Source organism: Aristolochia californica, unplaced genomic scaffold, assembly GCF_029961685.1.
Source record: "Aristolochia californica isolate CCGP_79_NKW_82.1479 unplaced genomic scaffold, dmAriCali1.0.hap1 SCAF_13, whole genome shotgun sequence".
NCBI classification, from domain to species: Eukaryota; Viridiplantae; Streptophyta; class Magnoliopsida; order Piperales; family Aristolochiaceae; genus Aristolochia; species Aristolochia californica.
Genome location: NW_027181804.1, coordinates 24,976,943 through 25,030,980, shown reverse-complemented (window position 1 = coordinate 25,030,980; position 54,038 = coordinate 24,976,943). Strand labels below are relative to the sequence as shown.

Here is a 54,038-nt window from a genome sequence, read left to right as displayed (position 1 = left end):
GCACTTTTGATTTGCTTTGAGTTTGATTAATAATCCCTGATGATCCATACCCAACTCATCTAAACCCTTTTTTTTCGGAGAAAGTTTTGGATGAGATAAAGGAACCCAAACCAGTGAGAGAAGTGGGTACTTTTCCCTGCTTAAAAGCCAAAGGAATTCGATAACCCAGTGAACTGTGACCTCATCGCTTTTCTTCAGCACAAAGGAACGAAGGAACAGGCACAGGGAACCAACCCCACCCATTGAACAGATTCTTCTGCCCTTTCGTCTCTTTCACAGCAGAACCCTTTACCCAGAAAGAATGTTGCAATCAGCAGGGCAGCTCCATGGGTCTTGGTTTCTGCAGCTTTCTTCGCTTCAGAGTATCCATTATTTGTTTTGAAGCGACTGTCTTCTCCCTGTCTCTAAAGTGAGAAAAAGAATAACAAGCGGAAAATTAATATGAAACGAGTAGCTTTTAGATCAGGTATTCGTTCGTAATCTGTTTACTAAATAAAGAAGCATGCAACTGCTTCATCTACGATCACATCTATTGCTAGTCGTTTTCGCTTGGCCAAATCTGAAGCCTGAACCAGTCCACTAGTTGCACTGAGGTCACGGTTTCAGTACCAACTTCACCCATTAGACGCCACTGCTGAAGAAAGAGATGCATTTAGTCATTTCAGTAAATTTCTGGTTTGGGTTGAGGAAACTTTCAGCTCCCGGACGAGGACGAAGGGATCCCTCGCCGGACGTGGGGCCCACGGAGCTTTCCCGATCGGTGCTTTCTTTGTTCAAACCTCGATCCCGTATCTTAGGAATGATCCCATCGAGCGGGCCCACAAGAAGGAGACGCGATCACGCGAAGTTCGAAAGGAGAAGTTGTGGACCTGTGGTGGTCCCCACCTGCGAAAAGACCGAGAACCCGTGAAAGGCGCTGAGGAATTTAAAAAAAAAAAAAAGCCCTTCTAAATTCTGTGTGTAGTTCACTTGACAAAAATACCCTCCACTCGCCATTGAATTTGCCTGCTTTTGCCCTTTACCCTGGGCGAAGTCGGGCGGAAGGGGGGACCCATTGATACCCAGATCAGGTAGGCCGTCGGGATCTTCCTGGGCGGGTCCCCGGTGGAAATAGACTACCACGCGTGTCCTTTTCCTGCCCGGGGAAAAAGTAAAAAGAATCCTACGTCGGAGAATTCAAAAAGGGCAGTATGGGCATTTGAAAAGGTGGTCGGAGATTCGTAGGCCGTAGTCTTTGTTTTTCATCCTAGTTTTAAAATTAAACTGCCCAGCCTGAACTTAGCTGAGACTGTCTTAGTGCCGTGCAGGCAGCTTGGCGAAAGTTTCCCGTTTTTGTTTTTTGAATGCCGATATTATTACAGATTCCCTTTGTTTTACCCGTGCCCCTTTCTTTTATCTGAGGAGAAGGGGGAGGGAAGGTGAAGGTTCTGATCGGGTGATGAGGTCGAGGTTTTGAATTTGGTGAGAAGATAACATTTCATGGGTCTCATGCTTAACACCAAACACCACAAGGGTGGAGTCTCGACCAGATGGGTTTCTGTTTTTTGCATTTCCAGCTTCTTTCTTGGCGTTCTCGTTGTTAACAGGTGTCTTGTATTTCCCTTCTTTCTGTTGGAGCTGAAAGAATATTGTGTTTGCTTATTTTTTCCCCCTTTTACGGCTTTTTTGTGTCAGTGACTTGCGTTTTGAATTTTGATTTCGAGTTTGTGGGAACTTCTCTTTCTTGATGTGCAGTACCTGCCATGGTGTTGTTCTGGTAATCATTGCATGATGTGTTCTATACTACATTTCACTGCTTCTGTTAGACTCTGGGCTTGGTTCCTGTTTTGTTTTGAGGTATTGGATGACTTCTTAACGATAATGCGATACGCTCCTTGTTCGTCGATTCTTCCAGAGTTAAATGACGTCTGTTTGTTTAATAAGGATTTCACTGTCTGCGGCTGGCGTATGCATTCTTGTGCTCTGTGTGAATGTATAAGTTGGATCAATCATTTTTTGTGTTTTCCGGTTCTTCCAACTTATTGAACGGATGACTTCTTTAGTTTTCCGATGAAAGCTGTGGCTTTGATCGACACCTTTGTATACAGTATTCCCTCTCAGTGAGTTTGAAGTGCGAACTGTGACCATCTCAGAAAATTTTAATGAATAAGACCAGAAAAAAAGGAGGTTTTGTGAAAAGTTCTGCAAGGGTGTCTTGACTTGAGATATGATCCATAGTCCTTCTTAACTAATTTGAAAGTTCCCTGTTCCTGACACAGTCTCCTACTTCTACGTTACTGGTATTTAGTGTGTTTCATGTTCTTTCATGAAACTTGCTCATCTTATAGTCCTTCAGTGTTCTCTATTGGGTAGCAAAGTCACAATGAGGATTACCCTAAAGAAATATTTCCATGAGGATGTTCCCAGCAAATATAACCAAATATCAGCTCTAGCCCTAGGCATTTGTCTATTATCTACTTCTACCTGAAATACTTTGTTTTAATGGGATAACTAGTGGAAATTAGACCTGGACTGAATATGTTTTTCTTAAGTTTTGTTGGTTGGTGATTTGGAGTGAATGTTGTATCATGTATCTTACTTGTCTGGTATCTTCAAACAATTTGTTTTTGTGATGGTTAGCTTTTCTATTGCCTTCATTCAGTCATGGTTAATATCTAACAAAGAAAATATATTTGATATTACTGTGTGATTTTCTCTTGTCACATGCTATTCTTTGGACTTGCATATAGGTTTTGGGGTATCCCCGAGCCTGTTAAAGTAACCGAGGAGGCTTCATCTTTGGAAAAATTCCAAGAGAGAGATTTTGAACCTAAACTTCATTGTCAAAAGAAGGTACATTGTTTATTCCTCGGTTCATGGATCTACTCATTCACGCATAATTTCATTCTTAAGCCATTTACTTGTGTGGCATGTTCACTGAGTTAATTTTCGTATTTATTTCAGGATACTTCCATCCAGGCTGGAGATATACTTACTCGAGTTTCTCAAACACATGATGTGATCATGTAACTATTCTGTACAATCCTTCAAGTTCTTCCTTTCATTTTTACACAATATCTATCTGTCTCCTCAGTTCCTAGTTATAGCAGTGACTGGCATAACACTTAAAACTGAGCTCTAACACCTGTGATGAACTTTGCAACTCTTTTGCGGTGTACTATAGACCTGTTCTGTTTGTGAAAGAGCATTAGAATGTTTTGAAGTGTGTAGTAATGAAATCATGCAACAATGCACTCAGGACTTTAGACAAGACAATCTCAACACTGGAGATGCAGCTAGCGGCAGCCAGATCTGCACAAGTGAGTAGTCAGGAGACATCTCCGATGGCTACAAAAGGGGTATCAGATCAGTTAAAGGAACGCGAGAAAGCTTTTATTGTAATGGGTATCATTACTGCATTCAGTAGCAGAAAGCGGAGGGATTCTATTAGAGATACTTGGATGCCACAAGGTTATGCTTGTACCTTCATAAGTCTTTCACAGTTGGAGCACCTTGTCCTGTTTTGATTCTTCAGTAATTTGAATATTCTGTTTCTTGATGTTTTTAATTTTGTTGTTCTCTAGGAGAGAAACTAAGAAGATTGGAGAAGGAGAGAGGCATGGTCATGCGGTTTGTTATTGGCCACAGGTGTGAAATCTTTTTTACTTGTATACCTGCATGCAACCAACAATACTGCGCTTAAATTCCCTTTTAGTTGTGTTTTGGAGCTGTAGTTTCTTATTTCAGTACTTGAAAGGGGGCTACAGACATGTGAAAGTTGCACATATATTAGTGATAGACTCTCTGTTGTAAAAGAAAACTCACTATACAAGATTTTTGTGCAAAATAAAAGGAGTCACTCTTGCATCCTAAGCCATCCATTTGTTGATGTGGCAAGCTTGAGTTTGTATATTGAAATACAAACATGTATAACATGTTTATCATGTGAGCGACATCGACTTTCCAATTTATAGAAAACATGTGCTACATGTTTATAGTACACTTCTCCAGCTTTCTATTCAGAATGTGATTTTCCTTTGTGTTACAGTGCATCCCCTGGCGGTGTTCTGGACAGAGCTATTGATGCCGAAGAGGAACAGCATCAAGATTTCTTAAGATTGGTAATTCTAGAATATATAAAGGAACTTCTCATGGCTGCTGTATAGAAAACTTCATTATGCACAGTTTAACACTTGTTTCTTTTGCAGAACCATGTAGAAGGCTATCATGAGCTCTCTTCTAAAACCCAAATATACTTCTCAACAGCTGTGGCAATGTGGGATGCCGAATTCTATGTCAAAGTGGATGATGATGTGCATGTCAATCCTGGTTAGAAGATCCCATATCCTTGTCTTCATATCAACATACATATGCACAGCTTTTTATTGTTAACAACTGCTGTGCCAAATGAACCAGGTATGATTGCTTCCATTCTGGCCCGACATAAATCGAAGCCACGTGTCTACATTGGCTGTATGAAGTCAGGACCAGTCTTGGCACAGAAGTAAGATAATCAAAACCTTACCATGTTCTTCTCTAGTAGGAAATGTCTCTTGACCCATATCCAATATTCATTAAAAAAAAACAGAGGGGTGAAGTACCATGAACCAGAATACTGGAAATTTGGGGAGGAGGGAAACAAATATTTCAGACACGCAACAGGGCAACTCTATGCGATCTCCAAAGACTTGGCAACTTACTTATCGGTTAATAGGTAGGCACATTCAGAAATTTGAGACAAAGCTACAGTCCGAAAGCGTTTTGAATCCGAGACTTATTTTTGGTTATCTTGTTTGGTAGGCATATTCTGCATAGATATGCAAACGAAGATGTCTCACTTGGTTCATGGTTCATTGGTCTCGATGTTGATCATATCGATGAAAGGAACCTCTGCTGTGGCACTCCTCCTGGTAAATGGATAAATTTTCTGTAACTCCCTCTCCATGAGCTGATTCAAAGTATCTGCACTGAATCTACACTGGAACAAATATTATTCTTGGTTTTCTATAAAATTGCTTGTGTTTGAGCAGATTGTGAATGGAAAGCGCAAGCAGGGAGCCCTTGTGCAGCATCATTTGATTGGAGCTGCAGTGGCATTTGCAAGTCAGTAGAGAGAATGGAGGAGGTGCATCAGCGGTGTGGGGAGGACGATGGAGCAGTGTGGAGTGCAATTTTTAGATATTGAGGATCTTCTTGGCCGCTGTAATTCACGTTCACAGTGTACATATCATTAAACTGATTTATCTCCCCGGGTTTTGTTTCTTTATAGTTAACGGGTGGATGCATTCTCGAATTGACTATGCCGCAGCATAGGATCTCAGCTGAAGTTATGATTGAAGCCGAGAATTTACAGAAGCTACCAATTGAAAAATAGAATCCGTGCAAAGAAGACGATAATCAGGTGAACTCCGGTGTTAGCGTTAGAATTTGAACACGACCTATTTATACTTAGGGGTATCATCAAGCTCGACTTGCATATGTTTGAGTTTGATTTGATCTAAATGATTTGAATTCGAGCAAAATTAGAATCAAGTATGAACCCAAAAAATTTAACCAGAGTTTGAGTTTGAAGCTGATTCAAACTCTAATTTATATTTAAAATAAAAAAAATAAAAAATTATCAAAATTTATGATAAACTTAATATCATTAAACTATAAGAGGAGTTTAAGATATTTTAATGGAACAAATTAATGTATAATAATTAGCTTAATAGACTTAAAAGAAAGAGTAAATACCTCTATTAATAGAGTTTATTTTATTGGCAAACAAAATAGTGAGCGACCCAAAAGGGATGAACAATCGATTGTTTTTGAGGTTTGAAGTACATAAGAGTAATTGTCAACCAGCTAAAAAGAGAATTATAGACGAGAGTAATTAGAGTAAAGGGTATTTTAGTAAAAAAATTATACTAACAAGTCGGCTCACGAGTTAACAAATTGAGTTTGGAAAAATCTGACGTTACGCTTGTTATACTTGACGAGCCTCATTTTAAGTTCGAGTTTGAGTTGAGCTCAAATAAAAACTGAATTGAGCCCTGTTTGAGAGCCGGTTTTGCTTGGTGCCACCCCTATTTATAATTACACATATTCGTCCATAACCTTTTTTTGACATAGGCCGACTTTTTCCTTTTTTTTTTCTCCCCTCTTTTTTACAAAAGGGACTGCCTTCAATTGTGAAATTAAGTTTCTTTTCCTCCCCTATTCATAATATAAAAAATTTCACACATATGACTCGAATGACTTGTATAAATGGTTGATATAGTAGAAAACTTCTTTTTAACATATGCACAAAATAGGCTTATCTAATAGCTAATCAAACAATTTAGTAGATTTCGATATAATGATACATTAATGGTGTAGTACCTCGATTCTAACCTAAGTAATCTCTCAAATCAACCTTTTAAAATATTTTAAAGAAAAAACCCTACTTGGTAATTGTTTGTCCTCATGAAAATCCAAGATTGTCAACAAAAATCATTATTCCCTTTGCCTAATTTGAAATGATAGAGTACGAATAATAAGTAGAGGAATAGGGAAATGGAGGCACTAACTAAGAGTCTTGGCTCCCTTCTTGATTAGGAGAGTGTTTCGTATTGAATTAGGAGTTCCTTTAGCTTGACAGTTTCCTAATTTATTTATGTTTCCTAGTTTGACTATAGTTATATTATTTTAACTATACAAGGAGAAGGGCATGGCTAGGGGGAGAAAAATTGAAAAACCCTAAGTCATTTCTTTATTACTTAGCTCCAATTTTATCTACCTCTCTCCTCTTCCAAATTCGTGCACACTCTAATCTTCCTCTGTGTGGGGTTTTGTCTAATGGGTTTTCATACATTTGTGCCACCATAAGAAACACTTAGGAAAGACTAGTTTTAACATTTATACCTAACTAGAAACGAAAGAAAAAGATAAATAAAAAAAAAAATAGGGTCGAGTTAAAGAGGGGTGAGTGGTAAGGACCAGCTAATTGCCCATTGGTTTGTTCTTTCCATAGCTTACAATTTGTAGTAATTGAAAATGCACTTTTAACTTCTCATTGGACAAGGGTGAAATTTTCTCCAAAAACACTTGGGGTCTATTTGGAACCCCTGGAAAAGAAAAAAAAATGAAAATTTGACCATTATTATTCCCAAAAATTGTAAGGGGATCATGATACCCCTGTATTGAATAAGGCCAACCCCACCCCATCCTTTTAAAAACAAAAAAATGTTTTATGTATCCATCTTTTCCTCTTTGAAATCATCTTAAACTAACAGAGAGGCTAAAGTTAACATGAGCAAAGAAGGGTTTATGAGCAACAAAAGTTGGGTTTTTACTTACTATGGTGCACAGAGGCCAATAAAGAAGGGCTTGGAGGGTTGAGGTAGCAAACCAAGCCTCCATAGTCCTCTATATTCAAGCAATGGAGCGATCTGCTTTTCTCCAAGTGCAACTCACTTTCAACCAGGGGCAGCTAGGCTTGCTCTTGCTCACCTGAAGTTTGGGATTCAAACCGTCAAAACAATGCGATTACGCAGATAAAGAGTTACCACACAAGAAAATACGAGCAGATCTTGGGCTAATAACCCCATATGCTCCAGCATAACAAATTGACTTGATATTCCTTCGAGCAAGAGGTATTAGAACTAGCAAGTACATGACTAATGTGTTTCATTTTTACATGGGAACATATCATTCATGAACTGAGTTCAATGCTTATCCTTAATATGCAACTTTGAATGAGCCCCATTTTTCTTGCTTGTTGGAATGCATTTTATATGGACCACAGAAGGATCTCTCTTTGCCGGTTTACGTGGGGATCGGGAAAATTGTGGTCTGCTGAAATTAAAAGCAAAAGAGTCACTACTTCGGAGCAGAAGTATACATGAGAACAAAACATCTGATTAGTTTGAAGAAAACATGCCTTTTTTTGGTCCGACTCCCATCATCTTGCACATCTCTGCATGTTTCTTTTTTATTATCGTATGTTTGTTTCTGCATGGGAAAGAAAAGTTATTCGGGCAACATCCACAATAAAGGAATGAGAAAAGATACAAGATAAGCCCAAGTCAAACGTAGCAAGCAGCGCAGAATGTCGTGTAAAAACAATAGACTTCAGTGGAAACATGAAAAATTCCGTAACCCTTATTAGGCTGTAGACAGGCGAGATAAGTGGCAAACCCAATCCACCAATCATCCAAGTATTAAAGGAACAATAGAACGATAAACAGATAATGTAAAAGGTTTCTGGGATAAGCCATAAGACCACTAAAAACAGAAAAAAATGTAAATTAACATTAAAAATTACTACCCAGTAAGAACTAATTATGCAAAAAAAGTTAGCAATCATCTCTGATAAATCAAGCCCTCCAAACAGCCAAAAAAGAAAAAACAACAAATCAAGCCATCCTCATTATAAGAACAAAAATGTCCATATGAATGAGCTTATCTACTGCCCAATTCCATATCATGGACTGACACGTGATACAGTTAATTTTACAAAACTCTAAGGCTCTATGATGCATGATTAGGTAATCAAGTAGATTGGGCCTTTGGCTCAATAGCTACAGGTTGTGGCTGCTGGTGTGAAATCCTTGTTTCAAGCATTGCCAAGGTACGGAGTTTCAACATTCACAAAATTAATCTAAAGAATAAACCGATAATCAGGTATCAAACAACCTTTACTTATATCAGTTTGAATTAATGAACAAAATGAAGGTAATCAGGCAAACTTTACCCAAATTCCTCGTCCTAACATGAGTGAGGATTTTTACTTTATATTTGTTTTAAAAGCCTTAGAACAGGTAATTTAGTGAACTTTGCCAGTCATTAACCATTTCCTTTTTTTAACTTCTTTTCATTTTACCTTTTCATCTACTATACATCAAGCTATCAATATACAGGAAAACAAGAATATCGAGTCAAGTCCATCTAAGTTAAATGCACCTAATTTCCAATTTAACCATGAAATTTCAAATGAAATACTAAATTCTTCTTGTTCTATACTCTGCCATCCAACATACTCATAATTGATGTTCCTTTCAGATATTTTTCTTATTTTTAAATAATAAAATAGAGAAAATGGCATTATTTTCGAATTATGGTAATGGCATTTTTGTCAACTATGTGAATTTTCCTAAGAAAATTTTTGGGAACAGCCAAGATTTAATTGAAGAAAAATAAAGATCAATAAAAAAAGGGATTTTGAATAATGAGCAATCCTTTGATGTTGCACTCTAAGCTAATTTCTAGTCCTTCGTATAATAAGATTTTTTACCAAGAAATGTGGAGGAAAAAAAGGTCAACTTTGCACCCACAACAAAGAGTGGCCCTGGAGTTGGATGGAATTGTAGGGGATTACATCAAGAGTGACAAGATATAGAGAAACTATTCCTATTTCCCAAGCAAGAGAGGTGCATTAAAACTCCAAAGGCATTGATGACTTCCTAGTCCTCTGGCAAGAGACGTGCAATAAAACCCAAAAGACATTGATGACTTCCTATTCCTTTAGCAAGAAATCTGCAATAAAACTCATCGAACAGAAAGAACAAAGTCAAATAATGGCCATGAAATTGATAAGTCTTTAGATAGAGCATTAAGCAACCGGCCACCACTTCAAATCACCTTCTATGCAAAAGGGGCTATGAGAATAGGCTGGAGAAAGATCTTCCTACGTTTTAGTCACTCAAAGAGGGCTCCCAACATATGCTACTATGTTTTATTATTTACAAGCCATGACACATAAGTGGTAGCCTTTTTTTGTTGCAAATGGAACTTAGTGGCACCATGATATTCTTTTATAACACGAATCATACATGAATTTGTTTAAATGTCGATTACACACAGACGCAAACACATCCCCCCCAAGATGAGATTTGAACCAAGACCTAACACTAGAAACACTCCATGAGACCACTGAGCCAAAGGCCCAAGTCACATAAGTGGCAACACAAATTGCATACTGTCACGCAACTTATGTAATCGACCATGCTGTAAGGGAGCCAAGGTAATCATTAAACATCCAAGGATTATTAAAATATCACAAATATTACTCGGGACTAGGGAGCTATGCATGTGATGTAGGACATGGCTCACTTAGGGAAGTATCAATTGCATACAGTTGTTTCTATTTTTGAAAAACTATTATTTTAGGAAAGCTCTCTATTTTGGTACTTTCTGTATAGGGAAGTCAACATATTTCCACTTTAAATAGTTTCCTAGTGTCTATACTCCAAATTAGGAGAGTTTTCTTCAGTGAAGCCTTCGATAGCAAGTCATCTTTATTAATAGTCAATTTAGGATAGTTCCAAAGTTAGCAAGTCCATTCTTAGTAATTTCTATCTAAGTTAGTTGCTGAAATTCTTTTCTAGCAAGTGGTTCTTAATTTAGTAAGTCATAATTCATTTGTAATTAGGAGGTCAAGTCCTACGACATATCTATTTTGGTGATGTAGATTATTTTTGCAAGCTCATCCTTGTGTTGGAAAATAGAGGAAAATTGTTGGAACTTCATATCAGTTTTGAAGATTAATACAAGTTTTCTTTTTGGTAGTTGGAGCACCATTATTTTTTTTTTCTTATTCTGAGAATAATCTCTTACTGGATTTTCCCCTTGTGCTAACTACTGCTAGTTAACAAACAGCACTTGATAAATCAGTATTAGAGCTACTGCTAATTGCTGCATTATTTGGTATTAGAGCTAGTGTCTGAGGTTTGCGCGTAATCACAACTCTAGATCCTGAAAAATCATTATGGAAAGTGTGTCAAAATCATATATTAAGGATTTTAAGGTTGACATCACAAGCAAATTAGAGCAGCTCATGAAACTGTTGCCAAAAGCCACTAAAAGTACCGAAATAAATATTTTGGGTTTATGAAGAAGGTGAAGAATTCATGGAAACTCCAGCACAAGGACATGCCTCTGTTGTAAGAACCACAGAATCAGCATCTAAGACACCTTCAAGATAATCCTCCGCTAACATATTACTGATGGGATAGTGGAATTAAAATTGAGGTTCCAGAAGGAGCCTTGATGCCTTGATTGGGTAACTACGGTTGAATAAATATTCAAGTTTAAGGAAATCCCACAAGATAAACAAGTTGCTTCGGTAGTTCAATGATTGAGGTGGCAAACTAATACATAGCCGCAAGCCACAATATACCACCAAAGCCAACGTTTTGAGCCCAAGGTCACAATATGACAAGATATGACAAGGATATAGGCACTTCTAGAAATTGAAAAATTGAAAATCAAATTACTAAAAAGAACTATGCAAAGATTAAGGGGAGAGCTTACGTTGAAATTGAATAATAAACTTAGCTTTGTACCTTAGGGACTATGTATGATTTAATTTTATGTTAGGTTTTGTCATCATAAAAAAGGGGGAGATTGTTGACCACAGATTGACACCCTGATTGTTTTTTATGATAACAAAACTTATTAGAGCTAACGATTTGCAAACTCAGTATTTTAGATACTTTATCTTCAAGAGACATGCATCTCAAGGTCTAAAAGCCTCAAAACAATCGAGGCTAATCAAGACCTCAAACATCATTGAAAGACAACTCTTGAAGAAGCACTCTTGAAGAAGAAGACAATGTGAAGACTAGAGTTTAGGAGTCATTGATGTATATCAAAACTCAATCAATATGTAAGAGAGCTTCCCAAACTCCTCCTCTTAAGGTACAATGCTAAACATGGAACTTTAGAGCATACATTGAATTTACATATGTATTGGATGTAAGTGATTTTCCCTTTCTTTGTTTTTATTTTGTGAAAGGTTCATCTAGAAACTATTTAATCTAGATCAAAAGGGTTAGCTAGATCTAGAATCTAGCCAATCTCTTGGAGAGATTATATTTGTAAAAAACATGTATTTGAGCTACACGTGGCTTAAAGAGAGCCGGAATCTCTTTGTGTAATTCCAACTATTAGAGCTTTGAAATAGTAGAATTTCCCAAGCAAGGGTTCATGGGCAGTGAATACCAATAGGGGAACATCAATAAGAATTTTTTTTGTCTCCGATGGTATGTGATTGCTTATTTATATTGAATTCAATATATTGCAATTTTTTTTGCATATTTTTCATTACACACCTAAGTTAAACCTTTTAATTTGAAAATCCCAATTCAACCCCCACTTGAGAAGCCACCTAGGCCAACAAATCTACTAATGGTGCAACTAATTCCTTAGGGGGTCACCCTCCAATCACTCATAGAAAGGTAATATAATGCACCTTTTTTTATTGAATGGGAGATATTAAATTGGGTCAATTCTTTTTAAGGATACCAATAACCGCACTTACGGTGCTTCTAGAAAAAAAGAAATAAGAGCATTCATTTGGTTAGCATATTAATAAAATTCTATCATCTTCCAAGCTCCATAATTAGCACTTATCAATGTGGGAGTATTCCCACTAACACTCACATCCTGGTTGACACATAATGGGTTTGAGACGTTGACAACTCAACGAAGCACAAATGTGACCACGTGAAGATTGAACCCAATTTCATCCCAAAGTGACTAGCCAATTAGGAGGCCTATTGCTCAATGCTATAAAGTCATGATCAATGTGGAACTATTCCCGCTCAACAAGAATAATGAAGGTCGTTTAATGCATGATGCTTCTTTACATTCCAAGCTTGAGTAGGTACACATTTGCACCCTCTTGTTGGTTGGTTTAAAATGAACAATTGAAACAGCTCAAGGGTAGTCCAGGGCTAATGGTTTGTGGAAATGCTATTTATGATTTTTTGGGGAGGATCCTTCAAATCAATTCTACTCCTATTAAAGAGTAGACACTCGCTAGACTTAAAGAGTCCCTTACAAAGACGCAAAACTTTCTACGAATTTTTCTAAGGTCCACTCCATACTCCAGGGAAAAAAAAAACTAGTTGATAAGCTAACCATCAGGAATCTGCTCCATCTTGATGTGTTAGAGTATTCATGGCATTACTATGTTTATCATAATGATTTGATTTTTACCTGTTGTTTTCCTTGTACACTTTCACTTCCATCAATAATTCACTTCATGTTATAAAAAAATGATTCACTTCATTATTTCTCCCTTGATGTATCTTCTCTTTCTTTGAAATAAAATTATCAACATTTAAACAAAAAAAGGGATATCTAGCAGAATACATTTGAAATTGAAAAGAAAAAAAAAAAACAGCAGGTAAACATAACCACTATATAAGCATACATTGACACACGACTTAATCTCCATTATTACTAAGTTATATAAAAAAATGACTAAATCCTTGCTGATCAGGGTGAGAAAGGACCAGAAAAGCAACAGGTAAAACAAATCAACAATAGACAATTGGTGCAAATAAACCTAATTCTTGAGAGAGAGAGAGAGAGAGAGAGTGAGAGACTTTTCCTTCACAAACTAGAAATCATTTTGGACTGCCCATTTAAAATAGAGGAACACCTCTCATAGAATACAAAGACTGGGAAATGCCCCAAAGTGTTCATCACATGCAGCAGGATGTCAACTTGATTTGATTTATCCTCCCTTATGGTAAAGGCTGCAGATATCTTTCAAATAAGGAACTGATAGCATCTCCAAGTAGTATCAACAAATTGAGACCACCGCACGTGCAGTCATTTGGCCTCTTTGTCTTGAGGCCCTTATTTGAAAGAAAATTGAAACTTTATTACTATGTCAGCCTTAGATATATTGGGTATGCAGAATGTTAATGATATTTGCACTGGAAGCCACGGTAGAGATGTTCTCAATGTAACTTCCTTACATTGGGAGCAACTTTAACGTCCTTTTTCCTTAAAAAAGTGAACAGTGTCCTTTTATGATGACAAGAAGGGGTAGAAGCTCTTTTTTTTCCATTCTCCTCTCTTCTTTAATAAAACCTCTCACCACTCAAAAAGATACATACTTGTCACACTTTAGATAAAATAAATACTTTAATAAAACATGTATTGACATAGATAGCACTTCTAATATATTGTATAAAATGGTTAGATTTCTGCATTTAAAATCAGCCAGCTATAACACTAGTCTAAATTAGAGGCAGTTCCCATATAAGTCAAGTTAGGCTTTAGCTAAATAATGAATAAGATTTGAAGCAATAGAAAGTGTCTTAAAGACTAATTTGAACCTGCTCCAGAGAAGCCATAGTTACAAACTAGAATATATGTGTTTCTGCACAAGTATGGTCCTTCACTTTTTTCACAGGAGGTAATGAAAGAAGTGAATTGCCATTCCAAAAAAAAAAAAAAAAAAAAAAAAAGAAAGGAAGGACTGAATGTATTGCAATTGAAGTATATCTTTGGTCAAGTCAGCATGGGATTTTTCGATGAATAGTGAAAGAAAGAAAATTTACATCCATTTGGCTTTTGGCTCAACAATGACAGAACCATAGTATGAAATGTAGCTTCCAGTCTCACTAGGCCTTAGGGTGTAATCTGGGTGTTTGTGTGTGTAGCAACGAAAAGAAAGAAAAGGGAAGTATCAATCAGCATAAAATGTCCAGTCTCCCACAGGCTTTAGTGAAATGCCAGTGTAAGATACAAATAAATTAACAGACAAACCTGAAACAGATATCAACATATCTACTAAACAAATGCAAAATGTAACTACCCAAGGATTGAGATTATTGACATGCTAAACAAAACTACCAGTATTGTATGCTTACTGGCAAAAATTGCATTTAAAAAATGGAATAAAATGGATTCATGCTAGAGATTAACCTATGCAGGGAGAAAAGAAGACCTTGTTTTTGGCATTTCAAGAAATTATAATTGGAGAAACAAAATAGTTCTCTCAATCTATAAGCAATACAACATGATAGTGCAATCTAACTTCTAATAACTGGTAGAAGGGTAAGTTTAAATTAGTAACAATAAGAATGGTCTAATAAAGGCTGATAAGACAAAAGCAAAATTGGCCTGGTCATCACCCGTGATTTAAAATATTAAAACATGGAGGAGCAATTCCATAAGTAAGGAAACTGCCCCCGGCTGATGGACTCATGTTTTAAAGAGTGAGTGCACGACCAGGTCCATACATCTATCTCTTAAAACATCAAACGCTATATACACATTCATTTGTCACATCACCGAGATATAAACCATGAACACTTACCTTCTAAGAACTGGCGGTTTAAGTTTGATTAGAAACAAATGGTGATTCATCTCGGAAAATATTAGAATACAACCAGGAATGTTAAAAGTAGAACAGTATATAGAGACCTTAGATCACCGTACATAAGCATGCATGTGCAATTATCAAGACCGAAATTTTCAATAAACTAAAAAAAAGGATTTTAACTCTAAGACAATAAATTAACAAGACCTCAACAACAGAAGCAAAAAGTAATGTGAAATTCGAGCTAAAGGCCTTACCCCACGCAATTGCAAATGCTCCTCTCTTTTTTTCCAGTCAGACCTAACTTCACCTGACAGAAGCAAAAGTCCTTTCTTGAGTTTCTTCTTGCAGCCAACTGATGGACCCGACCGGTCTAACTTTCTCTTTTTCCTGGAAGTATCAATCAATCGCCGCTTCTTATCACGGATTTTCCAAACGTTTTTCTTCCCGAGAAGTTGCTTCTCTGACTTCCAAGTTGGTGAACTCGTGTCTATAATTGTAACTACAGTCCGGGAAAATAAATCCAAATCTACATCAACCCCCAACGCTTGCGAGATTTCCTTTTCCGCGTCCACAAAACCACCTTCTTTTTCTCCATCCTTCGCTTCAGCCACACTGTTGTCCGCGCTGGACGGCGACATTGCTAGAATCTGTCCTCCAGGCATGCAACTATCCTGCACACTCGTCGAGGAAGAAACGACACAAATCTTAGGGTTTGCCTGCTTACGAGTACTCTTAAGTGCCTGCATCTTCGGGTAATCTCTCCCTCCCATGTTAAAAAGCTCGGCTAGGACGTTGTTCATCAGGTCGAACCACTGCTCCTTTCCGCAATTATGTTGTGCGACGGAATTCATCGATGTCATCTCCGGAATAGAGGCAGAACCTTTTGAGTCTTCAGGGCTGGGTATCGAACCCAACATTTGAAACTCCGAGACGCAGGGCCTCGTGTTAGGGTTACAGCTGAGAAAATGCTCCAAATCGAGCGCTGATTCGACAGGGAAGCCTTTGGAGGCTCGGAGACGGTGTAGCCAATCGGAGTCTGATTTGATCGAACAGAGCATTATCGTTTTTTTTTTTTTTTTCAGCAAGGCGATCGTTTCCAAAGATTCCAGAATAAGAGGAGACAATGTTCGTAGCAACGTAGAGGTTGCAGCGAAAGAGAAGGAGAGAGATAAACCAATGGAGGGGAAACAGGTCGGAACAATCAGTAATCAGAAAAGAAGAGGGTCTTCAAAGATGGGATCGTGTCTCGTCTGCTGTCGACTGTGAATTCCTGAGATCAGGACGATGTGCCTGCTATAAGTTTTTGTGATAGTATCGGGCACATGAAAATCCGGTAGGTATTGGATTGTATAACGACCAACCGAATGCTAAGAACTATACTTTAGGACTGTAAACGGATCCTGATTTTATCCGGTTTGGACTTGTTAAATAATATCAATTTGGATCTTATTTGGATATTGGTTCAAGTTTCATGCATGGGGCAATAAAACCCGTAGAGATGACATAAAATTATAATTATGCAAGCTGGTATATATTCTTCTATGTCTTTTTCTTTCCCTTGGTGCGACACAGTCCATCCATCTCTGATAAGGATTTTCAGCGACGGTAGATTGGTTCTGATTAATCGATCAGGAGTCTGATACCATATGTAATATAGGAATGTAGAATAATATTATCGTGATTATCATTGTTCGGGTATACACTATTTATAGAATTACAACAGAGACACTAGTTGATTACAAGTCTACAATTTGAGTCTATCTCTAATTCAATCATTAATTATTCTGTTGTTCTGTTGTTGTGTGACTATCACCCTCGTCTTTACGTGCTCTTCATTTTTCTTCTCCAAGTCAACTTATCGAGCTGCACCGATGGCTCCTAAATTCCAAATTGTAACAAGGGTGCACCAAGACCCATCCCCTTCTCATAACTAATTCATACACTCATCACTTGATCATATCTAGCGCTATAGTTGGGCTATACACCTACATCTTGGGCCTCCTAGACTAAATTGTCTATCTGTCCTGTTAAAGTTGTATAAAATAATCAATAATTTGTCTAAATTTAAGTATAAAAATAAATAAACCATGAAAACATATAATACTAACATGGGAACCACTAGTCTCCTCAGATGCCTATCCACTACCCTATCTAAAGTGGGTGTTTTTGAAAGAAAAAAAAATCATCTTTTTAACCTCACACTCCAAATGTAATATTACATTTAGTTAGATTACAAAATATTGTAACAAAATAAAAAAATATCAGCAATATTGCACATACTATCTCATAGCACGCTTGCTTGAATGACTCTGACCCACATGTATGCCAAATGTTTTATTTCCGAGCATTTTCAAAGTGATCTTTAATCTTCTCATACATTTAAAAAAAATGAATATGAGTCACAAATAATTATAGAAAAATTGTTAGTATTATAAATACAAAAAATAAATAAAATGCCTAAAAATTATCATGTGATCATCTTGGGAACACCCAGGAAATGATGTTGAATTGCCTCTTCCAAATCCCCAAATAGTCAGAACCACTTGTATTGTTCAGAGCGATGATCCCTAAAATATATAATTGCACCTAAAAATTTCTCATTATAACAATCCACTACAAATTTGTCCTACTTTAGCCAATAGAACAACACAAGATAAATTACATGTACCATCATGCATTAAACATAGCATAAATAATTAATAAAGTAAAATAAATAAAATAGAATGACCTGGATCATGTCAAACATGTTTGAAATTTTTTTATCTTTATAAGATTTGAATTTTATTACCTTCTCGGTGAATGCCTCCTAAGAATTGCATTGATGAACCTGGTAAACTCACTGCTAAGTAAATCTAATGAGCATCTATAGTCCATTGAAATAGTGATATGGAACCTAGTCCTCCCTTCTTCCTAATAGTCTTCTCAATGTCCAAAACCCTTTAAGGGTCACACCCTCAACTCTCTGAGGGATGTGGTGTAGATGGCTGAGATATGAAAGGCTCTAATGATTTATCTTTTACAAATATACGATATCAGTAATTTACGCCTTTCTAGTTAACAAAATAAATGTTACAAAAGTGACTACCACACGCTATCAAATGATCTCAACACTAGCATCATGGCTTAGGCAAATACATGCCTCCATCTATGAACGAGGGGGCAACTCTGACTTTGATAGTCGTGCCTCAGGTTACTAACAGTGATGTTACTGAAGAGACTGTTGAGATCACACAATTAATTAATATAATTAGACTACACATTAAATAAAATAAAATGATATAAATTACCTATTATCAAGATTAATAATTATAATATTACATGTACATCTAACATGCGTCATCCCCAAATTAAGCTTCATCTTACCCAATTTCTTTTTTTGTATCCCTGTCTTCTTGTTCAACATCCTCTTCTTCTCTGACTTCATCTTCATCTTCTTTCCATTTGTCCTCTTCTTCTTCCTCTTCCTCATCTTCTTCTATTTCATAGTTCTCTTATCACTGGTCATCTTCATCAACAATAAAATTATGTCTTGGTTGTTTTGCTTGTGTTCAAGTAGTTACTCCTCGGATGAGCTCTGATGTAGGCTTTGGTGGAATATTGTTCCTGATCAACACTACCTCTTCATCATCTTGTTGTCAGTATAAAGCTATCGAGAGGACAAGTCCAACTAGTAAGTCTTTAGGTCCTTAGTGTTGGAATTTTGTTGCTCCAAAATATCATACACATTTCGATTTACCATTCTTTATACTATAGTCTACGGACAACTAAGAACATTTAAGGACATATTGATGGTAGTGAACTGCTCATCCATCTTAATGTCATGTCTTCAATTACTTACATCAAACTATTTACATTTAAGCACATACAAAAGATTCTTGTACAAATAGCATGACTCTATGATATCAATTACCAACCCATAATAGTCGAGATCATTATCTTCATAATACCCCTTAACCACAACAATGTGATCACAATGACCACAAACAACAAAACTATCATTTATTTTTTAAACCCTAGGATTAGTATATGACATACCTTATTTTTTAACCACTCGGGAAACAATGCATCATGTTGTATGTCAACATTTGTTACTCCCTCACGAGTAAGAAGCCCTTTATATTGGTTATTCATCACACAACAAGTATGTATTAAATACAAAATCCTATACATAGATACAAGTTCATGGATTGAGGTAAATTGCTAACAGAGATATTCTTTGATCTCTTTACAATTAGATAATACAACTTAAAATCATCTTCTTATATTTGAACGGGGCCATCTCCAATTCTAATTTACCACCCAACTTGCATATTGTGTGAGAAATTTGACAATTTATCCTTCACACACCTAGGATCCCCATCGTAATTTTGATTGAGTCGATTGAATCTATTTTATACGCCATCCAATTATAATGAGCAGAAAATTAATATTTCACTATCAATATATGCTTCAACAATGGAGCATTCAGGTCAAGTTTTATTTCATATTGTGCTTTTTAGTGTAGAAACCTATTTGCATTAAACTAGTTAGGACATACGTGACATATGACTTATGCAACTTTACGATAATTCATTGTTAATTACCTTTCTATTGGGTACATATTGTACTAGACCATACAATAATGCCTCTTGTGGTAGGTGAATCGCTAGATGCACCATAACATCAAAGAATGTGAGTGAATTTTTTTGTTCCAATTGACATAATATCATATAAATGGCACTTTGTAACATTTTCAAGTCATTAACCTTTAGCGTCTTGGAGAGTAGTTCCTTGAAAAATAAATCAAACTAGACAAAAAGAGTCATTACGTTCTTTGGCAGATAATTAGCACACAATAAGACAAGGAGCAACAGTTGCAACATCACATGGCAATCATGAGTTTTAATGTCGGAAAGATAGGGACTAATTTCCTAACACATCACACTATGAAGCATAGCCATCTGTGAACTTGACTGTACAGAGCCAATCACAAATCACTCTCTTCTCGTTCAAAGACACTACATACGATTCTACATGCATTAGTGTCTTGTCACTATTCTTCGTTAAGTGCAACTCCTTTCTAATTCCATTGGCCTGACAATAGTCCTTTGATTTGTCAAGTATGTTCATATTGTCACAAATGTGTTTTTCAATGTGCATCACATTTAATTTGTGTCTCAACTTTAACTTTAACCAATAAGTCAACTAAAAGAATATTCTTCTAATTAGATTCGATGAAAGGACGTTTTCTCTTCCTATTAGTACTCATTTTTTGAAAAGACACGTGGGTATGTCTATCTGATTGTAACTCAATATGAATACTAGTTAACTGGACTGAGTGGGCTCCACGTTCCAGTTTTCCATTTAACTTATTCCTACTCCTTCGCAATGAATGATCCATTGGGAGCTCTTTCTCACTCATACGTACCGAGCATGCTAATTTTCCTTTTGTGCTCCATCCGGAGAATGAGCCATATAAAATCATTTATAGTCTATAGTAAAGCAACATGCATCTGAAACACTTCTCCTATCAATGCATCGTATGTTTGCCCTCCTTTGTGCCATAAGTCCTTCAACTCATCTACCAATGGATGCACAAGACATCTATATGGACTCAATAAGACTGAGTCACCTACTTTACTTTTATTATTTATGTTGCTTTTAATTTCGAATTTTATTGATTCGTAATAAGACTTAAAGGTAGGGGTAGAATTGGGTTTTATAACCCTAACCTATGTTAATGTTAATTACCCTATTTAAGGGGTAAGGATGGAGAAATAAAACAAGTTCGGAATTAGCATAAACTAGGGTAATTTAGGTTCCTTCTAGGCTCTCTATTCTAGGGTTCTTGGTGTGAACTCTCTTGGGGGTTTGCTGCATCCATTGGGGAGTCTTTAAGGAGATCTTGGAAGGAAAAGGAAGAGGAATTACCTTTCTCTTTCGAGCTACAAGAGGAGGTCATCTCTTTCACGAAAATTCCAGAAAGGGAGAAGGGTTGGCGTGAGCTAACCAGGAAGGAGGACGAATTCTGGTTGCTGGATTGGTGTTAACGTAAAGAGGTATTTTCTAATCTTATTCCAAGCATTAAGATTAGATTTATGTTTCTCTTTTACGTAAGGAACCAGTGCTGCATGAAATTGGAAACCCTACCTTGACGTGAGCCATAAGAAAGGGGGTTCCACATTGGGGCCTCAAGGAGCTTCCTTGACTAGCTGGGTTCATTCATAATTAAGAAAGGGAAACTCCTTTTCAAGGGGAATGAATTCAGTAAAGGGAAAGGGGTTGTTCTTGAGTCATTACAGCAAGTAAAACCCTCTTGACGTGAATCATAAAAGAGGGATTTCATATCTATGTGCTTAAACAGTCCTTTAACTTGCTGGTTGCATCTATAATTGAAAAAAGGAAAATCCTTTTCAATCCTAACGTGAAAGGAGAAGTATAAGAGAGTTCTTTTCACAAAAACGTGATAAGAAACCCTCAAACAGTGCTGGATTCATATTCAACTCGCCGAGTTACTAGATCCATGGCTAGGGACCGTAACATCTACCAATGGATGCACAAGACATCTATATCATTTCCTGACGATTTAGGACTTAGAATAAGTAACCTCGTGATGAAGTAATGGTCCTTCATACACTTTCATGGAGACAAATTGTAAGGCATCAAAATCACTAGTCCAATGTTGTATGATGTGCTCATGTTGCCAAATGGATTAAAACCATTATTGGCAAGTCCAAGACGTACATTTGTAGTTCGCTCACAAACCACATATACTCCTTGTTCAATTCACACCATGTTTACGAGTCTGTCGAATGCCTCAACGTCACATTTTCTTCAACTCACATCTCATTATGCCACCTCATGTCCATAGCTAATTCTTTAATTTTGAACAAGCATTCAAAGTGTGGATTCATTGAAAAATGACTCAATACCTTATCTAATTTCCACTTAGATTGTGACTATGCGTATCTTAACTTACCACATTGAAGACACTTGTCTATATTTGCATATTATTTTCAATACATAATACAATCGTTTTTACATGAATGTATCTTATTATAATAAAACTCTAAGTCACGCAACAAAGTTTTGACCTCATAATAATTTTGAGGAAGCATTTCATTTGAAGGTAACATTTCTTTAAAAAATGAGATTATGTTATCCATAACTTTGTTACTAATGTTACTCTGTCTTAATATGAAACAACCCAATCAGAAACTTCAACTTAGCAAAACTTTGACAATTGGAAAATAACTCTTTGTTCACATCCATGAACAATTTCATAAACTTATCAATGTCATTGGTTCCTCCTCCTGACTTTTGGCCAACTTGACTATGCACTCGTTGCCCATCAAGAACATTGACTTGTCTTACTTGTAGGTCGTGTATGAGTGTGTCAATGCCCTCATTCATACCTCCAGAGTGTTGGTCAAATTGTATCCCAAAAATTTGACCTTCATGTCTTTATCCATCATAAAACATTTCTTCCCCATTCAATGTCCATCTAGTGTAACTCGATTCCATCCCATGATGGTCTATGTCATTTTTAACCTTGTTTATCGACTTGTAATACCTATTAGCACACTTCTAACATGGGTATAATATTCATCCTCTGCTATCAGCTACAGAATGAGCCATTTGAATAAAAGCATCAATTCCTTTCCTAAACTGTTCACTAAATTTGAATACATATCCAATTATTATCCATTACTATTGGATCACACCCATGTGTTCATCAATGTTCACATCACCATTAATAACAACTTTATAATTATGATATAAGAAATAGAAAATTGAACTAATGCGAATCCAAGTTCTTGCTCACTTGAATTCATGACTCCACCTCACCCATTATGGACGCAATATTGTTTACCATTATATGGTTACAATTTAAGACAATTGATGAAATTTCAATAGCATCTCCCTACACTTCTCGGATTATGATGATATTTATTTTTTGTCCAATATACACCATATTTTGTTGCCAAAACATGGTGCACAATAGGTCAACAAATAATATAACATAATAGAGAAGACTTTCAGGGATATGCAATCAATAATAGGCAACAACCATCTTAAATCATAACATCATACAACCATAAACAACAATTTTGAGTTCCAAATTGTCCTTCAAGGTAATAAAAAAATTGTACTATTACATTCTAATGTTTGTGCACTTTTAGTATGTGTGGGTCAACAAAACCCAAACCTTATATAATACTTGAACATAATTTACAAACTCTTGAATGGGTATTCACATTCCATCCAAATAGTGCAATTCTAAAAAAAAAAAACTTTAGCATGATCTTACGACAATCGATAATGCGTTGTTATGACCTTACCGATCTCAATTTAGTGACAAGTCATCCTCAACATATACCCTATCACCTGTAGCTCGACCAATTCTTTTTTTATTATGTCAATTGGGGTATTTATTCTGCTCATGTTATGCTCATGTTTTACTCATATTTTCAATTCTTTGTCAGCTTAATTATTAGTCGCTAATGTTTATAAGTGTATGTTATATACGTTTATTAACGTGTCATGCTCATCTTTTTAATTCTTTGTCGGCCTAATTATTAGTTGTTTATGTTTATAAGTATATGCTATATATGTTTACGAGCTCATGTTAGGCTTGACTTTTCTATTTATAATCAATCTAATTAAGGGGGTTTAAAGACAATCAAGAATGTTATAAGGCTTTGTATTTATATTATGCTCTTGTTATGAGTGTCTTTTGAGGCTTGGCTAAGCACACACTTTCCTAGCCATCTCACTTGTTCTTATCACATCAACAAAGCAAATGAAGATCATACCACCCTTATCTCCGATGGGTAAATTCTTCGATAACATTGCATAATACTCAATTATAATTTATTTAAATAACATAATTAACCATAGGACAATATTCTTCATACATTCCATGCAACAAGCCTTCATACCACCTTTGGCTCTAATGTATAAAAATTCCAACTGAATGGATACCATTACATAACACTTTGAATATAATTCAAAGTAGTAAACAAAAAATTATCCACCTTGAATTAGATCTTTTACTATATTATACCCAAATCGTAATGAATTTTGATGAAATGTCTGAAACACCCGAGACACCTGACTATTGCATATATCAGATATCGGCCGATATGCCTTATATTTTGACTTAAATATTATATTTTATCCACCCAATATACCCAACAATTGACCAAAATATATTGGATTTTGTGATCAATCCAACTTGGTAGGAAGTAGGAAGTAGGAAATAGGAAGGGGAGCAGCATGCCCTTAGCCAACAAATTATTCTCGAGTCAATGAGTCGGACCACATCATCTCAGCCATCAGAGGCCGGGTCCGGTCTGTAACCACCGCGCCGAATTCCCGCGTTTTACTTTCTACGTTCAAATGTAGCGCCGGTAGAACGCAGACACGCGGCTAGGTTAAAACGTGAAAAGGGCGAACGAGGGCGCGGAGAATAGCAGCAGTGGCAGAGAAGAGTCAGCGGACCCTTCGATTCGATTCGATCAAGCGAGGGAGGTGATCCAATCCCCAAATCAGTCTCCGAATTTTGGTGAATTCTATCCTTCGCGGGCCGCAGAGTTATATTACACTGATGCTCTTGGGTTTAGATTAAGAATCATTTTGTGTTTTGTCACTTGTGATTGTCACCCCAAATCTTATTGCCACCACCTAAAGGAGCGGCGGGGAAGGGGATATGTCCCTACAGTAATCCGACTCGGACTCTTCTCTACCCTATGTTCGAATCCTTATCCGGTCCGTTCCACAATTCGCTTGTCGTCTACTCTATTCTCTCTTCTGCTGCCATATCTAATACACTCATCTCCTTCCATTTTAGCCTCCTCCTCCTTTCTTCCTCTCTTACCCGTACTATCATCGTTTAGGGTTTTGTTTTTGCTTTCTGCTTTGTTCTTTCTTTTCACTTGTTTGTTTCTTGGAACCCTCGACTCGATTTAGCTCTTGTTGCTGAATCTTTTTTCAATCGGTCGAGGGTTTCTTTTCTTTTTGGTGTTTTGGTTTCGTTGCCTGGTTCCGTAATGGCATTGGTGCTGGAGGCATTGTTGGAGATTTTGCGGAGGCCGACGGTGGGGGCTGTGTTTATGGAGTTGTTCTTGTTTCTGGGTCCGCTTTGGATTGCGGTTTTGGTTGGGCTCGTGGTGGGTTGGGTTTGGAAGCCGAAATGGGCGACTTTGGGTAGGGAGAAAGCGGACGATTCTGAAGCCACCTCCAAAGCGTGGTCGTCTTCGTGGTCTTCCTTGTTGGTTCCGGCGGACGGGTACGGGTTCGCTTCTCTGGGGTGGGGTTCGATTTCGAGCTTGAATTCATTGAAGGTGCAACTACCTGGTTGCATAACTGGATTTACTGAGGAGAGGAAAACATGCTCGGCCGTTGCCACGGCTGGTTTTGATCCTCCTTCTCGGAGGCACGTTTAGTTTTTCTGCTTTGGCATATTTTTCTTCTCATTTGACATTGAAATTCCGAAACTGAGGAACTTTTTGAGTCAATGGATACTTTTTTGTTGATTGAATGTTGGTTTTGCTGGCCAGGTTGTCGAAGTTGGCAGAGACAGAAGCGAAGGCTGTGACGATTGAGGATTTGGTTTATTTGTGCAAGCTGGTTGAAGTGAAAGATGGAGGCCCGGCGTGGATACCTATGATGGACAGGTCGATGGGTAACATGAGATATAAAGCGTGGAGAAGGGATCAACAGGTGGAGGCTGCAGCTCAATTGAATTCCACAAGTTAATTGTGTGGAGTAGAAGAAATTACTTTTCTTTGAATTTTATACCTTCTATTTGTTCAATCGAGGATGTTTTGAGCTTAAATGCAGATTGGTCCACCACAATATCGTAGCAGTACTGTCTTTGAGGATGCAACACCCGAGTTAGTCCGGGATCTTTTCTGGGATGATCAATTTCGGTCCAAATGGGATGACATGCTTATATATTCTTCAACTTTGGAGGAGTGCCCCACTACAGGAACTATGGTAGTTCAATGGATTCGAAAGGTGAGTATCAGTCATGTAATAGCCCTCCTGAATAATTTACCTGGCTATTCAGCCATCTCTTATCTTGCTTGTTGTTCTTGGCAGTTTCCATTCTTCTGCAGTGATAGAGAGTACATTATTGGCCGTAGGATTTGGGAGTCTGGGAGAAAATATTACTGCGTCACGAAGGTACTACAGCTGTTTCCAGGTCTCTTTTATGTTTCCAGCTGGTGAATTATACTACTTCTGAATTCTGATCAGGACTTGAATAAACAATGATTCGAGATATCAGATTCACAAATTTCATTATGAAGTCTTATTAAAGCTAAGAAATGGCAGAACAAATCAAAATGTGCAGAGACTTCTTTATTCTTGTGGTCCATGTTATATGTGATTCACTTCTTGCAAAGCATGAGTAGAATTCTTTTGCATTCTCCTTTTCTTTTGACTTTTTACAATTCTAGCTTATGGTTCAAAGTGTAGTAGCAGTTAATCTCTGCAGCATATCAAGCACTTGTTCATAAACAGTATTTTTGGCCTCTTAATCTTGATTGAGAATGAGTTACCGTATTGGCACCCACAGTTAAGAGTAATCCTCTTTTTTTTGGATAGCAGTATCAGGGAAGGCAGTGACTACATTTTTTTAACTGATAGACTGAGTCACTTGCTTTTTGGAGCCTTTCATATTAGATCCTACTCAGTCAATCTCTTGTGCATGTTTTAAGGCTATAACTTTATGGGATTTCATATGTCATTTCATATGTTACAGCTTCTCTTATAGGTAGAGATTTTTAGGGGTTGATTTGTTCTATGGTGTGGCTTGGTTTCTAATGTTATAAGCAGTTTAATTCTCTGTATTCTGAGTAGATTTGAGGTCTTATGACTGGTATTTTCCATGCCTTATCTAATTTAACTGTGTAATTGTCACTTAATTATTTTAGATAGTTTAGGCTGTTTGGGAGCATCTTAGTTTGCTTTTGGAGTCTATTGCACTATGGCTAAACCAAAATCATCATGCTTGTTATAAAATGGGGTCTGAAATTATTGGTACTTAAATAACTCTTATAAATGGAGACTTGAGAGTTCTCTTTGTAAAGCCCAGGATATAATGAATATTTGGTTTCCTAAATGTTGCTCATGGACCTGTAACAAGGATATGATCTGTTGTAACTGTTAGGCTCATATTAGATGCTTTACTATTTGGACTCTATTAAACTTAAGTAATTTAACTTAGCGATATATTATAGATGCTTAGTGAATTTCTTATTATAATTTAGTTGCTTGATATGACTTATTCTATAATGATTGCCTTTTTAATTTTCTTCACAAGTTAACCTTTTTGTGCTTCCTAGGTTTGATGTCTCATCTATTGCTTGAGAGTTTTTCTAGCGATTTAATTAGAATAATTTAAAGTTAATTCATGACTTACACAAGAAATAGCTATATGAGATGGAAAGTTGAAGACAAACTTGAGACGCAGATGCATGAATGAATTTATAGAAGTGCCTTCTCTTTCATATTGTATCCCATTTCCTGTGTGAGACTGGAAAGAAGATTCAGCTCTCTGAATCGATTTATTAAAGCTGCTCTTTTATATATTGAATCTCATTTTCTGTCAAGTTTTGAATATGGATCTGCCTAAGTTTTAGGAGCTAACTAAAAACCATACGTGATCTGGTACACCTGATTGGGTTGAAATTCTCTCTATTTTATCTGTACAAATGTGTCTTCCTCTTTACTGAAAATTCTTCTTGTCTGTTGTCTGCCACTCTTGCATCTTTGAGCTAATTTGTGCCTATTAGTCAATTATGGTTGAGTCAGATGTACCATCTGACATTCTTATGTTGCATGGCATTATTTTGTGTCTATTACCCTAAACCTTCATGCAAAATGCCTGGCTTAGGTTTGGTTTTTAGTTACTGATGTTGTTGTCAAATTTTTTTCCTTGCTTTAGGGTGTAAGGAGCACATCAGTTCCACGGCGTAACAAGCCTAGACGTGTTGATTTGTATTATTCAAGTTGGTGCATAAGAGCAGGTAACATCGAGTCTAACTTCGTGATGGTTTTTTTGTTGGGTCTTCCTAATCCTTCTCAGCCTATTTCTCTCCAAAGAGTATAACGAAGGAAACTATCTGTTTACATGAAGTGCCAAACACTTTTTGGTGACATTTTATATTATCAAAAATTGAAGACAATATTTTTTGTGGCAAACGTAGCTAAATTTTCCCTCTTCTCTGTGTAACAGTGGAATCGAAGAGAGGGGATGGCCAATTGACGGCATGTGAAGTGCTTCTCTTCCATTATGAAGATATGGGTATTCCATGGGAAATAGCGAAGTTGGGTGTTAGACAGGGAATGTGGGGCTGTGTCAAGAAGATAGAGCCTGGTCTACGTGCCTACCAGATTGCAAGGCAATCTGGAGCTCAACTATCTCGGAGTGCTTTCATGGCTCAAATTAACTCTAAGATCAATCCTAATTTTCTTAGATCCATGGGAACCACTAGTGATGATAACTCAGAGGTTATTGAAGCGTCTGAATCACCAGAAAAACAATTGGGCAGGAATATACCCAAGTTTCTTCTTATCGGTGGAGCTGTTGCTCTTGCCTGTACTCTTGATCGGGGGCTCTTGACAAAGGCGGTTATATTCGGAATTGCCAGAAGATTTGGAAAACTAGGGAGATGATTGTGAGTAGTGTCATATAAAAAAATGGGTTGTGTGGGAAGAGCAGCTGGCCAGACACTGGGTTTTCTTGCTTTCCCATTTTTCACACGAGACACGAGAGACAAGGATCCTGCTGTTTACTCAAATTGTACATCAGGTGACGGCGGAGGGATTCATTTGGATCTCAGTAAGAAGAGAAGATCTATATGATTGATAAAGAGCACTGGTTCACCGCGGTGTTCCCCCATCTTGTATGTATCGATCATTCTAAGATTGCATAGACTTAGATTCTTGAGTTGTTGCCAGAGCTACCTTGAATAAATTTTCCAAATATTCTTTTCATTTTCTCAATGAGAATTAGATTCGGCTGTGTGCATTGTGAAGGCTGCAAATGACAATTGTAGGCTGAACGTGCATTAATTGATCTGTGTTGGCTTTATCATGATTTACTCTGGACATCTCCTTGTTGACATGATGAAAATATTCTTTTATCAGTCTTAAGAACAAAGCTTAACTTGAAATTTTATTACAGATTTATTAAGAGTTTTCTTAGAAGTTTATCAAGTAGTTGTAGTTATCAATGTATGAAGAAAAAAATAAATTCACTAAGGCTCCCATTAGTGCCTCTTCTTGAAAATTTATATCCTTGGAAAAGTTAGAAATGTTTTTCTTATGATACATATTTCCAAGAAACTTTTAGATAGAATCGTGTTATTGACTTACTAGGAAATTACATGGAAAATTTTAGAAAATTTCAAGGAAAATTAAAAGGATATGTTAGTGTGTTTTTTCAAGGAAATAAATAAAAAATAATTATAAATTTAATACATTACCATATTTATCTGATAAATTTTTAGTAAAATAAAATGGTATATACAAAATTATCATGAAAAATTGCATTACAATAACAATTGTTAAATATTTATTCAAAAAAATTTCAAATGGTTTTTCGACCCTTCTTGGTAAAAAAACTTACCTAAAAAATTATAAGATTTTACTAGTAAGAATTTTCAGGAAACATGAGGTAGTAATGGTGCCTAGAACCATATTTCTACTAGAAATGTTTTTTTCTAGCGTTTCTTGGGAATGACTAGTATATTTCTACTAGAAATGTTTTTTTATACTAGTATATTCATATCAAGTAATATATTATAAAAAAAGAAAGAAGTATATACCTAATTCTTGTATCCAATTTTTAATTTTATTGTTAAACTCAATTGAATGACTTAAAAATAATCCTAAGTTCACAGTTTACATTTATTTTTTATCCTAAGGTTTGCACGAATTTGAGAGAGACAAGGGAGAGGGATAGACGAACTTGAAGCTAAATTACTCTAACCAGTTAAATGTATATGTGAACAATAATTAGTGGTAATCACCGAGCATAGAGGCAAAATCAAGATTTTTCATGTGGTAAAAGTTTTAAATTGATTCAAGATCAAGCATATATCGATGGAAATTATTACATTTTCATATTACCTAGATATTTTTGGATGGATGTAAAACCACCATATGTATAAGACTGATATTGGAAAGTATACCTTGTTTGTTAGAGTAAAATGTTACATTCTGAAAACTATGAAGGTTATTTTTGTTGGAGCATAACAAGTTCATAATGTTTTCCGGAGAAAAAGATAAAACATTGGGAAATATTTGTGTTTAATGTTTTTATAATGTTTCATGTATATACAATACTCAGCGATAAGTATTTCAAACAACTACAAAATCAAGATATTTCTTGTGGAAAAATTTTCAATTGATATCAAGATATTTCTTGTGGAAAATATTTTCAATTGATTTAAGATGGTAAAAATATTACATTTTTCTATCAACATGTTTTTTGGGATGGACCTGCAATTTTAACATGGTCTTAGAGTGTTAATTTAGTCCCATGTGGTTCATTAATTCAAAAGATTTGGCAATTGTTATCAGGAAAAAAAGTAGCCTATCCACAAACTAGTCATTTTGATATAAACTTGAATTTAACTTCAACTAAGTTAGAGCTTCAACCTACAAAAAAAAAAAAAAAAAACTGGGAGAGGGTACACTCACTCTCTTCTCGTTCCCCTACATTGTCACAAGGAAATGGGAGGTACCAAGATGCCTCAGTTCCCCTTAATATTCATGGCTTCTTCATGTTGATGTTGTTGAGTGTTGGATTGAGGTCTCAAGATCTTTCAATAAATTCTAATTTTGATGGTAACAAACCAAAAAAATTAATCATGTATGGTCAAATTTTTACAGAATTAAGAAGAACACATTTAGAAAAGAAAAATAGTTAACTATAGAGTGGTTGTAGTTGATTACATTAGTAGGAGCTTTTAACAGTGGAAGAGGAAATCACACCTACATTCAACTACACTAGAAAAAAGCAACCTAACTCCTTTAGGGGACACACCAATAACACAATCGACTACCAAAAATAGCGAATTTCTGTATTTTTTGCAATCGACTTCTTTGAACTAGTCGGCTACTCTATCAAAGCATTTTTGGGAAGCAATCGACTACAATTGGAAAATCAATGGACTACATGAAATAGAAAGGTTCAAGATTTTTAGAGTAGTTAACACATGGCATTCAGTCAGCTACATTAAGCATGATAAAATTATAAGCAATTGATTACATGTAATAAATTGAAGCCAAAGTTGACTACATACAAAAGAACATTTAAAATTTCAATCTTGCGAGCGTTGATCCTAAATTTGTCTAATTTTTGTATCTAACCTACCATTATGATCAATAGAAAAAATTGAATTTATTACATATTTTCTCATAATTTTAACATAGTTCTAATTAATTATAGCTAAATGGCAAAATAACAATTTTGACCATAACAATTATTTTAAGATTAGGGAGACATCTATTTAAGAAAATCTCATCCCAAAGAGATGTAGAAGAATTACTAAAGTTTTTTTGAAGCTCCTCGACTCCCATACACTATTTTGAGATTTTTGCCTTCTAAAGTTGCAAAGAAAGTCTGATTTGGTTATATCTCATCTGAGCTAAGAATTTTAGTACTTTGAGTTTTATATCTTGATCAAATACTAAGTATTCTATTGCTGAACAAGTGATTTTTTTTTTTTTTAAAAAAAATCATTATTATAATATTGCCCTATTAGAGACATTATTGTTCTACGATTATAAAAGCAATGATCCTTGCATTTGTGAACCAATCAATTTGTTGAAGAAGTATTAATGGTATATATTGTAATAAAGTAATCAAGTGACAAATCTAGTAATTACTAAGTATTTTAAGTTTTTTTGCTCTGATACCATGTTAAATCTAAGATTTCATGTCTAAATGAGTCTAGGGTAGAAGAGAAAGAGGTGAAAAGATAAGAAAAGAAGTTAAGGGCAGGTGAGCACGACTATAGAAAGGAAGAGAGTATAGAGTTTCTACAATAAGTCATAAAAGGAAGTGTTGGACAAAAAATCTAGCAAGGCTTTGGATTAATTCAAGTTCTTAAGTCATCTTTTCTGTGTATTTAATTCTCTATAATTTCTAATCTAAGTCCCCTTGGTTGTCTTTCAAATAAAGTTTTGATTCCTCTCATAAAAATTCATTTTTGGGTCAAGATGGGTAGGTTTACAAGAACGGGGTGGGGATGAGTCAGGTTTATGGGGACGGGGCAAGGACAGGGCGAAAATGGTGATCTGGTTCAGGTCAGGTTTGACATTTTAGATTTTTTGGGTCACCCCTACTCCCAATAGGTTGAGCAATCATTGGTTATATTTTGGCTTTCAAAATTTGAAGAATACGGTTTTTGATAAGCAGTTTAAATATAAAACTAATTTAAAATTATAAAAATTGGAAATAATTACTAAAAAAGATCTTCCAATGCAATGCACAGAGTTGTCTCGTGTGAGCATCGCATGGTTTTTTGTGTTTTTGTTGCATTTCTTACGTCAGTGTATTATGGCACATTTATTGTCATTCTACACTCACCAGCCTTTCTATTAATTTAGTGACAATTCTGTAATGCTCACCTTTCTGCAACAAAACTAACGGTATGTTTGGAACCCATGGAAAATCAAATAAAATTTTGATCATTATTATTCCCAAAAATAATTAGTGTAAAGGAAAATTTGATTTCTTCTCTAGTTCAGACACTTCTGTATTGTGGCTACCAATCCAAAGAGTTATGACAGAGGAGAAAGAGTTATAAGAAGCTATTGAGATTGACAGAGAACTACCTACCAAGGTTTTTTGCTTTTCGCTTTGTGGTATCTGAACTTGATTTCTGGATACGACTGGAAGTAGGGGCACAAAACCCATACATTATCAGCATTACGAAAATAAATCTATGAGAATACAGTTCTGAATATACAGATAATTAGAGGTGAGAGAATGGGAGCAAACTGTTCAAGCAGTGATGATTGCTGTAGCCCTTAAAAGGGTATAGGTTGCCTGCCTGGCCATGTTTCTACTCTTTCAAAGAATTTGACTGGAACAACCCCATCAAAGCCTTCAGTTAAGACAACTTTGTTATCAGAAATGTACAGCTTCATTCCCTCTACAGAGAAAAAAAAAAATCATTTAGGATCAAAACAATGCCAATCAGGAGTAGGGGACAGTATCAAAGAAATTTACAGCACCTTGGAGTGCCTTCTTAACATCCAAGAAAATCAAGATGTTCACATCTCGCCTCATACCTGAAAAAGATTAGTGTCAGTTGTACTTGAGTTATTTACAAATTGTAACAGATGGTGTTAAAGTATGATAAGAAAAATTATAAAGCTAATGGTTCACATGCCTCTTGCGGAAATATGTATCTGATCAAACTCTGTAAGCATGAAACTCCACCTTGTCGATTAAACATAAGCTTTAAACTAAGAGCTGTATCCTTGTAGTTTTAGGTTTTTAAAATTATGTATCAGGGTTGGAGCCCTCTAATTAGTGAGAGATTTTAGTATTTGTGTTCCTGGATTAAGGAACCCAGACAGGTCTGGCCTCCAGTTCAGAGTCAAGCTGGTTCGACTGGATGAGGACTTCTAAAGCAATGACGAGGACTAAGTGAGAAAAAACTAATCATTTTTTCTGTATTGGATTATAAATTTCCCAAAACGAAATTTGAACTTTATAAATGAAAGACTTCTTAATCAAACTTTCAGGCTTTCTCAGCAAGCATATGGCACTGAGCAGCTTGGGTGAGATCCAACATGGTGAGGTATTTTTTAGTACTCATTCCACTTGGGGTTTCCATAAAGTTGTTGAAAGTTTAAAACATGTCTTTCTGAACTTTGCATCATGCTTCTTAGATGCTACTGCTTGGAATTAGTATAATGTGAAGGAAGCTTAAAAGATGGAATGAGCTCAATCAAGGTGAGGTAGTTTAGAATTATTCCTTCTAGTTGAAGTTTCATCCAAGTGGTTCAAAGGTATAAACATCTTGTTTTTGGAGGTCTCAACATGCTATTTAAATGTTTTTTTGTTTAGAATCAGAGTTTTTTATATGACTCAATGATTAAGTACAACTCCCAATGCAGATTCCAGGGCTAAAACTAGAAATTTCTACCACCACCTAATCATGTTACTGCATACAATGTAGTATACATGTTTTTTTTTTTTTTTGACATAGTAGTAGTAGTATACATGATTGAAATTGACAAGAGGCCCATCATTAGGTTTCTCCAATGATAAACACAATACCAAGCAAATGAAGCATAAGGTGATCAGTACGGGGGGAAATTAAAAAAAGAGGACTGGCTACCGTTGCCAAACCACGAGTGCCAAGAGATAAAAAGTGCTTTTTTCTTTTTTCCGTTTACCCTATCTATGCTCTGAGTCTAAAAGTGCATTATCTATTTGTCTGAATGATTGAAACTCTCTTCGCCTTCAAATTTTAGTTGGACTATTTTGTTTATCATTGGTGTAGGTAGAAACAAAAATACTTCTTGAGTAAAAGCAGCAAGAATCCATACCACTAATAACTTCACCATCTGTAGGCAAGCCACTTGAGAAGTGGACGTGTAACCTTTTCATACGCTTGAGACCAGATTGCAAAATTGACTCCAAGTTTTTCTTATATGTTCCATGTACGCAAACTGCATACAGAAGCAGAATATGCTGCCAGTCAACATGACATCACAAACTGAGAAAAATTGGGCCGAACTAGTCTTGGCAATTATACAGCAAGACTCCAGAACATCCTTACCAGTGACTTCATCTGCTGATAGTATAGGCTTTAACAAGCTATCAGACTCAACAACCTACACATGGAATATAACAAAAAAATGGTTACTATCAACTGAATGAAAGAAGCCAATTGAAGATTACGATCATAGAATGAAAATGAGCATTTTTCAGGGAAGCACTAATGAAATCCTTTATTTAGACCCTTCTTATGTTTTTCGAGAATTGTGACAAGAGGTAAACCACCAAAGAAGCCAAATTACAAGGTACACGAGAGGAGAAAAACTCAAAAACAAAACAAAAAGCAAAATCAAACAAGCACCAAAAAGCCCACTATCTGGAAAGCTGGTGGATAGAGTCCCCAAAACATGCTGTTGGAGGGCCTCATCATGAGAGAGGGAATCTGACAGGTAGTTGGCTTCGCTTGGGATGTGTATCCAGGTAAAAACGAAGGGAGGTAGATAAGCCTTCATTCTTGTAAAAAAATAATAATAATAATAATAAAAAAAACAATGAAGCCTCCAAGGAGAGGAGAGTGTTATCAAGTCCACTAGATGACCACTGCAGAGTCATCCTCAAACATTAGTGGAGCGGCAAAGGAATTCAAAATCCTCTTTATAGCTTATTGCAATCTTTTGGGAAGAAGAACAGAATGTTTTATCTTCACCATAAAACCAAAAAGATGGAAGTTCATGCAACTATTACTTCAAATGTTGACCAATCAGAACCAGTTAAAGCCTTAAGGGCACCAAGAAACATGAATTTCTAATAGTTACCTCATATGTTGCTTTTGTCTTAAAGAGTTCAATCAAGAAGCCGGTAGGACTCTCCCTCTTTGTGTGCGTGTGTATGAGAGAGAGAGAGAGAGAGTTATATTAAGGCTTGCTGGTTAGTGAAGTCTTTATTTCATGAGTCATTGGCTTGTTTATCCCTGGCCCTTCTTGGTGTCAAAACTGGTCAACCTTGAAGTTTCAAGTCAACCCGATCAGTCCCCCTCTTAGTATCCCTCGCATATGTCTGTTGTTCGACTCAAGTCATAACAAAGATTGGTCTTCCTCAATTCTACTAAGTAACTCAGATGTTTTCATCACTTTGGAGCAATACGTATATGCCAACGACCACATAGATCAGGAGTGTGTGGGTCTTCACCTAAATTATCCACTTGTAGAGTCACAAAAGAAGACCTACACCTAAAGTATCCACTTGTAGAACTGCAAAAGAGGGCCTACACGTGAGGGGAAGTGTTAAGGAATAATCCCACATGGATTAGTGAATACAATGCTTTTGAATTTATTAGTTGGGAATAAGGTTTCCTAAGTTGGCTAATCATTTTGGGATGGGCCTTGGATCCAACTTAACAGAGTTAGTTTCTTCTTTACCCTTAAAAGTGGGTGAAGATGGTATTTCCCTTAAAATCAGGTGAATATGGTATTACCCTTAAAAGTAGGTGGTTCTGCCTTTGTGTTTGAGCAATGTCTCTTAACTCATCTAAGACTTAGTTTGGCTAATGTATGAAGTCCTTTTGTTTGGCTAGGGGCAATGATTTCTCTTTCTCAATGTGTTAGCCCAAGCTGGGTCTCTTTTTATCATTGTTCCCCAACTTGAGGGGTAGAAGTACAAAGTACTCTAGTGGAAGCCTATAGTGATGCCTATTGTTTGGCTTATAGCAAAGCCTAATCAATTTTGGCAAGAGAGAGAATGAATAATGAAGAATTTGTGCCAATCAGCAAAGATGTGAGTTGTTTGAAGATAAAAGATTTTTTTTTCCTGCAAACTGCAGTTACAAAGTCCAGCTTGAGGGGGAGTGTGAAAGAAGCTATTTTACGGAATTTAAGCAGAATCTCATATGGAGAAAGTCTCACAAGTGGAGAAAGCTCAAAAAGGGAAAGAGTGGGCACTTTCAATAAGCCTAAAATAAAGAGGACGTTTATAAATTGTTTCCAAGTTGTGTTTTATATATACTTCAAAAAAAGTTGTATTTTATATTTCTTAATGTTTAAATTAGTAATTTAAATGGGTTTAATTGGGACATAGGTAATATAGTTTAAGTATGATTATAATTGTAATAGTCTGTACAAGCACAATGTGTGTGACAACAAAAAAAAAAACCTCTCTTTCTCTTTTTTCTCTCTCTCATTCTTCTCTTTCTTCTTAACTCTCGTTCTCAAAATTTTCACACAGAAGAAGAAGAAGAAAACATAAAGTACTTTCTCTTAGAGTTTTCTTCCAACACTTGTTTTTCTTCTTCAAGTCGGTATCAATCTCTCTTTTTTGAGTTTTAATCCATGCTTCTTGGTGCAATGTCCATGAGTTTTTTCTTTTGTTAAAAGGCCCTCCCCCTATGTTAAAGTTTTTCTCTTAAGTTTGTTGTTGAATCAAGCTTTGTTCGACGACTTCGGTCTTCTTTTTTCTTGAAAATCTCCATCTCTTCTTCTTGTTGTTTTTCTCTTGCTGGGTTTTCTTGCTCTTTTCCCTGAAAAGCATTTCCTCTCTTACAATTTCACACAATTCTATTTTCATCGTAATAGGGAGGATGCACTGTGTTGGAAATCGGATCCTAGTGGAATGTTCACAATGGCTTGATGCTACAAGGCTTTGCTCAATTATTATGAAACACAACTGTTAAGCATCACTCCCATTCAAAGGCTCCTCAGTCCTCCAATGGTGATATTCTTTGTCTGAGTGCAATTCATGGGAAATCCGTACTAGTGAAAATTTGGTAAGCAAAAGGTACGATGCTCATTTTTAAGCTTTGTAGTGCACAAGCTTAATCCATAAATCGGTCTCATTCTCTACCTAGTCGCTCACAAACTTGAGGTTACATCTCATCAATATTTGGGTTGAATATTTGATTTCCCAACAACCTTCATAGCCTTTGTCCAAAACTTTTCATCTCTCTTCGGTTTTACAATGTGGAAGGCTTACCTCATTATGGTCCCATGCATTCTTTAGTGGGTAAGAGGCATACACACTTTACCAAACAAGCAAGTGCTCTTCTTTCACTGCTCTCATTCAAAAGCCATTGCATTCAGTTATTTCCTACCTAAGTGATTTTGGAGAAGCAGCAAAAACAGCAACAACAACAGCGGCAACTGGATGAAGACAAGGAGGAAGAAAAAAGTGATTCTGAAGAAGGCTCAGGAGCGAAATGGCAAACTGCCATTTTGCGAACTTCACGGCGAAGGATTTTGGTGGCGGACTTCAAGATATGAATTCAGAAACGAAAAAGCCAAATTGACTTTTTGGAAAAGGAAAGAGAAGAACGGTGAAGCAATCCGGATGTTTTCACAAGAAAGGGGAAAAAATCCTACATCTCCCTCCCGATTTCCGCAATTGACTCTTTCCTGGCCATCTTCGAAAAAATCCAAACTGGCAAAACGGGAAGAAGCTACGGCCGATCACTCCTCACCGGCAAACTGGAATTCCAGCTCCGCACCCAATATCACGGTGGCTTCCTAGAATGCATCATCACTCAAAGACGTGGCTCGATGACTATGGGTATGATCTTACTACCGCAACTTTCAAATTCTGTCCTCGGATGGAAACTTTTCCACCAAACCCTCCAGCAATTAAAACCCACCCAAAACTGAGCATATCGCACCAGAAAATTCCTAACCTTGCAACCCCACCTACTCCCTCAGATGTGGATCCCAAAACGGCACATGACAGGTATGGTTGTTCCTCAGTCTCGAAATTCAAATTCAAAACACAAAACAAAATCCTTGGAAACCCGCTCAAATGTCAGAACAATCCCCTCACCGCCGTCCTTGAGCAGCCCATCAATCACCTGAGCTGACAAAGACCCCCCAATATTACTGCGCTCATCCACCGTGCCCACACCCCTCAGTCAAGACTCCCGAAATGCACCCGCCACCCCGACATCATCCAAGCTTATCCCACCAAAAAAAAATTCTAACACAAACATACAAGTGACGCAGCTGCCGTCACCATCAATAACTGACAAGACTGTCAATACTCTCTACCAAAGCCTCACCTATCACGCCACTTCCCCAAAGCCCATTCCCCAAGAACCATCATAATAGGACGACTGTCAGTACTCTCTGCCCACGTCACATCCCCAAATCAATTCCCCCAAGACCCATCAACTCCATCAACCTTTGTCACATCGAGGTACGCACCTCAAACATATTCCGCCTCCCCTGCTCCCGTCCCTTTCACTTCTCAAGGATCATCATTCTCGACGTCTCCACCATGCCAAATCACGACACCCACTTCAAACGCCGTACCTATCTTTAAAACACCACCCCACTTGGAAAAATCTTGTCAGATCCCTCCTTGATCCCTGGCCAGACTTTCCTCCCCACCAAAAATCGCCTTGTCGTTTTTCACGTCAAAATCAACTGACGTCACACCCCCTTCACACGCCACCTCCCCAAATTCCACTTCCTATGGCCCATCAACCTCGGCAATTCCCCCGATTACGTCGAGAGAAACACTCCTCTTATGTGTTCCACCATCATTACTCCTTCCCCCAATCCCATTCCCTGAAGCACTTCTACATCGCCCCCTCCTCCTCCATATCCACATCAAATCATCCCTTTCTCCATACCTCCTATTAACACTTCCCCCAGTACAGATCTTCCTCGAGCCCCGTCCAATCCCTCCCCTCCATCACTCGTCTTTTCGACTCCTAAAAAGCTCACCATCTTTTCTAATCCCACCTGGGACCTCGGTCCCCCAAATGACTCCCCAACCTTTTTAAATATCCGCTCCCCCTCCATCCTTTGCCCCACCCCCCTTCGGATACTCAAACCATACCCCGCCACCATGGAAGCCTCAAGTTCCAAAACCAAACCCCCTACCACCACCCCCCAACGGGAGGCTGAAAAAAGGTCTTCCATAACTCCCTACACCTACACTTATTCTAGAAAAAGGAAGAAAGGGAAAGCCAAAGCCACCTCCCCCCCCCCCCCCCCCCCCCCCCGCAAAATTCCCCTCCAATCCTCCCCACGGAAATTCCTCCTCTTTGGTTTGAACTTCCTCTTGTCCTCCCCTCGAAAATCCCTCCTCTTTGGTCTAAGCTTCCACCAACCTTAACCTCAACCCCAACCCCAACCCCAATCCCAACCATGCTCCCTCAAGCCAATCAGCGGGATGCCCTACTCCAACACTCCCTCAAGCCAATCAGCGGGATGACCTACTCCAGCACTCCCTCAAGCCAATTGGCAGGATGACCTACTCCAATTTCTGCTGGAACAAGAACAAGACTTCCCACCTGAAGATTTTTCTGAAATGATAGAGCTGGCAACAATCTTCTGTTCCTACTACCTGGAAGCTTGCGAGACGGCGCAAAATATCACACCCCCCCCCCCCCCCCCCCACGTCCTAAATGATCGTGTTGTCTTGGAATGTCAAAGGACTCTGCTCTCAGTCTAAGCGAGCCCTTGTCAAAACTGCTCTTTTTGATTGTAAGCCAAAAATAGTAATTCTTGTTGAAACAAAGTTGCAATCTTTTGACTACTTTGTTGCCACTGAATTATGGTATGATTTGGATCCTGTGTGGGCTAACGTCGATGCGATTGGGTACTCGGGTGGCATCGTTGTCATCTGGGACCCAAAAGCAGTTAACACAACTATCACTGTGTTGGGTCATTTCTCAATCGGGCTGCGCTTCCATGATCACACCCTTGGAACCTCATGGGCGTTAGCTGGCATCTATGGCCCTACTTGACACCACGATCGGGCCTCTTTCTGGGAGGAAGTTTTCCAACTCATTCAATTATGGGACCTGCCCTAGCTACTAGCCGAAGACTTCAATGGTATTCTCCTCTGCTCAAATAAAAGCCCTCCTGCCACCAGAACCTCGTCCATAATGAGAGCTTTATCCGATTTCATTAACAGCAATCAGCGGGATGCCCTACTCCAACACTCCCTCAAGCCAATCAGCGGGATGACCTACTCTAGCACTCCCTCAAGCCAATCGGCAGGATGACCTACTCCAATTTCTGCTGGAACAAGAACAAGACTTCCCACCTGAAGATTTTTCTGAAATGACAGAGCTGGCAACAATCTTCTGTTCCTACTACCTGGAAGCTTGCGAAACGGCGCAAAATATCACCCCCCCCCCCCCCCCCCCCCCCACTTCCTAAATGATCGTGTTGTCCTAGAATATCAGAGGACTCTGCTCTCAGTCTAAGCGAGCCCTTGTCAAAACTGCTCTTTTTGATTGTAAGCCAAAAATAGTAATTCTTGTTGAAACAAAGTTGCAATCTTTTAACTACTTTGTTGCCACTGAATTATGGTATGATTTGGATCCTGTGTGGGCTAATGTCGATGCGATTGGGTACTCGGGTGGCATTGTTGTCATCTGGGACCCAAAAGCAGTTAACACAACTATCACTGTGTTGGGTCATTTCTCTATCGGGCTGCGCTTCCATGATCACACCCTTGGAACCTCATGGGCGTTAGCTGGCATCTATGGCCCTACTTGACACCACGATCGGGCCTCTTTCTGGGAGGAAGTTTTCCAACTCATTCAATAATGGGACTTGCCCTAGCTACTGGCCGGAGACTTTAATGGTATTCTCCTCTGCTCAGATAAAAGCCCTCCTGCCACCAGAACCTCGTCCATAATGAGAGCTTTATCCGATTTCATTAACAGCCTGGGGCTCTCAGAGATTCCCCTCTCGGGGAAAAAATCCACTTGGACCAATTATCAGATCCCACCCCCCTCCCCTGTTTTGTCAATGTTAAACGATCGGGTTGGCTTAGTCCTATCTCTAAAGACCCGAACCAAGACATCCAGAATTTACAGTATGCTGATGACACAATCCTTTTTGGAGAAGGGTCTATGAGACAAGTTTCTCACATGAAAGTTGTGTTGAACATCTTCGAATTAACTACTGGTCAAAAGGTAAGCTGGGCAAAAACCTCGATCATTGGATTTAATATTGATTCTTCTGTACTAAACTCGATGGCAAGCTATTTGGGGTGTAATGTTGCGTCACTTCCGGGCACCTATTTGGGTATGCCTCCGACTCCAGTTCTGCCAACAAAAAGTGTCTGGTTCCCTGTCATTGAATGCCTCGAAAGCCGTCTTGCATCATAGAAATGCAGATTTCTATCCAAAGTTGGTAAGTTGGTTCTCATTAAATCTTGTTTACATGGCATACCCTCTTATTTTTTGTCGTTGTACCACTTTCCGGCCTCTGTTCGAAATAGAATAGAACTCCTAAAAAGAAGATTTTTATGGGATGGGCCAAATGGGAAAAGAAAGTATAGTCTTGTAAAATGGGATGACATTTGTAAACCCATCATGATGGGTGGCCTTGGGATTCGGGATATTGCAACTACCAACTCGGCCTTACTATTGAAGTGGATATAGAAATATAATGTGCAATCTTCTCTGTTATGGCGGAACATGGTAGAAGCCAAATCTGGAAAAGACACTGGGTGGTGGCTTGACGGCGGGAGAGTTTATAAATTATCCCCCGTATGGAAGAAAGTTGCCCAACTCCTTCCTGTCTTTAAATCTGGGATCAAATGCTATATTGGTTCTGGAAGTCAAACTAAGTTCTGGACCAACTGGTGGGTTGGCTCAAGCAGCTTCTAGTTATGGATGTATTTATCGACTGTCAAGAATTCAGAATGCGATAGTTTCTGAGCAACGGCTGACCTCTGGTGAGTGGAACTTAGATCTCAGACGAGTTTTAACTGATGCTGAAGCTTTGGAAGCTATAGATCTAGTCGATAATCTTTCTGCAGTAAAGATAAAAAATTCACCAGACACACTAATCTGAACGCCGTGCAGGCAAGGTATGTTATCTACTGCTTCTGCCTATCACTTCATGATCTCTCCCCAAGCACATCAATTAGTTCATCCAGCTGCCTTTGCATGGTCTTTACATATTCCTCCTCGCGCAAAGTTTTTCATTTGGACCGTCTGCCCAAAAAAAAATCTTAACTTCAGACGCATTATTGCGACATGGAAATAGTGTTCCGAACCCATTGTGCCCATTCTGCAATTCATCCCCTGAAACTGCTGATCACACCCTTTTGCATTGCGAATATGCCCATTTGGTCTGGACTGAACTGATGAACAAAATAAGGTTACAATATTGCCCGTCGAAATACCTACACAACACAATCTTCACTATTATAAGCGCTCATCTTCCCAAACTGGGGAAAATATTAATATCTTGTTGTGTTGGATAAATGGTTTGGAATTTATGGAAAGAGAGAAACAATAGAAAATTTAAAAAATCTCTTCCATGGAAAATTCTATGAGACAGAATCATTGGGCAAGTATCCTCTTGGGTACTCTTATGAAAGGAATTTTGTAATTTACAAGGATCAAATTTACGCGGAAACTGGCGACTTATTACAGAAATGTCTTCTCCGGCTAGACCTCCTGAAATGGCAATATGGTATAGACCTCCCGTAGGGCATTCAAATTAAACTTTGATGGAAGTGCGTCTGGATGCCTGGGGCCTGCTGGATATGGCGGAGTAATTTATGATGAAATGGGAATCTTTTTTTTTCATATGCGGGTCCAATTGGGATATTAGATTCAACAAGTGCTGAGTTACACAGGCTATATAACAGACTAAAACTTTTCAAGCAAAAGCTGGAGGGCCTCCTTTATGTTGAAGGAAATTCAAAAGTTATTACCAGTTGGTGTACGAAGCCTTCCAAACCTCCTTGGTGGTATTGGGAGTTATTTGAAGATATATGTACTTTAATTTCCAAAATTCAATGTAAGTGGAATCACATTCCAAAATCTGCTAAATATTTAGCTGACATTCAAGCTAAAACAGGTGTTTCCCTCCAACAGCTTGTTGTGGAGGAAGGCCTCTTTAGCTAGGTATTGTATTTTCTATCTTCTTTGCAATATATTCACACCTTTTTCTCAAAAAAAAAAAGTTTATTGGACTCACTCAAAATTTTTTTGTAGATATTATAAATAAAGATGGTAAATCCATTGCGCCTCTTAGCAAGAGCAAGCATGATTCTTCTACCTGGCTTCCTTTCCTTCTACAGGTACTGTCCTAAGTTTCAATGGATCTTCAAAGGGAGATCTGCAGCTCGCCGGTTGTATGGAAACTTTAGGAATCATGACAGTATCCTGTTGCTTAACGATCCAGGTCTGTATCAAGCTGTTGATTCAGTCAAAGTAGAGATCAGATCTCTTCTTAGGATCTTCCCCAGTTAGCTTATGGTGGAGGGTGCACCTCCACATAGGTTGCAAGTTGGTCAACATATAGTCAAGATCCCTAATGAAGATTCAGTTCATGAAATTTTTTATATTTCCTATTGGTATCTAGATTTCATGGGTTCATGTTGCTTGATCAGCTAATGGCATAGTTGACACTCTTTTGCTAAAGAGGGCCCCACTATCCAACAACTTGTAGAGCAGAATACTCCCCCCCCTGGTAGCCTCCTTTTCTTTTCAATGAGTTTTCTCACAAATAAAAATAACACAAGTACCAAATGAAATCTTCATGATCACCTTGAGGCTGAGACAAGCAGCTAAATAATAACAGAAAAATTCTTTTAGTAACTCGAATACTTAAAGACATAAAATTTTGTACAATTCGAGTCCCTTTTAAGGTAAAGCACATAGCGATTCTCTTTCTCATTTTTATCAGAAAGAAACAGTAAAACAACAACAACAACAACAACATAGTGTGTGTTCATTCTTCACAGCATATATTCACTACTAAAACTGTCAAGTATTCTGAAGTGATACATTTTGTGCAAAAATTCAAGTAGTATGCAAGTGAGCTCAAAGAGAAGAGTCATGCCATGCATAGACCATATTTCCAAGTATTTCATCAATTTTTAAGTCAAAATTGAGTATGTTACCAATTTCAAAAGACTAAGAGGACTGGATTGATTTTTTTTTTTTTTTCTCGAATACTGATTATATGTGCACGTTACACCACATACCACTAGTAATACTCAAACCCAAAAGCTCATATTAGAAATCCTCCCATGTGACCATTGCGCCAAAGGCCAATCCACCATCATGGTTTTAAAGGTGGTTTGCATGAAAGCCTATAGATGTAATATGCACATGAATTCCAAAAGAAGGGCCATGAATGATCAAAATATCTCGCCCATTTCAGAAGTCCTAGATGACCGAACATATGTGGTTTTATTTAGTTAAGGAAGGAAATTATTATGCTCAAAAGAAAGAGTAGAATGTTTTTGCCAGTGATGCCCATTGATGGTTTCCCTATAATCAGTGTCCCTGGCATGTCTTCAACTATGTAATATTCATGAAATAGTCAACTATAAAGCCCTCTTCACCAAAAGGCTATTGCAACCAGCTTGTGCAATTACTGCTAAATCATCTATGATGACCAGGCCAAGCTTAGGAGGAACAATTTCTTCAAACAAGATTACAGACTAGAGCCACACATATCCTAACTGAGGAAAATATGCACACTCTGTAGGGCAGCAGCAAGCTTTGTAAGCAGTCACCATATACTAGTTATTTGAGCTGGTCATAAGAACTATATCACTATCAAGATTCTTAGCTTCCCTCAGGAAGTAATAGTGACCTGAGCAGCTTAGTTGAGGACACGAGCAATTCATAACAACTAACAATAAGATAAGTTCTACACGATTTCACAAGTTCTGACTTGTCAAGTTTAATCAAGGAAGAAACTTTACGTTTAATGTGTGGCCCTGGTTTGCACGTATTAAAAGCTCCCCATTTTCTTCCAGGAGGCTAAATCGCTGCTTGCTATCCCTTCTCACTGCCTGCCATTTAGTGACGAACAATGTTATTGATGATGGCATAAATGCCCAAACATGAATAATTGATTTCACTGAACAATCCATTCCACACAACTACCAGGTAAGTTTACCTTAGTTCCACCAAAATGCATCAATAAAATAGAAAAAAAAAAGTGCCTAAAGAAAACCTGCCTCATGAATATCATCTAGAAAAGGAAGTATTCAAGCAAAATCCTACCTCGCAAATATCATCTGTACTGTGTGAACTCAATCGGATATTAGCAAATGTAGTCATATTTAACCTCAGTAAATCGTTAACACGAACATAACCATCACTTCGGATCTCCAAGTTCAACTGAGATGCCATGTGGCGCAATATCCGGGTCCTGCACGCAATATACAAGAACACGGATTCAATAATAGGGTAAACAACAAACTAGAGAAGCTAAAAAAACACAAGAAAAATTATAGATGAGAGAATTACAAGAGTCTTCCAAGAGCGTCAATCCTATCCATTTTACCATCTTTTGATGTCCTGCCACTTCCACCGTCTCTACCCCTCTGCCGGTCATCTCTCGTGCCAGAATCTGATCTCCTGCCCTTCCCACTAAAAATATCAGAAGCGAAGAGATCCATCAGTTCCTGGTTTCAGAAACCGACTGCAACGAGTGCATTAATTTTTTACACAAAACAGGGTATCAACCTTTTTGTTGAATGAGCAGATGCAGAAATTGCAGGAATATGAGAGGAGTTTCCGCTGACGTTCTTATTGTTGGCCATGTAGTTCATGGCAAGTGGTTGGAATGAGAAGGAAGTGGAGTAGAGAGCAGACAGCCGCACTATGCGAACGCCACTACTCGCAGACGCCCACATCCACGCCTTTCGCTCACAAGCCACATCCGTCACAACGACGGTGCAGCGTAAATTCACCTAAGTTGGACCTTACTGCGGAAAGAAATCAATGTTTAACCGTAGTGAATCACAGCACTAACTTTACCTGATCCTCAACTTTCATCGGCTTTCTGTTTCCGCGGAAACAACATTAAAGGGCATGGTAGTGCATTTGTGGATTGCTTACGTAATGAAAAAGTGAAAATCAATTCCGGAGTAAATCTGGGGTGACCCCAACCCAATCCAGCCTGTCGTGAGTCGAACTTGATTTAAATATTTAGAACTCGACCCATGTTGAGTCTTAAACCTAAAATAGTTAATGAGTTCGAACCCAATAATTTTAACCTAATAATTTTAACCTAATAATTTTAACCTAGTTCTCCTCCCTCTCTCCCGCCCCCCTCCCCCAGTTTTGGCTTCAGAAAACTAAAAATGAAAAATGAAAACCTCGCTCAAGCCCTCGTTAAGATAATGGGTCAAGAGTTTTCGAACCGAACCATGGTTTGGTCAAGTTCAGCTCATTAACTCGAACGAGTTTTATCTGATAAATTGAATCGAGCTAAACCGGAACCAAGCCGAGCTCGAGCCACTAGCAAACTGGCTCAGTTCTATGCCTCCCCTAAATAAATTACTTTCCCTCTAAAAAAATTGTGTTAGTGTACGTAGAAAAATATTTTTTTGTTAATGTATCCAGATAAATCGAATCGAACAGAGCTGGAATCGAGCCAAGCTCGAGCTGCTCATGAACTGGCTCGGTTCGATGCCACCCCTAAGTAAATTACCTTCCCTGTAAATAAAAAATGTGTTAGTGTATGTAAGACAATGGAAAAATATTTTTTTGTTAATGTGTTCAATGAAAAGTTCAATAGAAAATGGAGAAAAAAATTAAGGGAAAGAGAAATATAATATTGAACTCCCAAGTGCATCCTCACCATTTGGGGTGGTATCGAACTGAGTTTGGTTCACAAATAGCTCAAGCTCGGCTTGGAGCCGACTTAGTTTGTTTGGAATAAACCCAATCTCGAACAAAATTTGAGATTGGGTTTCTTATTTGTTAAGTAAATGAGCCGAACTCAAACAAGCAATTGTTCGATTCACGAGCTTGCGAGGCAGCTCGTTAACTTAAACCAACATCCTAAGTTTTGAAATATGCCAATGCGAAGACCCGTCTTTCGGGACCAAACAAAACGCCTCTCCAGTTTCCAGGATATGCAGGTGTTCGCAAGGAACTTGAAGGACGATATTCGAAGCCATTCTGAATCTAAAACGCCTCTCCAGTCTCCGAACCTAGGGCTTCTTCTAGGGCTAGAGAATCCATCATCATAGTCTTGGATTAGAGAGTAATGAGGATAAGAACCCTTACCTCTTTTCAGAGTCCAAGAAGCTCTTCGATAGTCGGGGCATCGTTTTCTAGCAGGGCACTCTACCATTATTCCTTAATCTAAATTTTTTATTTATTTTAATTTATGATCACTTAATGTCATATTTAGTCAAGAAAGGGTCCAAATCAAGTGTCCTAAGTTCAACCGATGAGTGACTGATTATAATTTTTATATCATTAATACACTAAGTTTAATTTCAGTTTAATTTCATTGTTTTATTATTTTAATAAATACCCATCATCATCATCTCATTACACAAACTATTTTTTAATCAACTTATCAAAACTAGGGGTGGCATCAAGTTGAGCCAAGCTCGGCATATGTTTTTTTACCATAATCTACCGTTGAGCTTTTTGTTAACTGGTGTCTAGCATAGTTCGATATTGATATTTAATTTAATTTTTGTGTTTGATTATTTAATAAAGTTTATGTATAATTTTACAAGTGTATGGATATTTAAATGAGTGACTGATTATAATTTTTATATCATTAATACACTAAGTTTAATTTCAATTTAATTTCATTGTTTTATTATTTTAATAAATACCCATCATCGTCATCTCATTACACAAACTATTTTTTAATCAACTTATCAAAACTAGGGGTGGCATCAAGTTGAGCCAAGCTCGGCATATGTTTTTTTACCATAATCTACCGTTGAGCTTTTTGTTAACTAGTGTCTAGCATAGTTGGATATTGATATTTAATTTAATTTTTGTGTTTGATTATTTAATAAAGTTTATGTATAATTTTACAAGTGTATGGATAATTTTAAATAGAGTTTATGTACAATATTTATGTATAATTTTATACAAGAGGTCATGCATAATTATTTATAGAATTTATGCATAATTTTATGTATAATTTATTTGATATATAATTTATGCAAAATTTTAAGTGTAGGTTGGAGCTCGAACCCAACTTGAGTTCAAGCTCAAAATCAATCTTTGTGCCCTATGGAAGCTCCATTCACGACCTTGCACCTAGCGCTACTCCAACACCTAACCACACTCAAACATCAAATGAACCACACCCATCATCCCTATCCACTTCCTCCAATCTTCATGTTATTGTCACTAGATCCAAGAGCAACATTTACTAGCCCATCCAAAAATTAAACCTCACAACCCAGTTTCCTACACCTACCAACCGTGAACCAACAACTGTGACTCAAGCTCTCACCGATCCCAAATGACGTCAGGCAATGTCTGATGAGTATGATGCTCTTGATCGAAATGAGACATGGAAACTTGTTCCCTCGAATACCTCGCAAAATCTGGTTGATTGAAAATTGATTTTTCATACTAAACATCTCTTTGAAGGAAAATTGATGTCTTTATGGCACAACTGTCGGACTTCATTAATCGTGATCATCCCAATCATGTCTGCAAACTTCATAAGGCTATCTACGGTCTCAAGTAAACTCCTCGTGCTTGGTATCATGAGTTGTGCCAGTTTCTCATCACCACTGACTTTACTAACTCTTATGCAAACTCCTCTCTATTTATCTCTCACACAGGTACCGTTGTGATGTATATTCTGGTCTATGTGGATGACAATATTATTACAGGGGACAATGATCAAGCTATGATAATGTTCACCCACCTTCTTGCTTAGAAATTTTTACTCAAGCATTTTGGCTCCTTGACTTACTTTCTCGGCATTAAAGTTGTTTCTCATTATCAAGGATTACTTCTATCTCAACTTGGGTATATCTCTGATCTACTTGCTCACACACATATGACAAATGTAAAGCCTGTATCTATACCCTTTGCCACGTAATCTACACTCACACTTCAGTCTGGCACTACACTCTCTGATGCATCTGAATATCGAATTATTATTGGTAGTCTGCAATACTTGTACTTGTCTCTTACTCGCCCTGACATTGCTTATGTGGTAAATAAGTTATCCCAGTTTATGTATTGCCCTATCTTTGTGGGACTTTGGATCATAGTATCGTAATACATTGACAATCTTCTTTGTCTCTCCATGCATTCTTTAATGCTGAGTGGGCAGGAAACAAGGATGATTTCACTTCCACTGGTGCTTATCTTGTTTACCTAAGTCGCAATCCTATCTGTTGGAAGATCGGAGGACTGCCTTTTATACAAAAAAAATTTATACATCATTTGCAACAAGTTGGGAGTTATTGATGTTCTCTCACTCCCAACTTGAGGGAGAGTGTTGGAAGATAGGGCTCAAGCCCACACAACCAAGGAAGACTCACATATCTAAGAGTATTATAAGATGGGCCACACGACCAAGAAAGGCCCACAAGATGAGCGTCCTTAGCACATAAGTTGGAAGATCAAGAAGGACTCACAAAAACATCTTTATCTTATAGTCATGTCCAAGAAGAGTTTTAATTTGAGTTATGTTTGTCTTTTATCTATATTGAGTTATTTAATTATGCTAGGATTTATCTTTAAGTGTTAGAGTTTGGGTGTAATTGGGACAAATGTAATTTTATTGTAATTGGACTCTACTACTTTCCTCTATTATAAATAGAGGTTCATGTACTTTGATTATAAGAAGTAAATGAAGTTTTTTTCCCCATAAATTCAACACTATCTCTTGGAGTTCTAAGAAGCAACGGACTATGGTTCAATCCTCTCCTGAGGTAGAATATTGATTTGTTGCAACCATTGCAGTTGAGATCCATTGGATCTGCTCTCTTCTCACTGAACTTGGTGTTCTTCTTTCGTGACAATCGATACTTTATTGTGACAATATTGGTGCTATAAATCTGTGCTCCAATCCAGTTATTTACTCACGCATGAAACATGTAGATTTGGATTACCGCTTCATTCGAGAACAAGTTCAGAGTGGTGATCTTCGGGTTACTCATGTTTCCTCTGCTAATCAGTTAGCAAATGCTCTCACCAAACCGCTTCCATGAACATACTTCCTCTTCTTAAATACCAAGATTGGACTCTCCGCTTGGAGCTCCATCTTGCGGGGGCACAATAGAAAGATAAGGGTTGATAAAATTTGAGATAGTCTCAAATTGTAACTCTAAAGAATTGTAAACTTGTTGTAGATCACACTATGACAACTATTGTAATCCTATAAATACTGCATATCTATTTAATGAAAATCATTGGGATATCATTCATTCTTCTTTTTATTCTATAGTAATTACTACTGCTTCAAAGGTATAATATGATAAATACAGTAATGTATTGTAACAATGAGTCTAATTAATACTTTTCATTTATTTCCTTAGAAAATGTAGTGAGTATATGGAAAAATTTCCATCTAATTTCCTAGTAAGACACTACTCGAATTTTATATTAAAGGTTTCTTTGAAATGATTATACATTCCAGAATTTTACTCAATTATCTGTCTATTAAATGGAATAAAATGGGTAAAAGCAATTTTGAAAAACAAAAAGAGCTCGGATGCGCCGTGGTCATCTTTATTTTCAGACAGAGCGAAAGGACCCTTCCACTTCTGCGCGATATTCCTCACTGCTCGGATGTAATACTTACACAGAGATATTTTATAAGAACTATAAAATACAAAATAAATCAATGTGGGATTATTTTACTTTCCCGTGGCCGAAGACAGATGCGCGACAGAAGCTGCGGGTCAAGCATCATTGGTCAGCCCGACCGGGTCAAGTCAGGCAGATCTATTTTTTGCACGTGTTCGAATTTTAAAAAAACGAGGGAGGGTAAAATGTTAATTGATCCGGCCAATTTGTATGATTTAACCTGATTTTATCACTCGCCCAAGTTGACCCCGGCGAGTTGGTTCATCATGGCAGAACCAACTTGAGCACCCAACCCGCGCCTTAGGGGGTTAGTCTCCCAAATGGATTTTTGAAGTTCAAGTTCATATCTAACATAAAGATCATGTCAGTCATGTACATAAAGATCATCTTCGTACTTGGTGTTAGTGTTGACGACTTCGTGTGCACTGGAAAACAGTTTCCAGTGTTAGTGCCCCAATATGAGAAAAACATAGAAAATAAGAGAATCCCTAAACCCTTACAGGACACTTAATTACAACATAATCCTTAAACCCCAAATTAGGTAAAACAACCATTATTACTACACAAATAAGTTATTTAATGTATAATTAAATATATTAATATATTTATTAATTGAATTAGATATTTTAATATGCATTAATATGGTAATTACATGATCCAATGAAATACGCACATGATTAATTACAAATAATAAATAAATAACGTTATAAATAACAAAAACGAAAGTAATACGTTGAGTTATTAATTTATTAATAACATATGATATACTTTAACCTAAAAATGAATGATTTAAGAGAAAAATTGATCTAATCATAACTTTAACACACTATATATTTTTACATAATATATTTTATGTATTATTAATTAATAATATATTATCACAAAATTTAAAACTATTGGTTTAATTAATTATAGCAATCGGATAATTATGCCAAAATAATTTATCAAATATTTATTTCAAAAATATTTTAATTATGACTATTAAATCACTATTTTAATATAGTAATTATAAAATAAATATATTAAATAAATACATTAATTATTTTATAAATTAATGATTTTTATGACGATGGTTTAATTTTTCCTAACTTAGGAAAAATTAAACCATCGTCGTCTTCCTCAACGACGAGACAACGGGCAACGACGACGGTGATGGCAGCGCTTCGACGATACGCCGAGAAGCTCTACAACAGATGCTCGACCTCCCGTGCTCTGCGACGGAGGTTGAGAGGGAGAGGAGAGGGAGGATGGCCGACAGGGGGGGGGTGTGGGGTGGGGGGAGTGAGAGGAGAAACTGGTTGCCAAGGGTGGAAGGCCTCCCTCCCTCTCCTCTCCTTCTTGACCTCTGTCGCAGAGCCTCTTGATTTCCCATACTCTACAATGGAGGTCGAGAGGGAGAGGTTGTAGAGAGGGAGAGAGAGAGAGCCCCACGCGTGAGTCATGTACATGATTCTCAAAATTGGGCAGAAATCACTTCCGTCGTTTACTCTTGGGACAATATCTCTTGAGTCATGGATGATCATGTACATGACATGAAGTTTGGCGCTCCCTAACGACCTCAGGACATGAACTGAGTAATGCGCATGAAGATCATGTCCTGAGTCATGTTGACTAACCCCCCCTTAGATGGGATGTTACTAGAGTCTAGGCGAGTCATGGTTTGAAGACCCAACTTGCCACTCCAACTCGTAGCCTATCTATCCTATCGAAAACCTTAGAATCGAGCCGCAAAGTTGTGGCAACTTCACCTTTCCCATCATTGGCCAATTAGGCTTATTTTATCAGTGATTTTTGGTTATTTTTTTCCTCCGCCAACTGTTGCAACTTTGCTTGTTTCTGTGCCAACCCATCGTTGCCTGGTTGCTGGCAATAAGATCCGAGTGAGACCCTACTAGATCTTTCTTTCCCTTCCTCAATTTGCCTCCATTGACTCATCCCATCTTCTTTCCTCAGCTAGTTCCTCCTCTTTGCAAGTGATTTTGTTTCCTTTCCTCAATTTGCAAGTGATCTCATTAATGTAATTGATTAATATTATTTTTCATTAATCACTTGCATTTTATTTTTATTATTCCCTAAGTTTAACTTAGGAATTATTTCATTAATAGCCGATTAGGAAAAAAAACACCTCTTCGGGAGGGGAACACGTGCTTAATTTAGGTAATGCATTAAGATTAGTTGATTAATTATTAAATAATGATTACTTATTAATATTAGTCTTATACTATAAAGAAAGGATTGATCAATATTTTAGAGCAATAATTGTTGATAATAATCATTAATAATAATAAGTAATATGTGGAATATATCTATAATTAATAGAACAATTACTAATAGAGTAATAGTAATTAATAAGTATAATAATTAATGAAAATTGTTCACAATTATTATCCAAGATAATAATTCATCCGGAGATAGAGAATCGAGTTGAATGGAGTAATATATCAAACCAATATAGCTGAGTCGCAGGAAAAATAGGTAAAAACCTAAACCCGGACCTGTATAACGAGCCAGAAATACAAGTCGGCTGAGTTGGTTTGAGCCGGCGGGTCTGGTCCGAGGCTCAGTAGCCGACTGAATGGGCAGTTTAAATCAGGTTTACTAACTTAGGAAATCCGATTTTTCATGATATTCCTCGTGTAGAGTGGAACGGCAGAAACCAGAGAGAAAGATCATCGCGGCGCCGACTGAGGCAAATATTTCTAGAATGGAAAATCAAT

At 37.4% G+C, this 54,038-nt stretch overlaps 4 protein-coding genes across 10 annotated transcripts; 2 read left to right on the top strand and 2 right to left on the bottom strand.

Annotated features, from left to right (window-relative positions):
* Window positions 1-1,263: 1,263 nt before the first annotated feature.
* On the top strand, window positions 1,264-5,272 carry LOC137948145 (beta-1,6-galactosyltransferase GALT31A-like). The gene is made up of 11 exons (XM_068794112.1): window positions 1,264-1,586; window positions 2,730-2,832; window positions 2,944-3,005; window positions 3,239-3,450; window positions 3,564-3,627; window positions 4,028-4,100; window positions 4,188-4,308; window positions 4,396-4,483; window positions 4,568-4,693; window positions 4,780-4,889; window positions 5,010-5,272. The coding sequence occupies exons 1-11, from the start codon at window positions 1,480-1,482 to the stop codon at window positions 5,162-5,164; spliced, it is 1,221 nt and encodes a 406-aa protein (XP_068650213.1). The 5' UTR covers window positions 1,264-1,479; the 3' UTR covers window positions 5,165-5,272.
* Window positions 5,273-7,184: 1,912 nt separating this feature from the next.
* Window positions 7,185-16,373, bottom strand: LOC137948664 (uncharacterized). 3 transcript variants are annotated; one of them, XM_068794780.1, is made up of 3 exons: window positions 15,322-16,373; window positions 7,883-7,953; window positions 7,185-7,452 (listed from the first exon to the last, which is right to left on the bottom strand). In XM_068794780.1, the coding sequence occupies exons 1-3, from the start codon at window positions 16,123-16,125 to the stop codon at window positions 7,449-7,451; spliced, it is 879 nt and encodes a 292-aa protein (XP_068650881.1). In that variant the 5' UTR covers window positions 16,126-16,373; the 3' UTR covers window positions 7,185-7,448. The 3 variants fall into 3 exon arrangements, with proteins under 3 accessions (XP_068650881.1, XP_068650879.1, XP_068650880.1); XM_068794778.1 differs by lacking the exon at window positions 7,185-7,452 and adding an exon at window positions 7,468-7,797; XM_068794779.1 differs by lacking the exon at window positions 7,185-7,452 and adding an exon at window positions 7,468-7,794.
* Window positions 16,374-24,716: 8,343 nt separating this feature from the next.
* LOC137948020 (uncharacterized) lies at window positions 24,717-29,150 on the top strand. Of its 2 annotated transcripts, none has more exons than XM_068793924.1 (6): window positions 24,717-25,484; window positions 25,609-25,771; window positions 25,892-26,068; window positions 26,153-26,236; window positions 28,002-28,083; window positions 28,293-29,150. In XM_068793924.1, the coding sequence occupies exons 1-6, from the start codon at window positions 25,099-25,101 to the stop codon at window positions 28,730-28,732; spliced, it is 1,332 nt and encodes a 443-aa protein (XP_068650025.1). In that variant the 5' UTR covers window positions 24,717-25,098; the 3' UTR covers window positions 28,733-29,150. The 2 variants fall into 2 exon arrangements, with proteins under 2 accessions (XP_068650025.1, XP_068650026.1); XM_068793925.1 differs by having other exon boundaries at window positions 24,718-25,337.
* A 1,675-nt stretch (window positions 29,151-30,825) lies between these two features.
* Window positions 30,826-46,479, bottom strand: LOC137948633 (putative tRNA 2'-phosphotransferase). 4 transcript variants are annotated; one of them, XR_011111635.1, is made up of 9 exons: window positions 46,252-46,479; window positions 46,033-46,155; window positions 45,787-45,934; window positions 45,483-45,572; window positions 34,867-34,921; window positions 34,634-34,756; window positions 33,308-33,364; window positions 32,910-33,225; window positions 30,826-30,898 (listed from the first exon to the last, which is right to left on the bottom strand). XR_011111635.1 is itself a non-coding variant. In XM_068794744.1 (9 exons), the coding sequence occupies exons 1-8, from the start codon at window positions 46,419-46,421 to the stop codon at window positions 33,101-33,103; spliced, it is 891 nt and encodes a 296-aa protein (XP_068650845.1). In that variant the 5' UTR covers window positions 46,422-46,479; the 3' UTR covers window positions 32,767-32,962; window positions 33,072-33,100. The 4 variants fall into 4 exon arrangements, 3 of the variants coding, with proteins under 3 accessions (XP_068650845.1, XP_068650844.1, XP_068650846.1); XM_068794744.1 differs by lacking the exon at window positions 30,826-30,898 and having other exon boundaries at window positions 32,767-32,962; window positions 33,072-33,225; XM_068794743.1 differs by lacking the exon at window positions 30,826-30,898 and having other exon boundaries at window positions 32,767-33,225.
* Between the last annotated feature and the right edge of the window lie 7,559 nt (window positions 46,480-54,038).

Coding starts and splice junctions, on each gene's coding strand:
- LOC137948020 (XM_068793924.1), top strand. CDS start 25,099: ATGGCATTGGTGCTGGAGGCATTGTTGGAGATTTTGCGGAGGCCGACG. Junction 26,069..26,152: donor TAGTTCAATGGATTCGAAAG/GTGAGTATCAGT, acceptor TGTTCTTGGCAG/TTTCCATTCTTCTGCAGTGA. Junction 28,084..28,292: donor AAGTTGGTGCATAAGAGCAG/GTAACATCGAGT, acceptor TCTGTGTAACAG/TGGAATCGAAGAGAGGGGAT.
- LOC137948145 (XM_068794112.1), top strand. CDS start 1,480: ATGGGTCTCATGCTTAACACCAAACACCACAAGGGTGGAGTCTCGACC. Junction 3,451..3,563: donor AGATACTTGGATGCCACAAG/GTTATGCTTGTA, acceptor GTTGTTCTCTAG/GAGAGAAACTAAGAAGATTG. Junction 4,890..5,009: donor CTGCTGTGGCACTCCTCCTG/GTAAATGGATAA, acceptor GTGTTTGAGCAG/ATTGTGAATGGAAAGCGCAA.
- LOC137948664 (XM_068794778.1), bottom strand. CDS start 16,125: ATGCTCTGTTCGATCAAATCAGACTCCGATTGGCTACACCGTCTCCGA. Junction 7,954..15,321: donor AGCATTTGCAATTGCGTGGG/GTAAGGCCTTTA, acceptor TTTCCCATGCAG/AAACAAACATACGATAATAA. Junction 7,798..7,882: donor GGGAGTCGGACCAAAAAAAG/GCATGTTTTCTT, acceptor TTTTAATTTCAG/CAGACCACAATTTTCCCGAT.
- LOC137948633 (XM_068794743.1), bottom strand. CDS start 46,421: ATGTGGGCGTCTGCGAGTAGTGGCGTTCGCATAGTGCGGCTGTCTGCT. Junction 45,935..46,032: donor GACGCTCTTGGAAGACTCTT/GTAATTCTCTCA, acceptor TATTGCGTGCAG/GACCCGGATATTGCGCCACA. Junction 33,226..33,307: donor TGTTAAGAAGGCACTCCAAG/GTGCTGTAAATT, acceptor TTTTCTCTGTAG/AGGGAATGAAGCTGTACATT.